Here is a 72089-nt window from a genome sequence, read left to right on the forward strand (position 1 = left end):
AATTTTATGATGAATTCTGGGTTCGTCGTCAATTTTAGGATGAATTTGAGATTCACTGCTAATTTTGGGACGAATTCATGATTTGTCGTAAATCGAGATGATCAGGAAAGTTGCAAATTAATCATTAAGCCAATTGATTGACCAATAAGTGATGGGTCATTTTGTGATTCCCCAGAATTCGAATAAGACATACCAACTAATTGCCCTAATCAATTGACATTGTGTGACAAATCCTGTATTCATCCCAAAATTGACGATAAATTAAGGATTCATCACCAATTTGGCAACGAATTAAGGATTTATCGCCAATTTGGCGACGAATTCTTGATTCGTTGCTAATTTGGTGATGAACTAATTTGGCGACGAATCCAAGATTCATCGCCAAACAAAAACCTTAATTTAACAACTTGCCCAACTCCCCATATCTCCTCGATCCCTCCCAACTCCCCCGATCCTCCAACTCCCCTAATCCAACAATGGTGATGGCAACGATGACAGTGACTTTCGTGAGCTTGGAGAGGTGTGGCGGTAAGCTTCCTCCTCTCTCCTTTCTGTTGATACAGTCTGACCTGGCTGTTGTTTTGATGTTGACACTGATTTAAGTTTGTATCAGATATTAATCAAACTCAGACTGACTACTGATCGAGGTTGATCCGTTGGGAGGGAAAGTCCTGGTGAGTGAAGCCAGGCAAGGGAAATCCAGATGAGTCAAGGTTGACCAGACATCTGGTGAAAAGTCCAAGCAGGGAGCTTGGCATGAGAAAAGTCCAAGTATGGAGACTTGGCACGGAGTGGTCAGAGAGGGCTCGGTAGCTCGTTCTCTGGACCGGACGAAGTCGGAGAGGGCTCGGTAGCTCGTTCTCCTGACTAGGTCAGAGAGGGCTCGGTAGCTCGTTCTCAAGACCAATCCTAATATCACATGGGCGTTGGATCGGTCAACAGACCGATCCAGTGGGATTTTGATTGCCTGATCGGTGCACAGACCGATCTGGTGAAACTATGTTTGCTGATCGGTCTGTAGACCGATCAGGAAACACTCAGTAGCCTACTGAGTGTAATCTGATCGGTCTGTAGACCGATCAGGAGATGATGTCGCGAGAAGGAAAAAGGCAGTGGATCGGTCCGTGGACCGATCCATATGAACCCTCAGGTCATATCCTGATCGGTCTTGAGACCGATCAGGTGACGATCTCAGGAGTGCAAGGAACCGCACTCATTAATCCCTGATCGGTCTGTAGACCGATCAGGCCATACCCTGATCGGTCCTCACGACCGATCAGACATCAATCCAAAGGTGTGGATCGGTCCGCTGACCGATCCACCACACTGTCTGCACACACTGTCAGTTTCTGCTAATTTCTGATTCGTTTCTGATGCGTTTGATCTAACATCTGCTTGTGAGCTTTTTGAGTAACAGGTTGCAGGTACCATGGTGATGCTTGAATTCAAATCAATGACTATCAAAGGAATAAAACAAAATGGTTTTTCCACTTGTTATCGCTGCAAATTGTGCAAAAGAAGCGTCAACGTTCACTGGCTTGTTCAGTTGGCTCACTGGCTGCAATCAGCTTGACTCTTCCTCATTGGTTCGAGCTCAGAGACACCAGTGAAGACCAAGGATGGTATTGGTGTGAGCTCAGATAATCAGATGAGGAAGAAGCGTGATTGGCGACGCCTGGTTCGACGACAGTGATACGCTACTGGTTGACGTGATTCAATGCAGTGTTTTGGCTCTGGCTGAAGACAGCAAGAGAGCAGAGAAATAAGAAGGAGGTAGAAGAGAGGTTTGGGAAGATTTCTTTCTTTTGGTAGCAAACTCTCTGTTGACGTTCAAGCAAGGGTGTTCTGTGAAGCTCTTGGCTGTGAATCTACTTCGTCTTCACTCTCTGCATTCATTGTGGCTGTAAGTTGATTGTGCATTCATTGTAGCCACAAAATTCTGTAAGTCTAAGTCTTGTGCTTCATTCTAAATCTGTTTTGAGACTCTGTGGGAGGTTTCTCCACCGAGAAGGAGAAATACTTAGCCGGAATCTATCCGGGGGTTGATCTACCGAAAGATCAAGGGATCGTCCACCTTACGGACACGCCGAGGAGTAGGGGCAAGTTATCCCCGAACCTCGTACATCATTGTGTTAGTGGTGGTGTGTTTTCTTCTTTGCATAAGTGTTTGTTTTGATTATTTCCGCTGTGCTAACAAATCTCTGTGTAGAAATTTTGTTTTTGTTTTTAAGAGGCTATTCACCCCCCCCTCTAGCCATCTAAGATCCCAACAAATGGTATCAGAGCCTGGTGCTCTTCATTTCGGCTTAACAACCCAAAGAGCTAAACAATGGCCATGAAGGAGGGATTCAGCACCAACCGTCCACCCTATTTCGAGGGAGCAGATTTCCAATACTGGAAAAGCCGCATGGAGTATTACCTCAAGACCGATATCTCCATGTGGTTTTCCGTCAAGGAGGGTTTTACACCACCAAAAGATGAAGAAGGTAAGGAACTTGATTCGTCTAGGTGGTCTACCGAACAACTACGCAAAGCACAAGCCGATGCCAAGGCTATGGTCACCTTGCAATGTGGAATCGCCAAGGACCAACTCGTCAAGGTAGGTCCGTTCTCGAGTGCAAGAGACCTATGGAACAAACTCATCGAGCTCCAAGAGGGAACTCGAGATTCTCGGATTGCCAAAAGGGACCTATTCTTGAATCAGCTTCAAAATCTAACCATGAAGGACAGTGAAACGGTAAGTGAACTTCATGGGAGATTCAAGGAGATCATCAACGGTCTACACTCTGTGGACGAACGAGTGGAGAATCGCGATCTAGTAAGGTATGCTCTAAAAGCTTTTCCTAGGAATGCCTTGTGGTCATCTATGGTAGATGCCTACAAGGTATCCAAGGATCTTTCCATTGTTAAATTAGATGAATTTTTCTGTGAGATGAAACTTCATGAGCTTGCTAACAAAGGTCAAAAAGTGAAGGGTATTGCTTTGTTTGCAGGACCAAAGAACAAGGATGGAAGAAGGAAGAAGGAAAAGAAGAAAGAAAAGGAGATTTCCTCATCCACCTCTTCCTCAGAATCTGATGATGAAAGTGGATCATCATCAAGTGAGATGGCGAATTTCGTAAGAAGAATCATGAGAAGGAGCAGGAGATACAAAGGAAAAGGTAAACCTAGTGAACAAAATATTGACAAAACTAATGTTACATGTTATGAGTGCAGCAAAAAGGGACACTATCGAAGTGAGTGTCCAAAACTTAAGAAGAAGGAGGAACGAGCCAAAAAGAAGGAGGAAAGAGCCAAGAAGAAGAAGGCTCTCAAGGCCACTTGGGATGAGTCCTCATCGAGCTCATCGGAGGAAGAAGAGAAGATGGAAAAGAGCACACGACAATTAGCACTCATGGCAAGGGAGGTTTCGGACTCCGAAAGTGAGGGAGATTCGAGCGACGCCTCAACCGCGGCTTCATCATCGTCGGATGATGAAGAGGTAACCTCTTCTCATATAGAAAAGTGTTATAAGACTATCACTCATTTATCTACATTGCTTAAAAAGTCAAAAATAGAAAATAAATTGTTAAAAGAAGAAGTAAAAACCTTAAGGACCCTTAGGGAAGATGAGGTCGATGACCTACATCTAGAAGTCCTTGAGGATGAGAACAAGGCTTTAAAGGGTGAGGTTGAGAAACTCAAGAAAATGTTTGAGAAGTTCTCAACTAGCTCTAAGACTCTAGACATGATTCTAAATGCCCAAAGGGCAGTCTACAACAAGGCTGGGCTAGGGTATCAACCCAAGGAGTCGAGTTTCATTTCTCTAATGTCTAGAACTCAAGATAGTAGATTACATGTTTCTAGGGCTCATGGAACTAGGAAAGGTATGACCAAGGCATGGGTTCCTAGGTCTTTCATTGTAGAAGCATTAGGTCCCAAGATTTGGGTACCTAAAACCTCTATCTTCCGTGTCTTGTAGGCATTGGTCGAGGGGGAGCATCTATCAACTTGGTTTGTTGATAGTGGATGCTCCAAGCACATGACCGGGAACAAATCACTGTTTACAACCATTCAAAACAAAAGTAGAGGTAATGTGTCTTTTGGTAATAATGGTAGCCTTAAGGTTGTAGGAGTTGGAGACATTCATATATCCGAATGTCTCCATATCAAGAATGTCCTTCTAGTCAAGGGGATGACTTTTAATCTCCTAAGTGTCAGTCAATTGTGTGATACGGGTTACACAATTGAATTTCATTCAAGTCAATGTTTGGTTAAACACATTGACACACTTGACACGGTACTAGTAGGCACAAGGGTTGATAATATTTATCAAGTATCGTTTAAAAGTGCTACTAATGCTTTGATTAAGTGTCTCATGTCAAAAGAAGAAGAGTCTTGGCTTTGGCATAGAAGGTTGGCACATGTAAACATGAAGAACATTCGGAAGTTGGCCAACAAAGGACTAGTACGAGGCTTACCAAGCATCAAGTACCAAAAGAACAAACTATGTGATGCATGTCAAATGGGTAAGCAAACAAAAGCACCTCATAAAGGTAAAAGCACTGTGAGTACATCTACTGCCTTAGACTTATTACATATGGACTTGTTTGATTGTAACAATGTTATTTCATTGAATGGTAGTAGATATTGTTTAGTAATTATTGATGATTTTACTAGATACACATGGACTTTCTTTTTGAAAACTAAGGATCAAACCATAGATATTTTTATTTCTTTTTGTAGAAGAACTGAAAATGAAAAATCAACAACAATTAAAACCATTAGAAGTGATCATGGTGGTGAATTTCAAAATCATAGGTTCTTAGAATTTTGTCAAGCAAAAGGGTATAGACATGAGTTCTCAACTCCAAGGACCCCACAGCAAAATAGGGTTGTGGAGAGAAAGAACCGAGTCTTGCAAGAGGTTGCACGAAGCATGCTTAATGAGTACTCACTACCGAGTTACTTGTGGGCTGAAGCTGTAAATACAGCGTGCTATGTGCAAAACCGAATATTGATACATAGGTTTTTAGGAAAGACCCCCCATGAACTTTGGTTTGGGAGACCCCCTACAATTAAACATCTTAGGGTGTTTGGTTGTAAGGTGTTTATCTTGAACACAAAGGATCATCTTGGGAAGTTCACGGCTAAGGCTGATGAAGGGATACTGGTCGGGTACTCTCTCACCAGCAAAGCCTATCGAGTCTACAACAATAGGACTAAATTGATTGAAGAGTCCTCAGACGTAGCGTTTGAAGAAATCCCCAACTCAAATGATCAATCAAGGGATGTAGGAGAAATTCAATTTGAACTTAGAAATCTAAGTTTGAATGATCAAAATGAAGAAAGAGTCGAGGTTGACTCTGATGACGATGAGCAAAGGCAACAAAGGGCTCCGGTTGATCCCCTGCCTGATATTGAGTCCTTGCCTGTGCCTAGTGAGACCATTCATGAGGCACCACCAACACCAAGACAATCTAGGATAACCATCAGTCATCCCCAAGACCAAATTGTGGGAGATATCCAACAAGGGGTTAGGACTAGGTCATTCTTTAGAAATGAGTCTAATGAAGTCGCATTGATTTCAGAGATTGAACCAAGACTAGTTGATGAAGCATTGCACGATCCTGATTGGATCATAGCTATGCAAGACGAATTAGGTCAATTTGAAAGGAGCCAAGTGTGGGACTTGGTTCCTAGACCGAAAAAGACCACCATTATTGGAACTAAATGGGTCTTCAAAAATAAGTTAAATCAAAAGGGAGAAGTTGTAAGAAACAAGGCAAGACTTGTAGCCAAGGGCTATAGTCAAGTCGAAGGTCTCGATTATGATGAGACTTATGCTCCCGTGGCACGATTAGAGTCCATTCGTTTGATGCTAGCTTTTGCTGCACATAGAGGTTTCAAACTCTATCAAATGGATGTTAAATCTGCCTTCTTAAATGGTTTTATTAAAGAAGAAGTCTATGTTGAACAACCACCGGGGTTTGTGAATACCGAAGCTCCAAACCACGTGTACAAGCTCAAGAAAGCACTTTATGGGCTTAAACAAGCACCACGAGCTTGGTACGAGAGGTTGTCAACATATTTACTAGAAAAGGGTTTTGTGAGAGGCCAAATAGACCCAACACTATTTCTGCGTAGAGATGGTGAAAATATTTTTGTAGCCCAAGTATATGTCGATGACATAACTTGTGGCTCAAATAACAAGGGCTATTTGAATGAATTTATTTCTCACATGGAGAGTGAGTTTGAGATGAGTCTAGTAGGAGAATTGACATTCTTCCTTGGGCTTGAAATCAAACAAACTCGAGATGGCATTTATGTCCATCAGACGAAATACACTCAAGAGATGCTCAAGAAATTCAACATGAGTGACTCTAAGGAAGTATCCACTCCTATGGCGACAAACACTCGCCTTGACAATGATGAGAGTGGAAAACCAGTTGATCTAACGCAGTATAGAAGCATGATTGGTAGTCTTCTATATCTCACAGCTAGTAGGCCTGACATACTTTTTGCTGTGGGCATGTGCGCTAGATATCAAGTCTGTGCCAAGGAATCTCATTTAATTGCAGTTAAGAGAATATTGAGATACCTTAAGGGCACAATTCGAGTAGGTCTATGGTACCCTCGTACAGAGTCTTTTGACTTGGTAGGCTATACCGATTCCGATTATGCTGGGTGCAAATTGGATCGGAAAAGCACTAGTGGGGGTTGTCAATTCTTAGGTTCATCTTTAGTTAGTTGGTCAAGTCGGAAGCAACATTGTGTTGCTCTCTCCACGACCGAGGCCGAATATATTGCCATGGGAGAGAGTGTATCACAATTGTTGTGGATGATACACACCCTAGAGGATTATGGACTTTCTTATAAGGGTGTACAAGTGCTATGTGACAACATTAGCACGATCAACCTAACTAAAAATCCAGTCCATCATTCAAGGACCAAGCACATTGAAGTGCGTCATCACTTCATTAGAGATCACGTAGCTAGGGGTGACATTGTGCTCACATATGTGGAGTCAAAGTCAAACCTAGCCGACATTTTCACCAAACCCCTTCCGGAAAATGAATTTAGTCATTTAAGGAGGGAGTTGGGGATGTGTTTGGCTCATTAGGTCCTTAGGACTTCATCATGATCAATAAGGACAATTAAAATGACAAGAGAAATTAGGAATGATTTTGGGCAACTTGGGAGCATCTCACACAAACTATAAGGTTTAACAAAATATTTTTGTTTGCTAGAAATGGGGTGAGATGCTAGGAACAACCAAATTATTCAAAATGTATCATGCATCCCTTGAATAATTAGGTTGAAGAGACATTAATTGAGTATGGGGAACACCATTACATAATTCATTTGTAATTGGTTCCTTGATCTTACTCATATATTCCAACCAAGGAACCTTGGTTGGACTTTTGCCTAGAAATTTTCTAATCATGGTTGATGGTTGATGTGTTGATTGATATTGTTGTTTGGTTTATGTCATGACTTTGATTGATAAAACGATAGGTTGTTAAAGGAAATAATAACAACTTGGATATATTTTGACAAACTTGAAACTAAACATAACAAGGATAAAAAATTTCAGCTTTCATGCCTTGATTGAAAATTAGGACAAGTTGTTTATATTTTGACAAACTTGAACCTGATCGTAGAGATGAGTTTAGCAAAATTATGTTTTGAACTCTTAAGGACCAAGAAGACAGAACTCCATATGGTTGGAATTAGTGTGAGGTTTTGTTTGATAAGAATTTGAAACTTTAGGGCTATAAACATGTTCAGACCATAACTTTTAGGTAAGAGTTATGCTTGTAGATCCTCCATGTTCTAGGTACTGAACTTGGAAGTTTTCCTAGAGAAACTTCCACGAATTATCGAACACGAGTTACTGAAATTACTGTTTTCAGTTACTGAAATTACGGGAGATACTAGTATCAGACACTGATTGGTCTACGGACCGATCAGGACAGCCTGGAACGCTCGAGCCCGCTACTGATCCCTTTCTGATTGGTCTACAGACCGATCAGAGAGTTCCCTGATTGGTCCGGAGACCGATCAGATCAATTTGGCACAAAAGCCACTGATCGTCTCCTGATCGGTCCGTGGACCGATCAGGTTGTTCCTGGATCGGTCTGGAGACCGATCAGGAGGCTTCTGATACCTTCTGATCGGACAACCGTCCGATCATTTCTTCACTGTACACCCATCTAAACCCTTAAAACCTCCCGATCCCTTCTTTTCCTCATTCACGCGAAACCCTAGCCGACTCTTCCCACCAGCTCACCCTTTCTCTTCTCTTTGCACGCCGGAACACTAGTCGCAGTTCTAGCTCTCCGAAGCTCTAGCCAAGAGTTCAATGGCACCAAGGTAACTCCTATTTCTCTAGAACTTTGGCATTTCGATTTCATTCCTCACATATCTGTGGCTTTGTGTTTCGGGTGGCTCCTGTGCTCTTCTTTTTCCCATTGTGTCCCATTAGAAAGAAACCAGTAGGTGAGGGTACTTCCAAGTCCAAAGATAAATCCAAAGCTCCTGCTCCCTCTCGACCTCAACCGTCCAGTTCGGGGAGATTCCCCAACCAACAGTTTGAAAAATCCTTTAAGGAAAGAACCTTCAAGTTGCTCCCATGTAGATCAGTCGATAAAAACTACATGAATGAGTTTTGTCCAGCGATTACGGAGACCATAGCCTACTATAAACTTGATTCCTTGGTATATTTAGAGAGGGATATCAACCTTGACTTAGTTTCTGAATTCTATAACAACCTTCATCAGACTATTGATGGTAGTTATAGATCAAGAGTGGCTAAGCAAAACGTTGATTTCAACTTAATTGCTTTCTTTGGTTATTTAGGCTGTCATATGTGTTCGGGGATGGTGTTCTCATTCTATCCTGCTTTGCCTGAACCCGTGCCTCATCCTCTTGATGTCTCATCTGACTCGATTTATGAGTACTTCTTTGGACATCCGAGACCGGATGGATTAGATGAGTTAGATGTCGATTTTCCTACATTTGCAGCCCTTGGCCTTTCTGCTCCTGATTACATTCTTTTCAAAATTGTCACAAACTGTCTTCTGCCTATTACCTCTAAACCATTGGCAGAGATTCGACCGTATCATTGTCTGATGCTTTATGGGTTGCGTAGGCGTCTTGACTTTGATATCATGTCGAGTGTCTATACTTCTATCATATCCCATAGCGAGCCAAGCGGTTACACCATCTATATGCCTTTTGGGCATGTGATTACTGACTGGCTTGAGACCCTGGGTATTGACGTCTCTAAGGGGAGGATAGTAAAGATGGTTAGGCAGGATTGTCGACTTGGGAAACGTGCATTTTCCAAGTCTGGAATCTTAGGACAGGCCGGGGCGGTTAGGTGGAAGGATGGGAGGGCACTAGGTGAGTTACCTCGACGACAGGCTGCTCCTGTTGCTGCTCCTGCGCTGGCAGATCGCCGAGCTGGAGAGCCGCTTTGATCAGCACGAGGAGATGATATCTGCTGAGATGGATGGCCTACGTATTCGTATAGACCAGCGCTACGATGACCTGCGTGGGCATATTGACCAGCGCTTCGATGATATGCGCAGTCATCAGGTGGTGACACAGCAGTTGCTACTCGGATGGATGGCACGCTACCCGCCTCCGCAGTCTTACCCAGGCTATCCATCCTCCAGCGTGCCGCCTTAGGATTTCACCCTTCCTGCCGATGATGATGATGCTCCTCATGTTGAGGACGTTGATTGATATAGTCTGTGTGTCACCTTGTCTGTATGTATTTTGGATGTTATTTGTCTGACCTGGATGTTTGCACTTCTGATGCTACTCATGTATTTATGCTACTCAGTTTTATATTTGCTTGCTCTTTATTATGCTTCATTTTCTATCGGTTATTAAGATGCTGTTCACTTGCATGTCTTGTTTGTCCTTTATTTCCTTATTACTGTCTTATAATACACTTAGAGGGAATTCTAAGTCCTTTAAGAAACAAACAGTAAGGGTTAAGGGGGAGTTCTTTGAGTTATCTTACCTTATTCGCACCTTTTCGGTGTTTGACAAAGGGGGAGAAGATAACTAAGTTTAGATGAATGAAAATTTGAAGACCCTCATACAGTGTAATATCCGTCTTAGGGGGAGGATCTTGATTCCCCTAAAATTATGAAAATTTGAACAAATTCTGATCTAAACTTAAATCATGTTGTCAAACAACAAAAAGGGGGAGATTGTTGATACAGTCTGACCTGGCTGTTGTTTTGATGTTGACACTGATTTAAGTTTGTATCAGATATTAATCAAACTCAGACTGACTACTGATCGAGGTTGATCCGTTGGGAGGGAAAGTCCTGGTGAGTGAAGCCAGGCAAGGGAAATCCAGATGGGTCAAGGTTGACCAGACATCTGGTGAAAAGTCCAAGCAGGGAGCTTGGCATGGGAAAAGTCCAAGTATGGAGACTTGGCACGGAGTGGTCAGAGAGGGCTCGGTAGCTCGTTCTCTGGACCGGACGAAGTCGGAGAGGGCTCGGTAGCTCGTTCTCCGGACTAGGTCAGAGAGGGCTCGGTAGCTCGTTCTCAAGACCAATCCTAATATCACATGGGCGTTGGATCGGTCAACAGACCGATCCAGTGGGATTTTGATTGCCTGATCGGTGCACAGACCGATCTGGTGAAACTATGTTTGCTGATCGGTCTGGCGACCGATCAGGAAACACTCAGTAGCACACTGAGTGTAATCTGATCGGTCTGTAGACCGATCAGGAAACACTCAGTAGCTCACCAGTAGACCGATCAGGAGATGATGTCGCGAGAAGGAAAAAGGCAGTGGATCGGTCCGTGGACCGATCCATATGAACCCTGATCGGTCTGTAGGACCGATCAGGTCATATCCTGATCGGTCTTGAGACCGATCAGGTGACGATCTCAGGAGTGCAAGGAACCGCACTCATTAATCCCTGATCGGTCTGCAGACCGATCAGGCCATACCCTGATCGGTCCTCACGACCGATCAGACATCAATCCAAAGGTGTGGATCGGTCCGCTGACCGATCCACCACACTGTCTGCACACACTGTCAGTTTCTGCTAATTTCTGATTCGTTTCTGATGCGTCTGATCTAACATCTGCTTGTGAGCTTTTTGAGTAACAGGTTGCAGGTACCATGGTGATGCTTGAATTCAAATCAATGACTATCAAAGGAATAAAACAAAATGGTTTTTCCACTAGTTATCGCTGCAAATTGTGCAAAAGAAGCGTCAACGTTCACTGGCTTGTTCAGTTGGCTCACTGGCTGCAATCAGCTTGACTCTTCCTCATTGGTTCGAGCTCAGAGACACCAGTGAAGACCAAGGATGGTATTGATGTGAGCTCAGATAATCAGATGAGGAAGAAGCGTGATTGGCGACGCTTGGTTCGGCGACAGTGATACGCTACTGGTTGACGTGATTCGATGCAGTGTTTTGGCTCTGGCTGAAGACAGCAAGAGAGCAGAGAAATAAGAAGGAGGTAGAAGAGAGGTTGGAGAAGAATTTTTTCTTTGGTAGCAAACTCTCTGTTGACGTTCAAGCAAGGGTGTTCTGTGAAGCTCTTGGCTGTGAATCTACTTCGTCTTCACTCTCTGCATTCATTGTGGCTGTAAGTTGATTGTGCATTCATTGTAGCCACAAAATTCTGTAAGTCTAAGTCTTGTGCTTCATTCTAAATCTGTTTTGAGACTCTGTGGGAGGTTTCTCCACCGAGAAGGAGAAATACTTAGCCGGAATCTGTCCGGGGGTTGATCTACCGAAAGATCAAGGGATCGTCCACCTTACGGACACGCCGAGGAGTAGGGGCAAGTTATCCCCGAACCTCGTACATCATTGTGTTAGTGGTGGTGTGTTTTCTTCTTTGCATAAGTGTTTGTTTTGATTATTTCCGCTGTGCTAACAAATCTCTGTGTAGAAATTTTGTTTTTGTTTTTAAGAGGCTATTCACCCCCCCTCTAGCCATCTAAGATCCCAACACTTTCCCCACCCCATTCCTTTCCCCTCCCCGTCGAGGCCGGTTGGCTAGTCGACCATGTTATGGCTAGTTGGTCGATTGCATTGTGGCCAACTAATGTGGTTGAATGGCCATTGCTGTGGTTGGTCGGTCGTTGAGACCTTGAATTTCTTTTGTGATGAATAAGTGTTAAATTAATTTGTATTACAATTTTGAACATCTATTTCTTGGCATCAGACTTGCATAGATTAATATCTTATTTGCGTACCCCTTATATTTAATTGTTAACTTCATAATGTTGTTTCTGTATGTCTCATTTTGGTGTGAGCTCAGTGTCTTTGAAGACACTTTTTTTGTAGGTATCACCTATTTTAGGTATATCTACTTGTTACTTTTTGTTCACCTGTTGAAATCAAGTTTGTATCATTGTGTTTAAGATAGATAATTATTTCTATAATGTTTTGTATCCTCTTTCTTCACTAGATGATAAATTTTTACTGTATGGGTTGTGTGATGAAAATAGAAAAAATATAGAAAGAAAGGAGTTGGATGTATAACAAGATCTTACTTGAACGTCGAGGTTTAACTGATGAGTGTAAAGTTGGGTTGAAATAATTTTTAGATTTTGCTTGTAGTAATATTGAGTATATAGATAGTGATTAGATAAGGTGTCTGTGTAGAAAATGTCATAATAGTAAATTTTTACAACATAACAAAGCTAGAGAACATCTTTATAGATTTGGTTTTACCTCAAATTACTATAATTAGACATGTAATGATGAACCGTTCATATCTAATGAGGATTATGGACGAAACGTACAAGTCTCAGTTAGTGGGGATCAAAATTATTATAATTAATTAAATTCATGCCAGAGGATGGTAATTAATGCAGTGGGTCAGAATTGTTGGTCCCCTAACGGCTGGCCAGAGAGGGGGGGGGGGAGGGTGAATAGCTCTGAAAAGACATGAATACCCTTTCTCGATTTTCGAACTAAGTTAGGCAAACACTTGTATAATATCAAAAAGTAAATACATAAATTAAGAACAGAGGCAAGAGAGCAGAGGATTGCTAATGCTAGACAAATGAAGCTAACAAAAATCTCCTTTGGGCTGAGTAGCTTCTTTACAACGTTGACAACACACAAAAGTAGTAGAACAGAAAGAGAATTCATTTACAATGTTGTTGTTCAACTATTTAAATCAGGGTTATATTTATAGCGTTGATCCGAACTCCCGGAAGGGTTCTAGGCTCCTAGGGGTGGATAAAATTTTATCCACAGCATAACAGATTGCGACAGTTCATGTTTTGATAAGGTTTCTAGTCCGGGCGCTCGGACCGAGCTGAACCAGCTCGACTAGGGCGCGAGCCTGGGGTGCCCTGGCTAGCCCCGGGGGTTCGGGTACTCTGATCAAAGTCAACAATTTTGTTGACTTTTTCGTCCAAGCTCTCGCTTTGGCTCTGCTCGCTTGGGTAATTTCGGCCATCCGAAATAGGGCTCACCTGAACCCAGTTTCTGGCTTTCTCGAGTAACCTTCCGCTCCAGCTTATCGTTCCTCGGAAACGCCACGCACCTCCTTCTCGTCCGCCAACATACTCTTCCGCAGTGCCTCGTCCCTTGGACGCACCGAACCCGCCCGCTCTCTTCCGTGTTGTTCTTCTCGCTAGCTATGTCTTTTGCTCGACCTCCTGTGCTCCTAAGTTCCTGCACACTTAGACACAATGATCAAACCACAACAGGACCTAGCTTGACTTGGTTGATCACATCAAAACCTCCACGAGGTAGTTACAATATTTCTCTTTTTGATGTGGACCAACCCAAGTTAAATTAGGGTAAAACAAGACAAATAAATATGCAAGTTTTAAGACATTAGATATGTAATATTTTAAAGAAAAAAAAGTACCTCCCCCTTCTTCTTTGATCACATAAAAATAGAAGTTTTGCTGAATTAAATTGAAATTAAAGTCTAAGGAATACTCGAATAGTGGCTAACACTTTTTAAAAGAAATTTAAAATTTATTCTCTAAATTCTAATTTTAATAATTAAAAAATAATTTTTAACAAGAATAATTTTAAAAATTATTTTATTTGTTGAAAAAATCTGAGAATTTTTATAAAGGTTAAGCAGACATATCCAAAGTAGTAATAAAATATTCATGAAAAACTAAAATCTATTTAAGTAGTAATAAAATATTTAATACAGAAAGATAAATTTTTCTTTAAAATGCTTAAAAAATACTTTTGAAGTTTAAAAAATCATAATTTTTTTTAAGACTGTAGTAGAGTAGTATATTTATAGAAAAATATAATTTTCAAAAATTTATTGTTCAAGAATTTTTTTAATATTAAAAATTAGTATTTGGATAAATAATTAATAAAAAATTAAATATTGGTAAAAAATTGTAAAAATATTTTGTTGGATAGAAACATTTACAAATATTTATGAAAAAAATAAATTTTATAAAAATAACTCTCTGAAATATTTTTAAATTAAAAAATATACTATTTGTAACAAAGATCTTAAGAAATAATACAACAGTCAAAAATATTTTGAAAGTTTTTCTACAGATAGAAAATAAAATCCTATTTTTTTGGAATAATTAATACCTAATTAATTTTGAACATAATTGTACAAGGAAATTTATTTTATCACAATGGACAATTAAAATGCACATATTCAACCAAATTAAAATTAGAAATATGCATAATTTGAACTAAGGATGATTTTGAAACCCAATATAGGTTCCTTTCTACTGGATTGATCAAATATTTCTAGGGATGTATATTTTTATTACTTTTTTGATTTGACCCTTATGAAATCTAATTACCAATTTAATCTATAAGAATATCTAAAATTTGAGTATGCAGAATTTTTTAAATTTTATGTTTATTCCTTTAAATTAGCATCTTCAATTTTCAATTTTTTAAGATTCTCTATTAAGCAAGATTTTGCTAATATTCTTTTTATTTCTAAATTCTCCTTTTATTTTTTTTTATTTTTAGTTTTTAATTTGTACACTGATTTAGACATTGATTTAATATCATAATATAGTTGATCAAGAGGTAAAAGACATACTTCACTTACAATATCATATCTGAAACTTAATTCTCTCTTTGCTTCGCCATATTCGTCTGAAATAGGTCACCCTTCCTCGATACTAGATTCTGAGGTGCCTTATTCTTCATGGCTAGCCATTAGTGCTAGTTCGATGTATGCTTCTATTTCTGAATTGGGTGATGAGCTTTTATCCCAAGTGACCTTGAGATTCTTGTGCTTATTTTGCTTGGGCCTCTTGTCTTTTTCCTTTTTGAGTTCTGAGTAGTCCTCTTTTATGTGTCATTCTTTTTGACACTGGTAGCATCGAACCTTTCTTCTATTTCTTGGAGATTTTCTATTATGCATTTCTTTAAATTTGTTAGATTTAAAAAACTTTTTAAATTTCTTTACCATATAAGCATCTTCGTCTCCTTTTAGATCTGAGTCTGACTCAGGTTCATCCTTTTTGGTGGCTTTTAGTGCCAAATTTTGGCTTGACTCTTTTGTTGTACCCACACATCGAGTTTCATGTAATTCCAAAGTCAAAAAAAGTTTCTCTAGGATACTTACCTCTAGGTCCTTCGAGATGTAGTAGACATCTATGATCGAAGTCCATTTTAGAGTTCTAGGAAAAGTGTTAAGTGTGTAGCCTACTGAGTCTCGGTTGGTCACCATTTCACAGAGGTTGACCAGTCCGGTGATCAGCTCCTTGATATTCACATATAGTTAGGCATTGTCACGCCCCGAGGGTAAGGTTGTCCAATAAAAAAAATTGGACAGCTCCTCCCCTGTAGCAGTGAAAAATGAAACATGTATACAATGTCATAAGGCTACTCATAAGCTATTAACAGATGTCCCCTCGAGGCGGTGCGGTAGTTAAGGCATAGGGTGTTGCCACATGAAGTCTTGGGGTCAAAACTCGGCGTGTCCGAGCATGCCTCCTCCCCATGCCTTGCCACCTGCACTAATGGCTAGTAGACACCCGTGATTTACCTCCTCTGTGTTGGCCTAGGGACGAGTTGACGGGGGCGCTGGGGCGAGCGAATCACCTTTTTGCCACAAGCTATCAACAACCCATACGACTGGGTACATACACAACCACATAGTTATTTATATACACGACTGGAAACAAAAGAATATAATCACGCAGTTGTATAATAAACAGCCTACACTGTTGTACTAAAAGCACAACGGAAGACAAAAATAAAACATAAAAACAACACAACATAATAGACTGACTGCATACTGACATGACTTACACCACAATAAAACCCAAATTGAATAACAGTTGCCACAAGGCTCAAAACCATAAACAAGACTACATAACACAATACCCAATCTAAATACAAAGTACTAATAACATAATACAAAATATCATGGAAAGCTGATCTCAAATGTGACGTGGGACTGACAGCTAGGATCCTCCAAGTAAACCCTCCATCATCTACCTATTACCTGGTGAGAAAAAAAATTAGTACAAGGGGAGGTGAGTGCGGATCACTTAGCGAGTAATAAGAACATGGTAGTGCATGAACAAAAGTATAAGACGATCAAAGATATATAGTCTCAGTAGGGAAATAAGAGCATGATCATATATATATGACATAACTGTTGGTGCGATTAGCACTAACGGTCTAACTCAGGTTTTGATGAATGACAAATCAGGTTAAGTTAGGTTTGTTGTGATCTAACACTCTGACCGAGTGTGCAGACGAAGTCTAGACAGGTCGACGGGCTGACCGGATGTCTGGCACGAAGTCCAAGCGGGTCAACAGGCTGACCGGACACTTGGCGAGAAGTCCAGCTAGGTCGACGGGCTAACCGGATAGCTGGCGGGAAGTCCAAGCGGGTCGACGGGCTGACCGGACGCTTGGTGAGAAGTCCAGACGGGTCGAAGGGCTGACCAGACGTCTGGCAGGTAAGTAAAGGTAAGTCACTGGAAGGGAGTGACTGTGAGGGTGCGTTCCCGGGAAGGGAACATTAGGCATCGATCCAGCTTAGATCCATTTCGGATATCTAAGTCGAGATCGTGACTAGATTTAGGTCTCGGAAAGACGGAATCTAAGTCATACTCTTTTTGCTAAACTATAAACTGAACTAACACTCTATTTTGCAGGTTACAATTTATATATTTGCCTCCGACTAACTTTGTTTTGCAGGAAAAGTGCTCCCTGGAAAAAGGTGGTCTGGGCACACGGAGGGGATCCGGGCGCCCGGGAGGCGAATTTTATCCAATCGCGTTATCGCCACGTGGAGCTCACTGGTTGGACCTGCCACGTCCCACCAGGGCGCCCGGAGGGGATCCGGGGCGCCCCGAGCTTCATATAAAAGAAGGGGCAGGGGTGGAGCTTCAACAACTACTCTGAATTGACGATCTGCTCTTCTGTGCTCCTACGACGCCGCAAAGCTCCGACAACATGCTCTTTTCTTTTTAATTTCTTCCTCTGTCGGTACTGCTTTATTTTTCATTAGCAACTGTACTTTCAATTGTAAAACAATTATTCGAATTGCTAGTTAATTGCCCAACGAAAGCACCCTCGTTTGCGGGCCTTGGAGTAGGAGACGCCAAAGGCTCCGAACCAAGTAAAATTGGTTCCTGTGTTAGCGTTGTTTCAATTTCGTCTTTTCCGTTGCGCTTACTCTTGTCGAAATTTTTATAATCGCTATTCACCCCCCTCTAGCGAAACTTCACGATCCAACAAGTGGTATAAGAGCAGGTACCGCTCTGATTTGGTGCAACCACCAATCAGACAAAGGGGAGGGGGTCTTTTTAAAGAAAAATTAGATATCGTTCGTTCTTAAAATAAAACCTTACGCCTTTCGTTTTTCCCCCCAAAACTGGTTTTGAAAAATACATAGTCATCTTTTCACTAGTATTTCGTATTGACAAAATATTACATTTTCAAAAATTTGAGATAATATTTTTTATAAATATTTTAATAATATTTTTTTTCAAAAATAGTGAAATATTTTTTTTCCAGCACTACTAATCCAAGACCAAGTCTTGGGATTTTTTGTCTGTTTCTCTGTGTGCAAGAATAATGCCTCTTCAAGAAGGATGGAACCCCAACGAACCACCACCGTACGATCAAGATTTCAACTACTGGAGGCGAAGAATGGAATGCTTCTTAGGAAGTCTAAACTTTGACTATTGGCTGATATTGAGAAAACCTTCTCAGAACTCAGAACTAAACACAAATGTAAGTAAAATTATTTGTAATGTTTTACCTAACAATGTTCTATGCAGACTAGAAAAGTACAAAGATGCACATGAGCTTTGGACCCAGTTGATCAAACTTCACGAGGAGCCGATGGAGCTTGAGGATCAAGTAAAAATCGAATCCGAACTCGGGTAAGATCCAATCGAAAAGCCTACTGAATTAGGGGATGCGGTTAAGGTGAGTAATATTTACCAAAATACCTCTGCTAATAGTAGTTTAAATAATCAGCATGATGATTCAGATAAGTATGAAATTATTCCAAGTATGGTGCATGATAATCTAGATCTAAATGATTTAAATTCAAAATCACAAAATAATCTAAATTCTGATCAAGTCAATCAAGACTCTAATCAATTTTGCATCAACCTTGACTTGGTCAAACAGAACAATGACCAAATCAATTTAAATAATTTAATTAATTCAGAAAATTTAAAATTAAGTGAGCATCTAGACATAAATAAGTCAAACATTAAAATAAATTCGAATTTAGAAGTCAAAAATGAGAAAATGGATAAAATCAATAATTACCTTAACAAAGTATTTAATAATCAAGATAAAATCAGTCTAGAAAATGCTATCCAAAATCAAGATAATATAATTAACAAAAAATTAAATTTTAAAGATAAAACTAATCTAATAAATTCAATTAATCATTTCAATTTAAAAGACAAAGAAAATATAAGGATAAAACCAAACACTTTAACAAACCTAAAATTGAATGTTAAAGATAACATATTAAACAAAGATAACATATTAAACATAAGTATAATCAACTAGATACCTCCAATAGTACACACATCAAAACACAGGTTTAACCGACATGATACCTCTAATACTACACACATCATAACAAAGGTTTAATCGACAGGATACCTCCAATACTACTCACCAGCCACCTGTACACATGACAAACACGTGTACACTCACAATATAGGTATACTAATCAAGATACTTCCAACTAAATATGTTGGACATGTGTACACATTATAACAAAGGTATAATCAACAAGATACCTCCAATAATACTCACATGACATGTATGCACACATAACACACGATAGATTCAGAATTATGATCCATCAACCACATACACCTATATGCATGAAAAGATCCAACATGTATCTAGCAACAACATCTACAATACGTAGCAACACCTATACACGTGTGCACACTAATAATGCATAATCAACATGATAACTCCTACAGTACACACCATACACGTGTGTACACTATAGAGTAAGAATAACCAAAGATGAGATTGTATAGATAATAAACAGATCATCTCAAAGATCAAGCATATAAGTATCAAACGCAGATAAAATATGAGTGGATTCAAGATAAAGCAACCTAATCCATAAGATAATCCATGCACTAAGTTCAAAGAACTATAGAGGCCAAGAAAGAAGTACCCACCTTTATATGTAGATCTTGTCAACCGTCTTCAACAAGTCCAAAAGATCACATCCACCTTGAATCCCAAATCCGGAGATGGTTGATAATGATACACAAGTCTACTGCTGCCCCACTCCCTTCAATTGCTAGCCTATTAATCCAACTAGCATTTTGGCTAGCGAACCTAATACAAAAGTGGATTAATTCTATACTAATAAATACCCATCATAACTCACCTAAATCAGATCCACCACGATGTAAAATGAGGAATCTGCGCTCTCCTCCTCGGATCTGTAAAGACAACAATGACATTGCACAAGGGGAAGAGTGTACAGTGTCGACAGTAGGCCCGTGGTATGCCAATGGTAGATCGATGCCCTTAGCGCTTACATGGGCGGAGGAAGGGAATCGAGATGCTAGTGATGGATCGACATCATCCATTAGTCTTATTCGGCGAAGGGGCGGCCAACGTCGCGTGGATGCATCTCGACAACCATCATGTGTAGGGCCGACAAAGCAATCATCGTACACAGAAGCAACCCCGTGACCATTGCGTGCTGAGGTGATCTGGCGACCTCTGCGTGCAGTGCTAGTTACCGCGCGCAAGGGTAGCGGCGAATGAGGGTTGGGAAGACATCAGAGAGGAGTGTCGACGGTCGCCCGACAACATCGGGCAGTCCGGAGGTGGCACAGTAAAGTCGTGAGAGGGAGAGGGGAGGATGGCGTGATGAAGAGTCCGACGATGGAGAGGAGGGCAGAGGCTAGAGCACGGGTTTGCTGGAATTGGGGAGGAGAAAATGAGAATAAAACTTAGGTTTTTATCTCTTATGGCTAGGTTAAACAAATCCATCAACTCCTACTTAATTGGGTATTTTAAACAGGCTTTCTCCTAATCCCATTGATTCATCTCCTTAAACGTGTCATATGAACTCCGTTTAAATCCCCAAAAATTTATAAAAATTTCTAGAAAATTCCTAGAAAATTCTATAAGGTTATTTCTCCAATAACACTTATTATAAAATTTTCATATCTTACAACTACCTTCTCAACTTTTTCCAAATGGATGTTCGTTAGCTTGCTCCGAAGGATGCCTCGTCATGCAAGCTTTGCTTCGGATGTTCCTTCGTGGAGTTTCAGAAACTTCTCCCAGAGATCTTTTGCCGATGTGTAGCTTCCAATGCGATTTACTTCTTGAGGTGGTAATACACTTAATAAGTGATATTTTGCTCTACTGTTGATTACAAAATCGCTTTGCTCCTTCTTCATCCAGAGGTACTCTTCTTTCTCTATGTCTTGTTGATCTTTAGGAACTATTAAACCGTACTTAAATATTGAAAGAATTTCAAATTCAATTTTTAGGAATACCTCCATTAGGCGTTTCTAGTGCACGAACTCCCCCCTCTAATTTTAGCGGGATGAGGCTTGGTCCGACCATTGATTTCTTTGCTTTAGTCGACGGTTGGTCCTTCTGCAACATCCTTGATTTGATACCAATTGTTGGTCCCCTGGTGGCTGGCTAGGGGGAGGGGGTGAATAGCCCTGAAAAGACATGAATACCCTTTCTCGATCTTCGGACTAAGTTAGACAAACACGTGTATAATAACAAAAAGTAAATGCATAAATTAAGAATAATGGCAAAAGAGTTTACTAGGTTTGCAATCAGAGGATTACTAATCCTAGATAAATAGAGCTCACTAAAATCTCCTTTGGGTGGAGTAGCCTCTTTACAACATTAACAACATACAAAAGTAGTAGAACAGAAAGAGAATTCATTTACAAGTGTTGTTGTTCAACTATTGAAATTAGAACTATATTTATATCACTGATTCGAGTGCCTGGAAGGGTTCCGAGTGCCTAGGGGTGGATAAAAATTTATCGACGGTGCAACGGATACTGATAGCACGTGCTTTGATAAGTTTTCTAGTCCGGGCAGTTGGACCATGTCCGGGCGCTCGGACCGGGTTGAACCAACTTGACCAGGGCTTGAGCCCGGGGCACCCTGGCTAGCCCCAGGGGTTCGAGCGCCTTGGCTAACCCTGGGGTCCGAACGCTCGGACTAAAGTCAACAGGTCTGTTGACTTTTTCATTCGGGCTCTCGCTTCGGCTCCACTCGCTTGGGTGATTTTAGCCATCTGAAATAGGGCTCACTCGAACCCATTTTTCGGCCTTCTCGAGCAACCTTCTGCTCCGGCTTCTCGTCCTTCGAAAATGTCGTGCGCCTCCTTCTTGTCCACCAGCGTACTCTTTCGCAGCGCCTCGTCCCACGGATGCACCAAGCCCATTGAGTCTCTTTCGTGTCGTCCTTCTCTCTAGCTGCGTCTTTCGCTCAACCTCTTGTGCTCTTAAATTTCTGTACTGTTAGACACAAGGATTAAACCACAACAGGACCTAACTTGACTTGGTTGATCACATCAAAACCCCCATGGGGTACTTACAAGAATTTTATTCCCAAACCTAGTGTGTAAGTTCTAGTTGTCCTCTAATAGTTGAACAAATGTTACTACTTATACATCACCGTTGGAGGAGGTAAAAGTATTAGGTGTTGATAAGTATATCTCCAATTTTAGAAAGTGTTGAGTACTGTAGATGAATCATTATGGACTGGTTGTGACAATCACACTAGAGTATCTCTCACCATAAGACTATTGAATGTCAAGGCAAAACATAATGTGTCGCATAATGATTTTGTTTAAGTTATTGGAGAGACATTGTCATGCGATCACATATTGCCCAATGATGTTAATAGATGAAACAACTTGTTAAAGAATTAGGTTGTTTAGTGGAAAGAATTGATATTTGTAGTGATGGTTGTATGCTATATTAGGGAGATGATGAAGATGTAGATGTTTATAAATTCTATAATCAAGCTAGATACAAAAGCACCAGAAGGAGTCAACAACAACACAAATAATACAATGAGTTGTTTTATTTGCCATTAACTCCTATGCTACAAAGGCTTTATGCATTAAAAGTCATTGCTGAAAACATGACTTGGCATGAAAATCATCAAACAGAAGAGGGGATAATGTGTCATCCATCAGATGTAGAGGTGTGCAAAAATTTTGACAGAATATATTCTGTATTTGTGAAGGAGACACAAAACATTAAGTTAGGTGTCTGTGCTAATAGATTTTCTCCATTTTACAAATTAGGAAGAAATTATTCTTGTTGGCAATTATCTTAACTTCGTATAATCTTTCACCTAGGATATGCATGAAAACACCCTATATGTTTTTAACATTAGTTGTACTTGGCCCGCAAAATCCGAAAAAGTTAATAAATATTTATATGGAACCGCTAATTGCAGAGTTGAAACAACTATGGGATGAAGGTTTTCCTACATACGATGTTCATACTAATTAGATGTTTGTAATAAAGGCTACTCTTCATTGGACCATAAATGGATTTTCGACTTATGGAATGCTATTAGGTTGGAGTACTATCGGGATCTTAGGATGTCTAATATATATGGAGAGATCATAGTCAATCAGATTGAAACATGAGAAAGAAGGCAAGTTATTTTGATTATCATATATAATTTTTACCATCAAATCATAATTTCAGAAGGAATAAAGATGAATTTACTAAGAATAGAATTAAAAGAATGCGCTCCGCCATTGAGATTAATAGGTTAACAGATTTGATACAGAGTCCTTAACTTTTCATCTGTTATTGAAGAGCCACATAGTACTATTGGGATGCATACTATAAGCCTAGTTTTTGTATGAACATCTGTTTTGAAATATTTTGAAATGATAATCACTTTGGTCAAATGATTGTATTTTATATTTATATATATGTCAATGCAGTTGTCCATTTAATTTATATTGTAGATAACATTGTGTGTAGTGCCACATAGAAGATCATGTTATCAGTTCCTTATAAATTATAAATAGTAGCTCACAACCAAGATGGATTGGGACAAACCATTGGAATAGTTGTAGTGTAATTTGGTATTAGTCTGTCTTGACTATAAAATTACACTAGTACACTATGTGTGTATTGAGCAGGACCGTTTGAGCTTGTTCAATTTGTACTGACTACATAAAAGTGTTGGTTAATCCTAGGAAAACGTACCGGTTCCACTGTACAAAAATTTTTGTACAAGTGTCGAACCTTTCCTTAAATAACCTATTGTGTTCTTTAGAAGTTAAATAAGGAATCGCAGACGGAATTTAACATCATTGATTCCAAATTTAACTTATCTATTCTTAATGGTTTAGATTTGAATCGCAAGCGGAACTTAACACTATTGATTCGAATCTACCTAGGTTATTAATTCCATAAATATTAATTTCCAAAATTGGCTTCCAGGACTGCATGGCGAGGCACATGACTTTCTTGGATATGGGAGCAACCACCACCGCCTAGGCAAAGCCTTTAAAGGAAAGCTAATATTTATTTCCTTAAATAACTCTAGGTTAACCAAAAGAACAATCGAATCACAAATTCGAAAAAGAAGAAAACACAAAATTGAAAAATAAATTCGATAAACTAGATCTAATTGCCTCTTGTATTTAGAATTCACACAAAGAAAAATAACTAGTATGATGCGGAAGAAAACTACTAGTTATACCTTCTCTTTGTAAGCTAACGACCTCGAGATCTTCTGTCGTATTCCTCGCCTCGCCTTGGACGTCGTGTGGGCGACGATCCTCCAAGATAAACACCACCCAAAAGCTTCCTCCTTCTTCTTCTAAAATCCGACCACCACCACCACCAAGGAGAAGAGAGCAAAGGGAGAGGAAGAAGGGAGAGGGCCGACCACCAAGAGATCACCCAAGCAAAAGAATAAGAGTTGTGTCTCATGAAGCCCCCTCACCCCTTCTTTTATATTACTTGCCTAAGGCAGATAAGGAAAAACCTTTTACAAAAATAAAATCATCCAAGAGTTTTTCCTTTTCCCTTTTTATTTTTCCTTTTCTTTCCTCTTGATTGAATCAATCACTAATCAATGGTTATGATCAATCCTATTTGGTTTAGGATTGAATTTGGTTTAATCCTATTGGCCGGCCCTTGCTTGGGCACCAAGCAAGGTGTCCAGCCATAATTAAAAGGAAAGGAAAAATAATTTTTTTAAAAAATTTTACAAGAAGAAATCCTCTTATAAAATTTACAAGCTCTCTTTCCTAAAGTATGAGTTAAAAAAGGAAAGTTTCTAAAAATTAAAAACATGTTTTAAAATTTAAAAACTCTCTTATAAAATTTCCTTTTTTAACATGGTGATAGAAAATTTAAATTTTAAAACTTCTTTTCCCTTTTTTTTCTAAACCATAAGGATGGTTAAAAAAGGAAAGTATTAAAATCTTTTAAACTCTCTATTTAAACATGTGGCCTAATTCAAATAAGGAAAGTTTTAAAAAATTAAAATCTCTCTTTTAAAACTTCTAGTTTTCTACAAAGAGAAGATTTTAAAAATTCAAAACAACCCTCCCTTTTTGAATTGTTATGGCCAGCCCCTACAAGCTTGGTCACCAAGCTATAGGGCCGGCCCCTTTCAAGAGGATGTGGCCGGCCATTGCTTGGTCACCAAGCAATGGTCCGACCCCCTTCTTGGACACCAAGAAGAGCCTTACATTTGGATGGACTTGAGGCTATAATGAGGCTACGACAGGGACCTAGAGGAGAAATTGGTTTTGACCTTCCGATGAGCTTGAGTATCCCGTGTTCGCCCCGAACACACAACTCAAGTTCATCGATAATAACTCATTCCACTAGAGAGTTATTACCGCACTACCGCACCAATTCCAAATTACATTATGGGCTCCTTCTTATCATGAGTGTGTTAGTCTTCCTATGTTTAAGATTATGAATGCCCACTAATTAAGTAAGTTACTGACAACTCACTTAATTAATATCTAGCTCCAAGAGTAGTACCACTCAACTTTATTGTCATGTTGGACTAGGTCCACCTGCAGGGTTTAACATGGCAATCCTTATGAGCTCCTCTTGGGGACATTCTCAACCTAGATAACTAGGACACAGATTCCTTCTATAATCAACAACACACACTATAAGTAATATCATTTCCCAACTTATCGGGCATATTGATTTATCAAGCTAAACCTCACCCTTTGATAAATCAAAGAAATAAATATTAAATATATGTGTTTGTTATTATATTAGGATTAAGAGCACACACTTCCATAATAACTAAGGTTTAGTTCTTTTATTAAGTCAGTACAAAAAGAACATACCTAAATGATCCTACTCAATACACTTAAAGTGTATTAGTGTAATTTATTAGTCAAGATAAATTAATACTTAATTACACTACGACTATACTGATAGTTTGTTCCTTTCTATCTTAGTCATGAGCAACTGTTTATAATTTATAGAGAACTGACAACATGATCTTCTGAGTGTGACACCACACTCCATGTTGTCTACTATATAAATTAATTGAACAATTATATTTAATAAATAAATGCAGATATTGACCAATGTGATTCTTTTATTTTAACAAATAAATGTTTACAAAAGCTAGGCTTTTAGTATATACTCCAACAAAAAGAACAAAACCTCTATTATTATGGATATGCGTCCTCTTAGTATTTATTTCTTTAACTTATCAATGGGTGAGATTTATTCATTAAATTAATAGGCCCAATGAGTTGGGAGATAGTATTATTTATATGGTGTATTGTTGATTATAGAAGGAATCTGTGTCCTAATTATTTAGGTTGATGATGTCCCCTTGAGGAGCTCATAAGGATTATCATATAAACCCTGCAGGTGGACTTATTCCGGCATGATAATAAAGTTGAGTGGTACTACTCTTGAAATCATATGTTAATTAATTGGGTTGTCAGTAACTCAATTAATTAACGGGCATACGATATCTTAAACACAGGGAGATTAACACACTCATGATAAGAAGAAGCCCATATTGTAATATGAGATTAGTGTGGTAGTTCAATAATAGCCCTTTAGTGGTATAAGTTATTATTGATGGACTTGGGTTGGGTGTTCAGGATGAACACAGGAAAACCAAGCTCATCAGTTGGCCTAAACCAATTCCCCTCTAGGTCCCTGTTGTAGCCTCTATATAAAGCCTCGCATCCACCCATCCATAACTTGGTTTGGTTTAACTGGGTTTGGTTTAACTTGGTTTAGTTTAACTTAACTTGGTTTGGTTTAACTTAACTTGGTTTGGTTTAACTTAGTTATAGAAAGAGAGATTTTTTCTAAACAGAATCCGGTTATAAAAAAAGAGATTTTTTCTAAACAGAATTCTGTTATTTTTCTTTTTTTATAATCGACGGCAAGCCAATAAAAAGGAGTAGGTAGTGGCCCCTAAAACCTAATTTTCCTAATTCCACAATTCTCTTTTCTCCTCCTAGGGATGGCAGCACACATCCTTCTCCTTGTGGCCAGCGCCCCTCACCCCCCCCTCTTCCTCCTTAGTGGCCGGCGCCACCTTCACCTCCACCTAGGGTCGGCGCCATTCTTCCCAAGCTAGGGCCGGTGCCCCTCCCCTCATCCTTGAGGGCCGGTGCCCCTCCTTGCTAGGGTCAGCACCCCTCCTTGCTAGGGTCCTTGCTAGATCACTTGGTGACCGATGGCTTGAAGAAGAGAAAGAAGAGGAAGAAGATTAGAAGGTGCCCCATCCTAGAGCCTCCTTTTGTAGCCGACGGTTTGGAAATCGAGAAGAGAAGGAGGGTGGTGTTGTCTTGGTAGATCGTTGCCCACATGACGTCCAAGAAGAGGAGAGGAATATGACAAAAGATCAAGAGGTCTTTAGCTACAAAGAAAAGGTACAACTAGTTCTTTAATTCCGGTGAGTATCTAGTTTTATTTTCTTTGTATCATTTTTGGAATACCAACACAAGAGGCCAGTGATCTTGTACTTCAATTAAGGTGTGCTTTGATCATTCAAGAACTTACTTGATTGGTCAAACACATGTTTGATCGAACATGCGGGTTGCTAGAAAAAGTTCTATTCTTGTACAATTTTTTTGTACAAGGAAATTGAAACAAAATGAAATTTCAGCGCCTTTAAGTGGTATCAGAGCATGGTTTCTGGTTCTGTGTGATTGGTTTTCGATTAAATTATGCACTGATCGTATATAAGTTTAGGCTGGATAATAGTAGGATGTGCAAGAAAGATTAACTCTATGGTTGCAGGCATCATAGATCCAACTATTATGGCTTTGTGTGTTTGTGTATGATTTGAACCCTTGGGCATGTCGAGGTTGTTTGTGTGTGCATGATTGTAATAATTAAATACGGTCGGTTACCGTATTATTTTTTACATTTTGTTCGATCTAGATTACATGTAAATTCCTTTGTGGAATATAGGATCGATAAATGTAAATTTTATTTCTTTATGTCGCGGCTTGTATCCTTGCTATGCGTGGTGCTATTTTGAGGTCCAGAGGTGCGGCGGAGAAGGAAGCGAGATAGACGTGACAGCTTGGCACATTGGCGGCATACTGGAGGACAACAATGGATGAGGCCATAATAGTTGGAAATTTTATTTTCATATTTATTGCCTTTATATGCTGTTTTTGTGTGTTGTGATGCTATGTGCTGTGATGCTATGTGTTGTGATGTGTGTGCATATTAAAATTCCTCAATTTAAATAACTAAGTAGGAGAGGGATTATTTAAATAAATTCCACGGTCTCCATTACTGGTTTGTAAGTGATGCATTCAAACTTGCACATTGGCTTTAAGTGCCTTCCTTCATATCGGATGAGTTTGTTTGTGGATCACTAGATCAAACTTCCTTTATGGATGATTATAGGAAATTATTTAGGTATGTGTGATCTTCTCCATCTGAAGGGGCATAATCCTAATTAATGGACTAAGTATCAAGTAATGGTATATACTTAGGTGCATTTAATAGTATCCTCCCCATCGGAGTCACTAATATTATTTATGTGACCAAAGATGAACCAACTATTAATTTTATTTATCGTAAAGTTAGGTTGACAAGATAATAAAATTAATGGGTAAAATCTCCTCCTATAAATATTTGAATTAGTATACGTCCATACTATCGTGACATACAAAATTCACGATGTTTTAAATTTAAATTATATTGTTTGAGGAATCAATATTATTTTAAATTCTAAAGTTTTGACCAAATATTTTATTTTGTGATTCTCAGGATTTCAAAATGGCTTTCAATCCTCTTGCTGTTATTTTAAAGGAAAACAAACTTACTAGTCCAAATTATATCGATTGGAAATGAAACTTGGACATTGTCTTAACTGCTGAAGAATACAAGTTTGTACTTCTTGAGGTCTGTCCTAGCGTGCCTGATAAGGATTCTAGTGAAGAGAAGATAGAGAGACATAGGAAATGAGTCAAGGCAGATGAGATGGCGCGGTGTTATATTTTGGCTTATATGTCAAATGTGCTGCAACATCAGCATCAGACCCTACCCACTACCTTTGACATGATGCTCAATCTCAAGGAACTCTTCAGATACTAGAATCGGGCTGTCAGGCAGGAGGCCATGAAAAACTTAATGACGACCACCATGACTGAGGGGACACCCGTGAGGGATCATATCCTCAAGATGATGGCTCATTTGAATAAGATGGAAGTCCTTGGAGCTGAAATCGATGGGGAAACCCAGGTCGATATCATTCTCCAAATGCTGCCCAAAAGTTTTCAATAGTTCCGTATGAATTACAATATGAACAAAAGGGTTTATTCGTTGGCGGAACTTCTGACAGAACTCCAAGCAGTAGAAGGGCTATTTTGTCAAAGATCTCAAGTTCACATTGCTGAAAACGTTTCTGCCTCTAAGCTGAAAGGTAGAACGAAGAAGAAGAAACAAGTTGGTTCGGCAAAGAAAGTGATTTGGCCTCTAGGGACTGGGCTGCAGGTAGGTGTGAAGAAGTCGAAAGGCAAGTACTTCACATGCAAGCAGTTTGGACATTGGAAGGTGGACTGTCCTCGCAGAAAGGAGAACAATAAAGGTATATCTTATTCATTAGTTGTCGAAACATGTTTAGCGGTGTTATCTATCGGTACCTGGTGTCTAGATACGGGAGTCACTGATCATGTCTGCAATTCATTGCAGGGGTTCCAGCAAACCCGACGACTACATGAAGGGGAGATCACCGTCTACATGAGCAATGCTACAAGAGTGGCGGCTATTGCAGTGGGAGATGTTTATTTATGTTTTGATAGGAATAGAACTTTGAGTTTAAAAAATTGTCTTTACGTACCATGTTTTAGAAAAAAACTTGATTTCGGTTTCTAAATTATTCATAGATGGATATTCTGTTTCTTTTGATGACAAAGTGGTTGTCAAGAAAAATAGGGTGGTTATTTGTTCTGGTATGTTGGTTGGAAATTTGTATACTCTTAATCCAATAACTCCCATGATGCAATAAATGAAAATTAATAACACATCTTCTAATTCTAATAAGAGAAAGCAACCTTCAGAAATGGACCAAACATATCTTTGACATCTAAGGTTGGGTCATATTAACTTGAGTAGGATTCAAAGGTTAATAGCAGATGGACCTTTGTGTTCATTGGTAATGGAAAACTTTACGACCTGTGAGTCTTGCTTGGAAGGAAAAATGACCAAAAGGTCTTTTAAAGCAAAGGGGTATAGAGACAAAGAAGTGTTGGAATTGGTTCATTCTGATTTGTGTGGGCCTATGACTATCCAGGCAAGAGGTGGTTTTGAATATTTTGTCTCTTTTATAGATGACTATTTGAGATATGGGTACATTTACTTGATGCACCGCAAGTCTGAGTGCTTTGATAAGTTCAAAGAGTACAAGGCTGATGTGGAAAAATGTCATGGTAAAAGTATCAAGACACTATGGTCTGATCGTGGTAGAGAGTACCTCTTAGGAGAGTTTAGGAGTTACTTATCAGAGGTAGGGATTCAATCCCAATTGTCTGCACCTGGTACACCCCAACAAAATGGTGTGGCGGAACGAAGGAATATGACTCTTATGGAAATGGTTAGATCAATGATGAGTTATTTAGAATTACCAAATTCATTTTGGGGATATGCTCTGAAAACGACAGCGTACATTCTGAACTTGGTACCTTCTCTCCCATAGAATTATGGAATGGGCGTAAGCCTAGTTTAAAACACATTCAGATTTAGGGTAGTCTAGCACATGTGCTGAAGGGAGACGCTGATAAGTTGGAATCACGTACAGAATTTCTCTTGTTCGTGGGATATCCTAGAGGAATGAAAGGTGGTTTATTTTATAGTCCTAAAGATCAGAAGGTCATTGTTAGCACTAATGCCCGATTTTTAGAAGAGGACTATGTAATGAACCATAAACCCATGAGTAAAATTGTTCTTGAGGAAATAAAAGAGGACACGTCTACTTTAGTACCAACGGTACAAGATGAGATACCACAAGTAACTACAACACATGTTACAAATGATGCACAATTACATGTAGTGCCTCGTCGTAGTGGGAGGGTTGTTAGGCAACCTGAAAGATTCATGTTTTTGGGAGAGTCTTCGAACTTGATCCCTAGTGAACATGAAGCTGATCCCTGGACATATGATGAAGCACTCCAAGATAAAGATGCAACATCTTGGAAAAGTGCGATGAACTCTGAAATAGAATCTATGCATTCTAATCAGGTCTGAGACTTATAGAACCATCAAATGGTATAAAAGCTATTGGATGTAAATGAGTCTACAAAAGAAAAAGAGGAACGGACGGGAAGGTGGAAACCTTTAAAGCGAGGCTTGCTGCGAAGGGGTATACTCAAAAAGAGGGAATCGATTATGAGGAAACTTTTTCACCGGTAGCTATGCTTAAGTCTATCTAAATTCTTTTATCTATTGTTACTCATATGGATTATGAGGTTTGGCAAATGGATGTAAAAACAACTTTCCGTAATGGAAGTCTTGAAGAAAATATCTATATGAAGCAACTAGAGGGATTCATTGTGAAAGGAAAAGAGCATCTTGTATGTAAGCTCAATCGGTCCATTTATGGACTTAAGCAAGCTTCAAGATCTTGGAACATCAAGTTTGATGAAGTGATCCAGTCTTATGGATTCATTCAATGTTCGGATGAGTCTTGTGTATACAAGAAAAGTGATAGAAACGTGGTGGTATTTCTTATACTATACGTAGATGACATTTTGCTCATTGGCAACAATGTCAAAGTGTTGTCAGACGTAAGGGTATGGATGCCCAAGCAGTTTGATATGAAGGACTTGGGAGAATGTGGACATATTCTTGGGATCAAAGTAATAAGGGATCACAAGAAAAGGATGTCGTGCTTATCCCAAGCTTCATACATCGATACTATCCTAGCTAGTTTTAGCATGCAAAACTCCAAAAAAGGTTTTCTACTTTTTCGGCATGGAGTATCTTTATCTAAAGAGATGTGTCCTAAGACATCAAAGGAGATAAAGGAGATGAAGGTAGTTCCTTATGCTCCGGCTGTAGGAAGCCTAATGTATGCGATGCTATGTACGAGACCGGATATCTGTTTTATCGTGGGCATGGTTAGCAAATATCAAAGTAACTCAGGACCGGGACATTGGACTGCCGTAAAACATATATTAAAGTACCTGAAAAGGACTAGAGATTATATGCCGGTTTACCAGGCAGATGATTTGCTCCCTGTGGGTTACACGGATTCGGACTTCCAATCAGATAAGGATAGTAGTAAAGCAACATCGGGGTATGTGTTTACTTTGGGAGGTGGAGCCATAACATGGAGGAGTGTTAAGAAGAAATACGTTTTAGACTCCACCATGGAAGCTGAGTATGAGGTAGCCTCTGAGGCAGCCAAAGAAGCTGTAAGACTCAGAAACTTCATGATGGACTTAGATGTGATTCCTGATTTTCCCAAAGTTATCACAATTTATTGTGATAACAGTGGTGCAGTAGCAAACTCGAAGGAACCACAAGCCCATATGACAAGTAAATACATTGAGCATAAGTACCACCTAATACAAGATATCGTAAAATGAGGAGAGGTTGTTGTCGCCAAGATTATATCAGTAGATAACCTGGCAGATCTTTTCACTAAGGCCCTTCCGGCGAGAGATTTTGATAGACATGTTGAGGGGATGAGAATCAGATGTATGACAACATTTATGGCAACATAGTCTTTTAGTATAAGTGGGAGATTATTGGGATGTATACTATAAGCCTAACTTTTATATGAACATCTGTTTTGAAATATTTTGAAATGAGATCACTTTGGTCAAATGATTACATTTTATATTTATATATATGTCAATGTAGTTGTCCATTTAATTTATATTGTAGATAACATGGTGTGTGTTGCCACATAGAAGATCATGTTATTATTTCCTTATAAATTATAAATAGTAGCTCACAACCAAGATAGATTGGGACAAATCATTGGAAAAGTTGTAGTGTAATTTAGTATTAGTATATCTTGACTATAAAATTGCACTAGTACACTATGTGTGTATTAAGCAGGACCGTTTGAGGTTGTTCGATTTATACTGACTACGTAAAAGAACAGAACCTCTGTTATTATGGATGTGCACCATCTTAATCCCTATATAATAACAAGCACATATACTTAGTATTTATTTCTTTAACTTATCAATGGGTGAGATTTATTCGTTAAATCAATAGACCCGATGAGTTGGGAGATAGTATTATTTATATGGTGTATTGTTGATTATAGAAGGAATCTGGGTCATAATTATTTAGGCTGATAATGTCCCCTTGAGGAGGTCATAAGGATTATCATATAAACCTTGTAGGCGAACTTAGTCCACTATGATAATAAAGTTGAGTGGTACTACTCTTAGAATCAGATGTTAATTAATTGGGTTGTCAGTAACTCAATTAATTAACGGACATACGATATCTTAAACACAGGGAGATTAATGCACTCATGATAAGAAGTAACCCATATTATAATATGGGATTGGTGCGGTAGTTCAATAATAGGCCTTTAGTGGTATGAGTTATTATTGATGGACTTGGATTGGGTGTTCAGGCCGAATACAGGAAGCCCAAGCCCATCAGGAGGCCAAAACCAATTCCTCCTCTAGGTCCCTATTGTAGCCTCTATATAAAGTCTCGTATCCACTCATCTATAATTTGGTTTGATTTAACTGGGTTTGGTTTAACTTGGTTTAGTTTAACTTAACTTGGTTTGATTTAACTTAACTTAGTTTGGTTTAACTTAACTTGGTTCGGTTTAACTTGGTTTAGTTTAACATGGTTATAGAAAGAGAGACTTTTTCTAAATAGAATTCGGTTATAGAAAGAGAGATTTTTTCTAAACAGAATTTTGTTATTTGTCTTTCTTTGTAACCGACGGCAAGCCAATAAAAAGGAGTAGGTGGTGGCCCCTAAAATCTAATTTTCCTAATTCCACAATTCTCTTCTCTCCTCCTAGGGCCGGCGACACACATCCTTCTCCTTGTGGCCGGCGCCCCTCACCTCCCCTCTTCCTCCTTGGTGGTCGGTGCCACCTTCACCTCCACCTAGGGTCGGCGCCATTCTTCCCAAGCTAGGGCCGGCACCCCTCCCCTCATCCTTGAGGGCCTTCACCCTTCCTTGCTAGGGCCGGCACCCCTCCTTGCTAGATGACTTGGTGGCCGGTGGCTTGAAGAAAATGAAGAATGTTGATTGGTTCTAGGAAGATCGTACCGGTTCCACTGTACAAAAATTTTGTACAAGTGTCGAACCTTTCCTAACAACCTATTGTGTACTTTAGAAATTAAATTAGGAATCATAAATGGAACTTAACATTATTGATTCTAAATTTAACTTATCTGTTCTTAATGGTTTAGACTTGGATCACAAACGATACTTAACATTATTAATCCAAATCTACCTAAGTTATAAATTTAATTAAATATTAATTTCTAAAATTAGCTTCCAGGATTGCATGGCGAGGCACTAGTCCTTCTTGGGTATGGGATCATCCACCACCGCCTAGACAAAGCCTTTTAAAGAAATCTAATATTTAATTTTCTTATATAACTCTAGGTTTAACCAAAAAGAACAATCGAATCACAAATTCGAAAAACAAAAAAAAAACACAAACTCGAATTACAAATTCGAAACTCTAGAATCATATGCCTCTTGTGTTTGGAATTCATACAAAGAAAAACTAGCATGATGCGGAAAATAATTACTAGTTATACCTTTCTTTGTATGCAACGATCTCTTGATCTTCTGCCGTATTTCTCGCCTCCTCTTGGACGTCGTGTGGGCGACGCACCTCCAAAATGAACACCACCCAAAAGCTCCTCCTCCTTCTCTAAGTTTCGGCCACAACCACCACCAAGGAATAAAAGAGAGCAAGGGGAAAGGAAAGGGGAGAGGGTTGGCCACAAGAGAATAAGAATTGATGCAATCCCTACTTCTCCTCTTCTTCTCCTTCTCTTTGTATCCGGCCACACAAAGCAACCACAAGAGGTGGCCGACCCTAGCAAGAAGAGAAGCAAGCGCCGGCCCTTAGGAGAAGACTAGAGAGAAGAGAGAAAAGAATAGAATACATCATGAGGCCTTTCTTTCCCTTCTTTTATAATACTTGCCCAAGACAAATAAGGAAAGATTTTTACAAAAAATTAAAACCTTCCTCTTAATTTTCTTTCCTCCTTTTATTTTTCCTTTTCTCCTCTTAATTGATTGAATGGTTGACCCCTTGCTTGGGCACCAAGCAAGGGTGGCCAACCCTTAAAAGAAGAAAAATATATCTTGTAAAAATTTTATAAGCAAAGAAGAAAAGCTCTTATAAAATTTTACAAGTTCTCTTTTAATTTCCTAATGTGGATGTTTTAAAAAAGGAAAATTTTAAAACAAATTTTAAGATTTAAAACTTCTCATTTAAAATTTCCTTTTTTAACATGGTTACAAAAAAGGAAAGTTTTAAATTTAAAACTCTCTTTTTTAAAAACCATGTGGATGTTTAAAAAGGAAAGTTTTAAAATTTTTAAAACTTTCTTTTAAACCATGTGGCCTAATTCAAATAAGGAAAGTTTTGTAAATTTAAAATCCCTCTTTTAAAACTTATAGATGTCTACAAAGAGAAGATTTAAAAAATTCAAAACGCCCCCTAAACTTTGAATATAGTGGTCGGCTCCTTTCTTGCTTGGGCACCAAGCAAGGGGTCGGCCCCTTTGTGGAGGAAGTGGTCACCCCCATGGCTTGGTCACCAAGCCATGGGCCGACCCCCTCTTGGACACCAACATGAGCTTTTCATGACTGGATTTGAGGCTTCATTGAGGCTACGACAGGGACCTAGAGGAGAAATTGGTTTTGGTCTCCCGATGAAATTAAGCTTTCCGTGTTCGCCATGAACACCCAACTTAATTTCATCAATAAAAATTCATACCACTAAAGAATTATTATTGAACTACCGCACCAATCCCAAATTATATTTTTTGGGCTCCTTATTATGAGTGTGTTAATCTCCCTGTGTTTAAGATGTCGGATGTCCACTAATTAATTGAGTTACTGACAACTCATTTTAATTAATATCTTAGTCCAAGAGTAGTACCACTCAACCTTATCGTCATGTCGGACTAAGTCCACCTGCAGGGTTTAACATGACAATCCTTATGAGCTCATCTTGGGAACATTATCAACCTAGATTACTAGGACACAGTTTCCTTCTATAATCAACAACACACATTAGTAATATCATTTCCCAACTTATCGGGCCTATTGATTTATCGAACTAAATCTCACCCTTTGATAAGTCAAAGAAATAAATACTAAATATATGTGCTTGTTATTATATTAGGATTAAGAGCACACACTTCCATAATAACAGAGGTATTGTTCTTTTATCTAGTCAGTATAAAAAGAAACTATCTCAAATGGTCATGCTCAATACACTCAGAGTGTACTAGTGTAATTTTATAGTTAAGATAAACTAATACCAAATTACACTACGACTATTCTAATGGTTTGTTCCTATCCATCTTAGTCGTGAGCTACTGTTTATAATTTATAAAGAGCCGATAACATGATCTTTTGTGTGTGACATCACACACCATGTTATCTACAATATAAATTAATTGAACAACTATACTTAGCATATAAATATAGATATTGACCAATGTGATTCTTAAATGTTTATACAAAAAGCTAGACTTTTAGTATACACTCTAACAATCTCCCACTTATACTAAAAGATTATGCTGCCATATACCCTGCCATACATCTGACTCTCAAACCTTCAATATGCCCATCAAAAGCTCTTTGCCTTAAGGGCCTTAGTGAAAGGATCTCCAGGTTATCATTTGATGCAATCTAGGCGGCAACAACTTCTCCTCGTCATACGATGTCTCGTATTGGGTGATACTTGCGCTCTATTGTGTTAACTTGCCTTATGGGCTCGTGGTTCCTTCGAGTTTGCTACTGCACCACTTATTATCACAATTCATTGTAATAATTTTGGGTAAACCAGGAATCACATCTAAGTCCATCATGAAGTTTCTGAGCCATACAACTTCTATTGTTGCCTCAGAGGCTGCCACATACTCAGCTTCTATGGTGGAGTCCGGAAAAGCACCTATGCTTAACACTCCTCCATAGTCATGACATCACCTCCTGAAGTAAACACAAAACCCCGAGGTCGACTTACTATTGTCCCTATCTGATTGGAAGTCAGAATCCGTGTAACCCATAGGGATTAAATCATCTACCTTGTAAATTAGCATATAATCTCTAGTCCGTCTAAGGAACTTTAATATATGTTTTACAGCAGTCTAATCCCCTGTCCAGGGTTACTTTAATATATGCTAACCATGCCCACGACAAAACATATATCCAATCTCGTACACAACATTACATACATTAGGTTTCCGATAGCCGAAGCATAAAGAACTGCCTTCATGTCCTCTATCTATTTTGATATATTTAGAGACATCTCTTTTAATAAAACTACTTCATGCCTGAAAGGTAGAAAAACCTTTCATGGAGTCTTGCATGCTTAAACGAGCTAGGATAATATGAAGCTCGGGATAAGCACAACATTCTTTTCTTGCGATCCCTTTGATCCCGAGAATATTTACGCATTCTCCCAAGTCCTTCATATCGAATTGCTTGGACAACCATACCCTTACTTCTGACAACATTTGATATTATTTTCAACTGCCAAAAAATATCATCTACGTATAGTACAAGAAATACCACCACGTTTCCATCACACTTCTTGTATACGCAAGACTTATCCGGACACTGAATAAATCCATAGGTTTGGATTACTTCATTAAACCGGATGTTCCAAGACCTTGAAGCTTTGCTTCAATCTATAAATAGACCAATTGAGCTTACATACTAGATGCTCTTTACCCTTTGCAATGAACCTCTCTGGTTGCTTTATATGGATGTTTTCTTCAAGACTTTCGTTAAGGAAAACTGTATCGACATCCATTTGCCAAACCTCATAATCCATATGAGCAATAATGGATAAGAGTATCTGGATAGACTTAAGCATAGCTACCGGTGAAAAGGTCTCCTCATAATCGATTCCCTCTTTCTGAGTGTACCCTTTCGCAATAAGCCTTGCTTTGGAGGTTTCTACCTTCCCGTCTGTCCCTCTTTTCCTTTTGTAGATCCACTTGCACCCAATAACTTTTATACCATTTGGTGGTTCTATAAGCTCCCAGATCTTATTAGAATACATAGATTCTATTTCAAAATTCATTGCCTTTTACCAAGATACTACATTTTTATCTTTGAGTGCTTCGTCATATGTCCGGGGATCAGGTTCATGTTTTCTCGGGATCAAGTCCGAAGACTCTCCCAAAAAACATGAATCTCTCAGGTTGCCTAACAACCCTCCCACTACGATGAGGCACTGTCTGTGACTGTGCATCATTTGTGATACGTGTTGCAGTTTCTTGTGATATCTCATCTTGTACAGTTGGTACTAGATTAGACATGTCCTTTATAATTTTCTCAAGAATAAATTTACTTATGGGCTTATGGTTCATTACATAGTTCTCTTCTAAAAATCGGGATTGGTGCTAACCATGACCTTCTGATTTTTAGGACTATAAATCTCCTTTCGTTTCTCTAGGATAACCCACAAATAAGTGAACTCCTGTCCATCTTATTAGTGTCTCCCTTCAGCACATGTGCTGGACTACCCCGAATCCGAATATGCTTCTGCAATTCTATGTGAGTAGAGAGTTCTGACTTAGAAGGTACTATGTTCACTCCCGTTTCCAGAGTATATCCTCAAAATGAATTTGGTAATTTTCTGAATAACTCATCATCCATCTAATCATTTACATAAGAGTCCTATACCTTCTTTCTACTACACTATTCTATTGGGGTGTACCAGGTGCAGTTAATTGGGATTGAATCCCGACTTCTGATAAGTGACTCCTAAACTCTCCCAAGAGGTACTCGCCACTACGATCTCACCGTAGTGTCTTGATACTTTTACCTTGACGTTTCCCCACATCAACGCTGTACTCTTTGAACTTATCAAATCACTTAGACTTGCGGCACATCAATTAAATGTACCCATATCTTGAATAGTTGTCTATAAAATAGACGAAATATTCGAATCCACCTCTTGCCTAGATAGTCATAGATCCACACAAATCAGAATGAACCAATTCCAACACATCTTTAGCTCTATACCCCTTAGATTTAAAAGCTTCTTGGTAAGACTCGCAGGTTGGAAAGATTTCCACTACCAATGAACCCAAAAGTTCATTGGCTATTATCCTTTGAATCCTACTTAAGTTAATATAACCTAGCCTTAGTTGCCAAAGATATGATTGATTCATTTCTGAAGGTTGCTTTCTCTTATTAGAGTTAGAAGATATGTTATTAATTTCCATTTGTTGCATCGTGGGAGTTATTGGATTTATAAATTACCAACCAATGTACCAGAACAGATAACTTCCCTCTTTTTCTTGATAACAACTTTGTTATTAAAAGAGGCAGAATATCAAGTTCTTTGAATAGTTTGAAAACTAGTTCTTCCTAAACTTGGTACGTAAAGATAATTTCTTAAAATCCATATTTTATTCCTATCAGAAGATAAACATCTCCCACTGCAACAGCTGCTACTTTTGCAGTAGTGCTCATGTAGACGGTGTTTCCCCTTTCATATAGTTGTCTGGTTTCCTGGAACCCTACAATGAATTACAGACATGATTAGTGGCTTCCGTATCTACACACCAGGTACCGGTAGATAACACCACTAAACATTTTTCAACAACTAATGAATAAAATACACCTATATTATTCTTGGTTTTGAGAGGACAACCCATCTTAATGTCCAAGTCTTATTTCCAATCTTAATAAGTCTATTCTATAGTATAACAGCTAGGGGATTGACAAACATTTGAAATCCTAAGAATCACTAAAATATTTGGTCAAGACCAATACCTTAAAATCCCCGTGAATTTTGTATGTCACGATAGTGTGGATGTATACAAAATCAAAAAGGAGATTTTATCCATTAATTTTATTATCTCGTCAACCTAACTTTATGACAAATAAAATTAATAGTTGGTCTATCTTTAATCAAATATTTGGTCAAAACTTTGAATTTAAAATAATATTGATTCCTCAAAATAATATCATTTAAATTCATCAATATCTCAAACACCGTGAATTTTGCATGCCACGATAGTGTGGACGTATACAAAATCAAACATTTGTAAGAGGAGGGTTTTACCCATTAATAACCTTGTCAACCTATCTTTATGACAAATAAAATTACCTCAAACACCGTGAATTTTGTATGCCACGATAGTGTGGACGTATACAAATCTAAACATTTGTAAGAGAGGTTTTACCCATTAATTTTATTATCTTGACAAATAAAATTACCTCAAACACCATGAATTTTGTATGCCACGATAGTGTGGACATATACAAAATCTCAACATTTGTAAGAGGGGGTTTAAATTTTATTATCTTGTCAACCTATCTTTATGACAAATTAATAGTTGGTTTTCCTTCGGTCACACAAATAATAGCAGTGACTCCGATGGGGAGGATACTATTTGATGTGGCTAAGTGTATACCATTACTTGACACTTAGTCCATTAATTAAGATTGTGCCCCTTCCGATGGGGAAGATCATACGCTCCTAATTAATTTTCTATAGTCATCCAAAATGAAAGTTTGATCTAGTAATCCACAAACAAACTCATCCGATATGGAGGAAGGCACTCAGAGCCAATGCGTAAGTTTGTTTGCATCACTTACAAACCAGTAATGGAGACCGTGGAATTTATTTAAAAATCTCTCTCCCACTTAGTTATTTAAGGTGAGGAATTTTAACCTAGCAAGCACACATCACACACATCACAGTAAATAAAAGCAATAAATATGGAAATTAATTTTTCAACTATTATGACCTTTTCCATCACTGTCCTACGCGTGCTGTCAACCCTAGGGTTCAAGCCGACGGGTCCATCGAGCTTCCTTTTCCGCTGCGCCTCTGATCCTCCAATAGCACCATGCCTCGTAAGGATACGATCCGCGACATAAAAAAAATAAAATTTTACATACATCGATCCTATATTCCACGAGGGAATGTATATCAAGTCTAGATCAAACATAAATGAAAATCCTAGGGCTAATACAGCTCTTGCTGTATTAGTTAAATACAATCATGCACACACAATAAAATGCCCTTGATATGTCCAAGGGTCCAATCACACACAATAACCATAAGCCATAATAGTTGGAGCCTGCAACCATAGAGTTAGCATATCCTACTATTATCCTGCCTAAATTATGTATGACATGTGCATAATTAAACAGAAAATGAAACACACAGAGGCAAACTCTAGCTCTGATACCAATTGTTGGTTGGTCCTAGGAAGATCGTATCGGTTCCACTGTACAAAAATTTTATACAAGTGTCGAACCTTACTAACAACCTATTGTGCTATTTAGAAATTAAATTAGGAATCACAAATGGAACTTAACATTATTGATTTCAAATTTAACTTATCTGTTCTTAATGATTTAGACTTGGATCGCAAATGATGCTTAATATTATTGATCCAAATCTACCTAAGTTATAAATTCAATTAAATATTAATTTCCAAAATTGACTTCCAGGACTGCATGGCGAGACACTAGTCCTTCTTGGGTATGGGATCATCCACCACCGCCTAGACAAAGCCTTTTAAAGAAATCTAATATTTAATTTCCTTATATAACTCTAGGTTTAACCAAAAAGAACAATCGAATCACAAATTCAAAAAACAAAAAAAAAAAATACAAACTTGAATTACAAATTCGAAACTCTAGAATCATATGCCTCTTGTATTTGGAATTCATACAAAGAAAAACTAGCATGATGCGAAAAATAATTACTAGTTATACCTTTCTTTGTATGCAACGATCTCTTGATCTTCTGCCGTATTCCTCGCCTCCTCTTGGGCGTCGTGTGGGCGACGAACCTCCAAGATGAACACCACCCAAAAGCTCCTCCTCCTTCTCTAAGTTTCGGCCACCACCACCACCAAGGAACAAAAGAGAGCAAGGGAAAAGGAAAGGGGAGAGGGTCGGCCACAAGAGAATAAGAATAGATGCAATCCCTACTTCTCCTCTTCTTCTCCTTCTCTTTGTATCCGGCCACACAAAGCAACCACAAGAGGTGGCCGACCCTTGCATGAAGAGAAGCAAGGGCCGACCCTTAGGAGAAGACTAGAGAGAAGAGAGAAAATAATAGAATACATCATGAGGTCTCTCCTCCCCTTCTTTTATAATACTTGCCCAAGGCAAATAAGGAAAGATTTTTACAAAAAATTAAAATCTTCCTCTTTATTTCCTTTCCCCCTTTTATTTTTCCTTTTCTCCTCTTAATTGATTGAATGGGCGACCCCTTTCTTGGGCACCAAGCAACCAAGCAAGGGTGGCCGACCCTTAAAAGAAGAAAAATATATCTTGTAAAAATTTTATAAGCAAAGAAGGAAAGCTCTTATAAAATTTTACAAACTCTCTTTTAATTTCCTAATGTGGATGTTTTAAAACAGGAAAATTTTAAAACAAATTTTAAGATTTAAAACTTCTCATTTAAAATTTCCTTTTTTAACATGGTTACAAAAAAAGGAAAGTTTTAAATTTAAAACTCTCTTTTTTAAAAACCATGTGGATGGTTAAAAAAGAAAGTTTTAAAACTTTCTTTTAAACCATGTGTCCTAATTCAAATAAGAAAAGTTTTGTAAATTTAAAATCCCTCTTTTAAAACTTATAGATGTCTACAAAGAGAAGATTTTAAAAATTCAAAACGCCCCCTAAACTTTGAATATAGTGGCCAGCCCCCTTCTTGCTTGGGCACCAAGCAAGGGGCCTACCCCTTTGTGGAGGAAGTGGCCGCCCCCATGGCTTGGTCACCAAGCCATGGGTCGGCCCCCTCTTGGACACCAAGATGAGTTTTTCATGAGTGGATTTGAGGCTTCATTGAGGCTACGATAGGGACCTAGAGGAGAAATTAGTTTTGGTCTCCCGATGAAATTAAGCTTCCCATGTTCGCCCCGAACACCCAACTTAATTTCATCAATAATAATTCATACCACTAAAGAATTATTATTGAACTACCGCACCAATCCCAAATTACTTTTTTTGGGCTCCTTCTTATTATGAGTGTGTTAATTTTCCTGTGTTTAAGATGTCGGATGTCCACTAATTAATTGAGTTACTGACAACTCATTTTAATTAATATCTTAGTCCAAGTGTAGTACCACTCAACCTTATCGTCATGTCGGACTAAGTCCACCTGCAGGGTTTAACATGACAATCCTTATGAGCTCCTCTTGGGAACATTATCAACCTAGATTACTAGGACACAGTTCCCTTCTATAATCAACAACACATACTATAAGTAATATCATTTCCCAACTTATCGGGCCTATTGATTTATCGAGCTAAATCTCACCCTTTGATAAGTTAAAGAAATAAATACTAAATATATGTGCTTATTATTATATTAGGATTAAGAGCACACACTTCCATAATAACAAAGGTATTGTTCTTTTATCTAGTCAATATAAAAAGAAACTATCTCAAATGGTCATGCTCAATACACTCAGAGTGTACTAGTGTAATTTTATAGTTAAGATAAACTAATACCAAATTACACTACGACTATTCCAATGGTTTATTCCTATCCATCTTAGTCGTGAGCTACTGTTTATAATTTATAAAGAACCGATAACATGATCTTTTGTGTGTGACACCACACACCATGTTATCTACAATATAAATTAATTGAACAACTACACTTAGCATATAAATGTAGATATTGACCAATGTGATTCTTAAATGTTTATACAAAAGCTAGACTTTTAGTATACACTCTAACAAAGAAGAGGAAGAAGATTAGAAGGTGCCACATGTTGGTTGCTACTCGGAAAACCTAATGGTTCCACTGTACAAAAATTTTGTAAAAAGGTCTGAACTTTTCCCTAGCTACCATGTGTTTTTTTAAATTAAACTTGGATCGCCTGCGGAACTTAACACGTTTGATACAAAGTTTAATCTATTTGTTCTTTTAGGTTTAGACTTGGATCTCCTGCGGAACTTAACACGTTCGATCCAAATCACCTAGGTTATTAATTCCATTAAATATTAATTTCCAAAATTGGCTTCTAGGACTGCATGGCGAGGCACATGGCCTTCTTGGATATGGGAACAACCACCACCGCCTAGACAAAGCCTTTTAAGGAAAGCTAATATTTAATTTCCTTAAATAACTTTAGGTCAACCGAAAAGAACAATCAAATCACAAGGAAAAGAAAAACAAAGAACACAACATCGAAAACAAATTCGAAATACTAGAATCGCATACCTCTTGTATTTGGTATTTTTACATAAAGATAAAACTAGTATGATGCGGAAATTAAATACTAGTATACCTTTTCTTTTGCAAGCAAAAACCTCTAGGTCTTCTACCGTATTCCTCTTCTAACCTCGGACGTTGTGTGGGCAACGGTCTTCCGAAATGAGAAACCACCAAAGCACCTTCTTCTCCTCCTTGTAAGGTTCGGCCAAATCAAGTGCACCTCCAAGGAAGAAGAGAAACAACCAACCAAGCTCCAAGGGATGAAAGCTTTCTCTCCTTCTTCTCCAAGCTAGAAACCAGCCACCACTTAATCTCCAAGAGCAAAGGGAGGTCCGGCCACAAAGATGAAGAGAAGAGAAAGGATGAAAACCGGCCACACCAAGGAAGAAAAGAGGGAGAAAATAATAGAGGTTGTTCACCTTGAAGGCTTCCAAAACTCCCTCTTTTATAATCCTTAGCTTTGACAAATAAGGAAATTTAATTACAATAAAATTTCCTTAACTTTCCTTGACATGAATTAATTAACAAAAAATTAAACAAAATTTCCTAAACCTTCATGTCATGGTCGGCCACATCAATAAGAGCAAACAAGGCAATTTCAATCAACAATTAAAATTCCTTATTTGTCTTCGAAAATTTTTAAAAAATAAAATTTCCCTTTAAAATCCCTTCATGGTTGATAAAAAGAAATTTCTATAATTTTAATTTTTCAACATGTGAATAATTTACAAAGAAGAAAAACAAAATATCTTTCCAATCTACAAATAAGGAAAGAGATCTAATCTCTTTCTTTAATCTTTTGTAGATCCTTTTAAAAGAGATATTTTAATTTTTAATCTTTCCAATAAATTATATCTTTCACATAAGAAAAATTTAAATTTAAAATTCTTTTTAATTTAATGGGGGTCGGCCACCTAAGCTTGGGTTCAAGCTAGGGCCGACCACCCATGAACCAAGGCTTGGCCGGCCCTAGCTTGATCCACAAGCTAGCTTGGTCGGCCCCTACATCATGGGTATGAAGGTGGGTATAGGTGGGTATAGTACTCTATAAATAAGAGGCTACGATAGGGACCAAGAGGAGAAATTGGTTTTGGTCTCCCGATAAAATTAAGCATCCCGTGTTCGCCCCGAACACACAACTTAATTTTATCAATAATAATTCATTCCACTAGAGAACTATTATTGAACTACCGCACTAATCCCAAATTACATTTTTGGACTCCTTCTTATTATGAGTGTGTTAGTCTCCCTGTGTTTAAGATGTCGAATGCCCACTAATTAAGTGAGTTACTGACAACTCATTTAATTAATATCTTAATCCAAGAATAGTACCACTCAACCTTATCATCATGTCGGACTAAGTCCACCTGCAGGGTTTAACATGACAATCTTTATGAGCTCTTCTTGGGGACATTATCAACCTAGATCACTAGGACACAGTTTCCTTCTATAATGAACAACACACACTATAAGTGATATCATTTCCCAACTTATCGGGCTTATTGATTTATCGAACTAAATCCCACCCATTGATAAATTAAAGAAATAAATATCAAATATATGTGCTTGTTAATATATCAGGATTAAGAGCACATACTTCCATAATAACTGAGGTCTTTGTTCCTTTATAAAGTCAGTATAAAAGAAACGACCTCTAATGGTCCTACTCAATACACTCTAAGTGTACTAGTGTAATTATATAGTTAAGATAAACTAATTCCTAATTACACTACGACCTTCCAATGGTTTGTTCCTTTTCATTTTGGTTGTGAGCTACTGTTTATAATTTATAAGGTATTGATAACATCATCTTCTGTATGTGACACCACATACTATATTATATACAATATAAATTAATTGAACAACTACAAACAAATGTAGACAATTTGACCAAATGTGATTCTTTATTCAAAATAAATGTTTACAAAAGCTTAGGCTTTCAGTATACACTCTAGTCAATATAAAAAGAAACTATCTCAAATGGTGATACTCAATACACTCAGAGTGTACTAGTGTAATTTTATAGTTAAGATAAACTAATTCCAAATTACACACGACTATTCCAATGGTTTATTCCTATCCATCTTAGTCGTGAGCTACTGTTTATAATTTATAAAGAATCGATAACATGATCTTTTGTGTGTGACACCACACACCATGTTATTTACAATATAAATTAATTGAACAACTACACTTAGCATATAAATGTAGATATTGACCAATGTGATTCTTAAATGTTTATACAAAAGTTAAACTTTTAGTATACACTCTAACAAAGAAGAGGAAGAAGATTAGAGGGTGCCACATCCTAGAGCCTCCTTTTGTAGCCAGCGGTTTGGAAACTGAGAAGAGAAGGAGGGTGGTGTTGTCTTGGTAGATCATTCCCCACACAACGCCCAAGAAGAGGAGAGGAATACGGTAAAAGATCAAGAGGTTTTTAGCTACAAAGAAAAGGTACAACTAGTTCTTTAATTCTGCTGCGTATCTAGTTTTATTTTCTTTGTATCATTTTTGGAATACCAACACAAGAGGACAGCGATCTTATACTTCGATCAAGGTGTGCTTTGATTATTCAAGAACTTTCTTGATTGGTCAAACACATATTTGATCGAACATGCGGGTTGCTAGGAAAAGTTCTGTTCTTGTACAATTTTTTTGTAAAGGGAAATTGAAACAAAACAGAATTCCAACGCCTTCGAGTACAACATATGAATATGGTATAACATGAATGATCCTTTTTTAACATTTCTATTTTATTTTTTAATTTTGCATTTTCTGTTAAAACTTTATTAAACTCTTCTTTTTGTTCTTCAAGTTCTTCTAGTAAGCACACATATTTTTTTTTCATTTATATATTTGGTCCTAATTTTACATAAAATTTTACTTAACATTTTAATAGCACCATACATTTAGTCAGAGGATAAGAGTCATACCTCACTTGCCGTATCAGATTTGTAGGTTGAGGCTCCCCCTTCATCATTGCTATCTTCCAAAGTGGCTTTGTCATCTTTGTCTTGGTGGCTAGCCGTTAGCACTAGTCTGTAGTATTGTTCCATCTCAAACTCTTTAGATAATAACTTACTCCACATTGCTTTTAGGTTCTTTTGTTTGGGCCTTCTTATCCCTTTGTCCTTTTCTTTTTCTTTATTCTTCAATCTAGGATAGTTGTTCTTGATATGCCCTTCTTCATTATAGTTATAGCATCTTATCATTCTCTTCTTTCAAAGTGGCTTTGTTGCCTGTTTCCTATCAAAGTTATTAGTTTTAAAAAAATTATTGAACTTTGTTACCATGTATGCTTCTTCATTTTCGTCGAGGGATGACAATAAATCCTATTCAGTCTTCTTGGCTTTTAGTGTTAAATTCTAACTTGACTTCTCTTCATTTCTTGAGCCGGTACATCTAGGGTTGTAAATGAACCAAGCGTTCGTGAACAAGCTTGGTGTTCGACTTGGTAAGAGCTTGTTTATGTTCGTTCAATATACATTAGATTAATTAAATAAACAAGCTTGAACAACTCGTTAAGCTAAACAATCAAGCTTGAACACATATGTGTTCAGCTCGTTAACATTCGTGAACAACGTTCGTGAACAATGTTCGTGAACAACGTTCGTGAACAATGTTCACGAACAATATTTATTAATAAAATTCTTTTCAATATGCTAAATAAACAATAAAATAAAATAAAATAAATAAATAAATTTAAATTATCAATATTAATAACCAATCAAATAATTAAAAGTTTCAAACAATCAAACAAGCTTGGATTGAGAGCTTGATAACATCTAAACGAACCAAGCTCAAACCAAGATCAAGCCAAGCTCGAACCAAGCTCAAGCCAAGCTTGAATTGAGAGCTTGATAACATCTAAACGAATCAAGCTCAAACCAAGCTCAAACCAAGCTCAAGCCAAGCTCAAACCAAGCTCAAGCCAAGCTTGAATTGAGAGCTTGATAACATCTAAACGAACCAAGCTCAAGCCAAGCTTCAAACAAGCTCAAGCTCATAAAAAATAAACCAAGCCAAGCTTGAACACTCATTTCAAAAGCTTGGTTCATTTTAAGCTCGGCTCGGCTCAGCTCGGTTATCTTATCAAACAAGCTTGAACACCCCAAAGCTCGGCTCAGCTCGGCTTGTTTACAGCCCTAGGTACATCTGGACTCGTGTAATTTAAAAGTAGAAAATAATTCTTCTAAAGTACTTACCTCTAAGTCTTTTGAGATGTAATATGCATCTACTATTGATGCCCACTCTAGGATTCTCAGAAAAGTGTTGAGTGCATATCAAAGAGAATCCCGATTTGAAACTATTTCTCCGAAGTTGGTCAGTCCAGTGATCAACTCTTTGATCTTTGAGTGTAGTTGAGCTACCTTCTCTCTCTTTTCCATCCGGAGGTTCATTAATTGATTTCGGAGGATGTGCTGTCTTGATAGCTTGGCCTCTGATATTCCTTCATGAAGGTCTAGGAACTTCTCCTAGAATTCTTTGGTAGAATCGTAGACATTGATCCGTTTGACTTCTTGGGATGGTAGTACGCTCAACAAATGGAACTCTACTTTGCCTTTGGCCACAAAGTTAGCCTACTGCTTTTTGTTCAATTGATGCTCTTTCTTTTCTTCTCTGTTCTCATCCCTAGGTGCTTTAAAATCATATTTGATTGTTAGCAATATATCAAAATCTATTTTAAAAAATACCTCCACATGACGCTTTCAAAGTACGAACTCTCCCTTAAACTTCAATGGGTGAATGCTTGATCCGACCATATATCTTCTTGTTGCTTCAGTTGGCGGTTAGTCCTTCTAAAGCGGTTGGGCTTTGATACCACTTGTTAGATCGGGTGGACCGGTTAGAGGGGGTGAATAGCCTGTAATTCAAAATTCAATTTCTTTTGATATTTACTTAGCAATGACACACTTAATTAATACAAAAAAGATAATAAAAGCATAAAGTAAAAAGTAGAGCATTACTTGGTTACAACCTAAGTGGTTATTAATCCAAGACAAGTAGAAGTACTAACGAACTCCTTCTTTTACAATGTTGAAGGCAGAGAAACCCCTTACAATAGTTAGAAGCTCAGAAATGAAGTACATAAATGACTACAAGGTGTGTTTTAAAACTCCTAAATCTAGGGTACTTATTATAGCCCTCTAGGTAAAAGTTATCATTGCTGACGTGATATTAGAGACACCTCCAATGACATCCAGGGGTCTCCAATGAGATAGAATTCCATTCGCATCACAATGGCTTCTCAACAATTTTGGTTCATTTGAGGCATCTTTGGTCCATCGGAGGTGCCTCAAGCACCATTTACGACATCTTATCAGTTGCATCTGAGGCGCCTCTAATCAATTGAGGCGCCTTGGGTCTTCAAGTCAACTTTCGAGTTGACCATTTTTGAACTCCGCTCGGGTGGGTGATGCTCTGGTTGTTCGGAGTTGAGCTTATCCAAATCCAACTTCGACCTTCTTCTCGAGAAGGATTCCTCTCTGCTTCTCATCCCTCAGATGTACCATGTGCATCCTTCTTGTTCCACCAGTATATTCTTCTGTAGCTTCTTGTCCTTCGGATGCACCAAACACGTGGACTATCTTCCTATGTTATCTTTCTCGCTCGCTGCATCATCCGCTCAATTTCTTATATTTCTAAATCCCTATACATTTAGATACATACATCAAATATGTAAATCTAATTTAATCCCGTTGATCAATATCAATACCAATCGGAGATATCTATAGCTACAATTGGTGGTAAAAGATGAATACGCTCGCTACTTATAGCTACAATCGATCACTAAGAACTACAATTGATCACTAAGAACGAAGATATTTTTCTCGATTTTATCAAATTCAATCCCATATTTATTATAGTAATATATATCGACGGTAGTCAATGCAATCCCTGGAGCACCCTAACATCCACGATTGTAGATTGTTAATTAGCTATGATAATAATATTTTGGCTTTTATTTCTCTCTCATTTTACTATATGTTTCTGTGTTTCCACGTTCCCCTGTCCATGCATGCATTCTCATGACTAGAGCTTTTGCTAAGAGCCGTCCAACATCTGTCATTGGAAATGTCATTTCAAAGTTGACTTGCCGACCAAATTGTCAACTTAATTGTAATTTGGCAACTGCACTTTGAATAATTCTTACGAGCAAAACATAAAGGATCATTATTACTTTATCCACCTAAACACGATAAGCACCAAAGTAAACGTTCCGTGAAGGATAGCACCTAATGAAATGACATGTTGTCGGATCAATATAATTAAACTTCAAAAGAATATTCTCCAATCCAACACGTATCTGCTCTCATGTCATCACTCGAATCTATATATAATCTCTGATTGGTTTAATTTCATTAATCGCCAATATATTGACAGGATAAATATGCGTCAACTTCAGCAGTTTAATTACTTGCCGCCCTTCACAACTAGGAATTATTTGACTCCATAAGGATTACACAAGATCTAATAATTAATGGTACAATCAACTAATAATTTCATGTGTAATTAATTAAACATTAATGCAATGGTATCGTGCACTAAACAGCTCAAAGCCTCAAAGACAAGTCTATGCCTTTCTCTTTGTCTCCATCTCTTCCTCTCGCTGCTGCTCCGGCCGCTATCGCCCTCTGCCGGCCTTCTTCCTCGAGGTTATGCCTGGCGAGGCTCCGCTCGTACCTGTGCGCGTTCTGGTGGCCGCCCAACGCCTGAGAGCTGCAGAACTTCCTCTGGCAGTAACCGCACGTGAACACCCTCGATGGCCGGGGCGACTCCGGAGGCTCTAGCACCAGCTCTGGGTTTGCCTCCTCCTCCACGTTCTCCATGAACTTGCACTTAATAATAACAAATTAAATTAACCGTGAGGTTCAATTGTTTATATATGTATGTATAACAGAATAACAGTAATATTGAGAGCTCACATGTGTTGGGAAGAAGAAGAAGAAGAAGAAGAAGAGGAGGAGGAGGAGGAGGAGGAGGAGGAGGAGGAGGAGATGGGCAAGTAGAATGGAAGAAAAGGCGTGGATTTATTGTAGGGTTTGAAGCGTAAGAGAGGTGGTGCTCACTTGGTAAAAGGAATGCATGCGGACCCATCGCAGACTTGAGCGATGCACGCATAGAGAGGATAAGGGTTGATTATTATTATTATTATTATTATTATTATTATAAAATAAAATTAAAAGTTAAGGAAAGTATGAAAAAATATTTAGAATTTGTTTATATATTTAAATTTATTATAGATGAATTACATGATGATTCTTTGTTTTAAAAAATTACAATTGAAGTTAAACGATTTCAAGAGGTTTAATTTTTTTATTTTTGTTTTGACAATAATCACACGAGCGCACCCTTTAATTGGCAATAATCAAAATACGTCCTATCCCACCGGCCTCTCTTTCAATATTATTATTTTATATTAAATCTTGAAATCGGCCGCAGACGTTTTGTCTGCTGCCGCATAATTATTTTTGATCTATTCAGTGTGGGTTACATTTGTTCCCTTAATATCCACAGTAAAGTAGCTACAATATTATAACAATTATAATTTAAACTTATTCCATTAAACAACATTTATATTGTAGTAACCGTGAAATTGATATTAGCATTTGTGATGGTTGGGATGACATATTTTACCTTTTACAATCATAGCTATGAGACTGATACAATAATTCAGTCATATGGAAGCTCACATGAATGAAGGGGGACATCTCAGTTTTTTATCAAAAGGAATGATCATATTTCTTTATTTATTAAAAGGAGCACATTAGTTTTAAAATTATCAAAAAGAACACCAAAAATAATATTATTTCCTTCTTACCCCTCTCGCTAACCTCCTAAATTCCCCCTCTCTCTCTACCCATTTTCCAATTCATCTCTTCTCTCCAGGATTAAAAAGGACCTGATATGATCTCATAACAGGTCCACAGTGAGCCTGATATTTTTCCATATCAAGCCTAATCTGGACCTAATATGGTCTAATATCAGGCCCACCAAGGGATGCATTGGAAAATAGCGTATCGAGAGAGTGGATTTAGGAGGTTGGCAGAAGGGGTAGGAAGGGAATAACACTATTTTTGATTTTTTTTTTATAGTTTTGAAACTAGGGTGCTCCTTTTGATAAATAAAAAAACGTGGTCACTCCTTTTGGTAAAAAGCTGGGGACATTTAGGAGATTTCATTGGGCCACCCCTTTTTGGGGTTTTTCTTGGACGTAGGGCTATAAATGAGTCGAGTCGAGCCAGCCGAGTCGAGTTTTGGGATGTTCAAGCTTGTTTGATAAGGTGACTAAGCTGAACTGAGTCGAGCTTAAAATAAACCAAGCTTTTGAAATGATTGTGTAAGCTTGGCTTAGTTTATTTTTTATGAGTGAGTTTGTTTGAAGCTTGGCTTGAGCTTGGGTTATTTAAATGCTATCGAACTCTCAATTCGAGCTTAGCTTGAGCTTGGTTCGTTTAGATATTATTGAACTCTCAATTCAAGCTTGTTTGATTATTTGAAACTCTTAGTTGTTTGATTGATTATTGAGCTTGATAATTTAAATTTATTTATTTATTTTATTATTTATTTAGCATATTGAAAAGAGTTTTATTAATGAATATGGTTCGTAAACATTATTCATGAACGTTGTTCATGAGCATTGTTCACGAACGTTGTTTACGAACATTGTTCACGAAAATTGTTCACGAACGTTAACGAGTTGAACACATTTGTGTTCAAGCTTGTTTGTTTAGTTTAACGAGTTGTTCAAGCTTGTTTGTTTAATAATCTTGTGTATATTAAATGATGATAAATAAACTCTTACCAAGCCGAACACCAAGCTTGTTCATGAACAGTTGGTTCATTTACAACCCTACTTCGACGTGAAGTAAGAAAAAAGGGGGCCTACTTCTTCATTTTTTCCTCCCCAAGAAAGGAGTCATCGCTCCTGTCACTGCCTTCACCGGCCAGTCGCCGTCTCCCCTTCTCCCTTATGGCTGATGCCGACTGCCCCTCTCATCACCAGCCGTGAGAAGCCACGGCCAGCTCGGGCCGTCGCTTTCTTCTCTCGGCGCTACCTCCCTCGGTTCTCCATGAGGTCGTTGTCTCTTTGATAATGGCCACCTCCGACAATGGCCACCTCTGTGGCTGGGCGCCTTCTCCCCCACAGAAGCCACCCCTTTTACTTCTCACGCTCATAGTCGCTCTCCCCCCTTTTCGTACTTCTCCTCCACCTCTTATCCATCATTGTGACTAGCCACCACTGTCGATCAGGCACACCGTTAACCACACCCAGCAGCCACCGTGCGCTATTGTCCCTCGGCTGGTAGCCTCGCGCCGGATTCGATCATCTAGAGCCCTTGTCTTTAGATCCGACGTCGATCGTGATCTCGATCCGAGCCGCCGCGGCCAATGCCGACTCATCGTTGTGATGTTTCAGCTTTGGTATTGCTGCTATTGATCCGGTCTCAACCTCCACAGTCAATTTGGTTCTTGGAGTCCTAGCCGTTGCTGTGTTCCGACCTTCAAGCCATCCGACCTTTGAGTCATTGATGTCTTTTAGCTTGTGAGTCACTCTCATGTTTCTGGAGCCCTAGCTGCTATTGTGTTCTAGCCCTCCGACCATCTGGCCTTTGAGCTGTTGTTGTGTTCCGGCCTTTAAGTCGTCTAGCCTTTGAGCCGTTGTTGTGTTCTATCATGCGAGCCGTTGTTATGTTCCATCTCCTTTAGATCTGTGCCTCCCTTCGGCTCGTTCTTACATGCCCGGTATGTTTTTACATTCAGTCTTTATGTACTTTATTATAGTACTATTTATCTGCTTCATATACTTCACTGAAGATCTGACTTGAGAGTTGGAGTGGAAGGTCGGGGCAACCCAGACTCCCTCTAACGCTTGGTCTACCTTTTCCTATTTATAGCAGCTTTGTAGGCACCATTGATGAGAGGCTTTCTGGCACCTTTGGTCTTCTCTTCTTGGTCTTTCTTGGAGGTCCAACGATTTAATCAACCTAGAAGACATTTCACCCCCTCCTTTTCCCTCCAAGTCATGGTGACTTGGTCTGCATTCCAACCAACTCACCAACATTCCATCTCTTGTTGCTTCTAGACAGGATCAAATTTGACGTCATTTGTGGGAACCTATCCACCTGTTCTAGAATGTGAAGATGGGCAGTGCTGGAAAATTCACTTCCATCACCATAACCCTGGAGGATTTTGACAAACATAGAACAACTACAATGTAGGAGCAAGAAATAAGAGTTACTTAGGTATTGTTCTTGTTCAACCGTTAGGCACTAAAAGTTCAAGAATCTTCATCCCAGCAGGATCCTACTCTCCATATCCTTGGTCGACATATTTATTTCTATTACATTCTCTCCTCGAGTTCGTGGACCTTTGGGAGTTGTACATCAAACACTACAACATGATCACCATAGTCGCCCGCTCAACACAATCATCGCCATCGCTCTCTCTACATTGAGATAGGAGTATCTTACGACAAGAAAAGAGGCTATGATTGCTCGCTCGGACTTATGGTAAACTCAAAGTCTCTAATCTAGCATTATAGTATGTGGGCCCGCACTGTTAGAGACTGAGTGTGTGTTGCTACACTACAAAAGACTCCGATTGTTAGGACTTCACTCACACTTACGACCATGGGCTCCGCTCCACTTATGGTCATGAGGGTATGCTCCCCTCATCTTTTGATCGGCTAAAGTCGATCGGACATGCTCTCAGGGGCCCACTCCCCAGCTCTCACTGACATCCGGGCTTAGCTCCCACTTACTTCAGGGCTTAGCTCCCATTTGCTATATTTGATAGGTGTCCTAAGGCAATCGCCTTATAGTTTGTACTATTTATTTCAAAAAATATAGATTTACTATTTGAGCACACTTTACTTATGTGTTTGAATGGTCTTAAACTCATTTACTGAATATTTGTAATACGACTAATAACATGAGAGAACTAGTGATTTGATCACAACTAGTGAGAGTCTCCACTTGTGTAATTATGAAAGTATTGAAATATTCCCTAATTAATGAATTGATGTATTCAAATCGATTCTATGAGACTAGCATGGGTTATACTTCTTGGTCTAACCAAGTTACTGCTACTCACTAGCTGGAGATATTGAGATGCCAAGAGTTAAATATGGATGCTAGCTATGGTAACTAATTCATTAGAGTGACATTCTGTAAGGCTTCATAAGATTCTCTATATATATTGATATGTATGTGAAGTACTTACTGCAGCTTGAGTACAAATTTCCTTCGACTTGAGGTATTCAATTCACCTTGGTCATAAAAGCTTATACTTTGACATCTTATGCAAAGCATCTCCTTGGAGATGTGAACCCGAGATGATTTGGTATAAGTCAAAGTGTTCGAAGGTGTTTGGATAACCCACAGAGGATTCACTGTTCCTTGTAAGGAGATGTATACCCTATAACCATTTGTCAAGATTATTACTCAAAGTCTTTGCAAAGCATCACATGTTAAGAGTATGAGACTCTTAGACACATGTATAAGTAATTTGAATCCATAGGAGGAGAAGTTATTACTTGAGTTAGGTGTGACGTAGTCAGTCTAGTGGGGATAGACTCATAGACTATGTCCTGAACCAAGTGGGTATAAGATGCGTGAAAGGAAGAATGCACAACTTACTACAACTGCTGAAGGATTCAGAACTAGTTCTTGAATCAATTGTGATTTTTTGATTAATTGAGGATTATGATGTATTACTATTAGATTTTGAGGGGTGTCCTAAGACAATCACATTATAGTTTTTACTATTTATTTGATAAATATAGATTCACTATTTGAGTGCATATTATATATTTGATGGTCTTAAACTCATTTACTAAATGTCCGTAATACAATTCATATCATGAGAGAATTTATGATTGGATCAAACTTGTGATTATCTCTATATGTACATGTTGGTGCGGAAAGCATCCGATGATTGAACCTTAGTTTTGATAATGGCAAAGGGATTCAAAGTTAAGTTTAATTGTTATCTAAGGTGTATGATTGAGTGTTTCAGGAAAGTCCTAGTTGCGGTTAGGCAAGTGGAAAACCCTAGAGGGTGGTAACCCTAGGTCATAGGGGGTGGTAATCCTATGCGGGAAGTCTTGACGGGTCGGAACTTCGGTGCTTCCTTTTCTGTTGTGCCTCTGGTCCTCAAATAGCACCACGCCTCGCAAGGATACAATCCGCGATAAAAATAAAATTTTACATTTATTGATCCTTTATTTCACAAGAGAATGTACATGTAATCTAGATCGAACATAATGTAAAATCCTAAAACTAATACAACTCTTGCTTTATTTAATAATTACAATCATGCACACATATAAAATTCCCTCGACATGCCCGAGGGTCCAAATCACACACAAACACAATAGGGCCATAATAGTTGGAACTAGGATGCCTGCAACCATAGAGTTAATCTATTTGCACATCCTACTATTATCCTACCTAAATTTATGTATGAAAAGTGCATAATTTAACTGAAATCCAAACTCACAGAGGCAGAAAACTAGCTTTGATACCAATTGTTGGTGGTACTCGGAATTTCATTCTGTTTCCCCTGTACAAAAATTTGTACAAGTACAGAACTTTTCCTAGCAACCTATGTGCTTTCAGAAGTTAAACTTGGATTGCAAACGAAACTTAACATTATTAATCCAAGTTTAACCCATGTGTTCATCATAAGTTAAACCATATTACAGAAGTTGATTAAATATCTATTTCAAGGATTGGCTTCGAGGTCGTTAGCGAGGTACTCGACCTTCTTGGGTATGAGATCATCCACCATTTCCTAGTCAAAGCCCTTTAAAGAAATTGAATATTTAAACTCCTTACAGTAAACCCTAGGTTAAACTACAGAGACCTCAATCAAAGCACAAGATCGCTAGCCTCTTGTGTTGATATTTCAGGATCCATACAAAGGAAAACTAAATTAGTACACAACAGAAACAATTAACTAGTTATACCTTTCTTTATATTTTAAAGACCTCTTGATCTTTTGGTGTATTCCTCTCTTCTTCTTGGACGCCGTGTGGGCGACGATCTACCAAGATAAAGACACCCCGCCTTCTCCTTCCTTTCCAAATTCTCGACCACAAAGAATGTAAAGTGAAGAGGCGCCTCCTTCTTCTTCTTCTCCTCCAAGCAACCGGCCACCAAGTGCTTCTTCTCTTCTTCTTCTTCTCCATCAAGCCTTGACCACCAAGGTGAGATGAGCACTGTCCCTAGAGGGAAGAAAAGAAGGAAGAAGGAAATAGGTGCCGTCAGCCTTAAGGAAAGAAAACATGAGAAGAAGAGGCCGACCACACAAGAGGAGAAGAGATAACTTCGGTTCTCTTTGGGCACCACCCTCCTCCTTTTTTATATTCTTTGCTAGTGGCTAAAAAGGAAATTTTTTAATAAAATTTTCCTTTTATTTCTATTGTGGATGGTTTATAAAAAAGGAAAGATTTTAACAAAATTAAAATCTCTCTTTTTTAAACCATTGTAAATAACTATAAAAGGAAAGATTATAACAAAATTTTGTTTTAAATAAAATCTTTCTTTTATTTCTGATCCGGTTATAAGAACAGGGGACCCCCGTCCGGTGGAGTCAACGCCACGTGGAAGTCAAAGTGGCAGGTGGCCGGCCGGAGAGGGGTGGGTTCGACCGGCCGGGCGGCCGGCCGGTGTCAAGTTGATGGTTAAAGGCGCCCTGTCGAAAGTCAGGATTCCGGCGCTCAATGGGCAAGATCGCAGGGCCGATCGGACTGCACGCTCGGCCAAAGCCATAAGGTAGCATACTGCCAATAGTCTCCACAAAACACGTGGTTGAGAATCTCCCTAAGTAAACCACCGTATACGTCCGGCCGGATATCACGGGAGCTGGCCGGCCGAACGCCCCCCAGGGAGTAAGGGCAAAAGGACAAGTGACATCTTTTTCTGACAGCGTGTATGTTCCACATGTAGGCCATACTTCAAATCTTATGACAGGGTTCCGCTGTCCCATCGAGAACATGCTTGGACTGTAGCAGTATGGGTCAGGTAAGCTCACTGACAAGCCCTTACTGGGGTATGGGCCACGGACACGTGTACACCTCGGTATGTGTACACTCGTTTCTCCGCTGCCCTATATAAAGGCCTTCATCCTCTGCCGGAGGTACGCATTCTGATATTTTTGGAGCCACTTTTTTCGTTGCTAGCCTGCCTGACTTGAGCGTCGGAGGGTCGCCACCGGGAACCTCTTCCCGGCCCGACTTCTGTGCAGGATCGCCGGAGGTTCGTGCAACCAGTCGAAGATCCACGTCAGCAACCGGAGAGCGCCACGTGCCTAGCGTCCGTTGATTCAGCGTTCGGACGGGATCAATTTCTATTATGGTTGGTTATAAAAAAGAAAGATTTTAACAAAATTAAAATCTCTCTTTTAACCATTGTAGATAACCATAAACGGAAAGATTTTAACAAAATTTGGTTTTTAAAAAACACTTCCTTTTCTATTAAGCTATGGCCGACTCCTTGCTTGGACACCAAGCAAGGCTTGGCCGACCCACATCTTGGGCACCAAGCAAGGCTTGTGGCCGGCCCCTTTCTTGGATAGGAAGGATAATCAAAATGGGTGAATGCCAGGCTTTATAGAGGCTACAACAGGGACCTATAAGAGGAATTGGTTTTGGCCTCCTGATGAGCTTCCTGTGTTCGACCCGAACACCCAACTCAAGTTCATCAATAATAACTCATACCACTAAAGAGTTATTATTGAACTACCGCACCAATCCCATATCACATTATGGGCTCCTTCTTATCATGAGTGCGTTAATCTCCCTGTGTTTAAGATATTGAATGCCCATTAATTAAATGAGTTACTGACAACTTACTTAATTAACATCTAGCTCCAAGAGTAGTACCACTGAACTTCATTGTCATGTCGGACTAAGTCCACCTGCAGGGTTTACATGATAATTCTTATGAGTTCCTCAATGGGACATCATCAACCTAGATAACTAGGACACAGTTTTCTTCTATAATCAACAGCACACCATATAAATAATATTATTTCTACAAAGGAATAAAAGAGAGATTTGAAATCTTTCCTTATTTGCAGTTATCTATAATGTGAAAGAAAGATTTTAATTTTTTGATAAAACTTTCCTTTCTTGAAACCATGTTTTATTTTAAATCTTATCTTTTATAGATATCCATAAAAGGATTTAAAAGAGAGAGATTTTAATTTATAAAACATTCCTTTTAGAACTATCCACAAAAGGAATTTTTAAAAGAGAGATTTTAATTTTTGTTTAAAATCCTTCCTTGCTTGGAGAACAAGCATGTGGCCGACCATGACAAGAAGAAAAGGAAGTTTTAATTTTTTGTTTTAAAACTTTCCTTTTTAGCCATTGGCAAGGAATATAAGGAAGTTTTAATATGTTTAAAACTTTCCTTATTTGTCAATACTAAGGAATATAAAAGAGAGGGTATAGGTGCCTCACCTTACAATAATACATCTTCTATTCCTCTCCTCTCTTCCTTGGCGGTGGCCGACCCTTACTCTTTCTCTCTTCTCCTTTGTTTTCCCTCTTGGTGGCCGACTGCATATTGGTGTGGAGATCCATTGATGGCCGGTTCGTTGAAGGAGAAGAAGAAGAGAAGGAGGTTCTCTTGTCTAGCATCCCTTGGAGGAAAGTTGGTGGCCGAACTTCATTATCTCTTGGAGAAAGTTGGTGGCCAAAACTTGAAAGGAAGAAGAAGGCTTGGGTGAATTCTCATCTTGGTAGATCATCACCCACACGACGTCCGAGATAAAAAGAGGAATACAATAGAAGATTAAGAGGTCTATAAATTACAAGAGGTATAAATAGTTATAAGTTTCCGCATCATAACTAGTACATCCTTTTGTATAGATCTTGTAAAATCAAACACAAGAGGTTATCGATTTTAATTATCATTTTTGTTATCGATTTTCATTTCAATTTCATGTTTCGATAATGTGTTTCTATTGAGGTCTCTATTGTTAAACCTTGTTTACTATGAGAAGTTTAAATATCCGATTTCTTTGAAAGGCTTTGTCTAAGCAGTGGTGGATGATTCCATACCCAAGAAGGCTTAGTGCCTCGCCACGTTTGTCCTGGAAGTCGATCCTTGAAATAGATATTTAATCAACTTCTGTAATATGATTTAACTTAGGAAGATCACATCGATTGAACTTGAATTAAGAATGTTAAGTTTCATTCCCAATTCAAGTTTAACTTCTAAAGGAAAAATTTGGATTAATAATGTTAAGCATCGTTTGCAATCCAAATTTAACTTTAGTAGAACACATGGGTAGCTAGGATAGTTCTATGCTTGTACAAATTTTTATACTGGGGAACTAGGATGGTATTCCGAGTAGCAACCAGCAATTGCTATCAGAGCTAGGTTTTAACCTCTGTGTGTTTGGTTTTAGTTTAATTATGCACATGTCATGCATATTTTAGGTAGGATAATAGTAGGATGTGCAAATAGATTAACTCTGTAGTTTGCAGACTCCAACTATTATGACCTATTGTGATTATGTGTGATTGAACCCTCGAACATGTCGAGGGCATTTTATGTGTGTGTATGATTGTATGTATTAAATATAGCAGGAGTTGTACTAGTTTTAGGATTTTACTTTTTGTTCGATCTAGATTACATGTACATTCCTTCGTAGAATATAGGATCGATAAATGTAAAATTCTATTTTTATCGCATATCGTATCTTTGCAAGGTGTGGTGCTATTTGAGGACCAGAGGCACAGCAGAAAGAGAAGCAAGATAGATGCGACAACTAGACCCGATTGCGGTGGCTAAAGATGGCAGCAGCTAGGGTTGGCAGCACACGGAGGACAATGATGGAAAATACCATAATAGTTGGAAAATTATTTTTTCATATTTATTGCTTTTATTTGTTGTGATGTGTGTGTGTTTGTTCATGTTAAAATCCTCATCATAAAAAACTAAGTGGGAGAGGGATTAGTAAATAAATTCCACGGTCTCCATTACTGGTTTGTAAGTGATACAAAAAAACTTGCATGTTAGCTATGAGTGCCTCCCTCCACAACAGATGAGTTTGTTTGCAGATCACTAGATCAAACTTCCTAAATGGATGATTATGGAAAATTATTTAGGAACGTGTGATCTTCTCCAACTGAAGGGGCATAATCCTATTTAATGGACTAAGTATCAAGTAATGGTAAACACTTAGGCGCATTTAATAGTATCCTCCCTAACGGAGTCACTGTTATTATTTGTGTGACCAAAGGAATCCTAACTATTAATTTGTCATAAAGCTAGGTAAAACACCCTCTTACAAATGTCTGAATTAGTATACGTCCACACTAACGTGGCATACAAAATTCACGGTATTTGAGATAATTTTATTTGTCATAAAGTTAGTTGACAAAGTAAAATGGGTAAAACCTCCTCTTGCAAACAATTGAATTTGTATACGTCCACACTAACGTGACATACAAAATTCATAGTGTTTGAGGTAATTTAAGGTTGACAAGATAATTAATGGATAAGACCCTCCTCTTACAAATGTCTGAATTTGTATACGTCCACACTAACGTGGCATACAAAATTTACGGTGTTTGAGGTATTGGTGAATTTAAATGATATTGTTTTGAGGAATCAATATTATTTTAAATTCTAAAGTTTTGACCAAAATATTTGATCGAAAACAGACCAACTATTAATTTTATTTGTCATAAATATAGGTTGACAAGATAATAAAAATAATGGATAAAATCTGCTCTTACAAATGTTTGAATTTGTATGCGTCCACACTAACGTGACATACAAAATTCACAGGGATTTTGAGGTGTTGGTCTTGACCAAATATTTTTGTGATTCTTAGGATTTAAAATATTTTTCAATCCCCTAGCTGTTATACTATAGAATAGACTTAGTAGTCCCAATTATAATGATTGAAAACAAAACTTGAACACTAAGGTGGTCTGCCCTCTCAGAACTGAGAACAATCAAGGTGTATTTTATTCATTAGTTGTTGAAACATGTTTAGTGATGTTATCTACCAGTACCTGGTGTGTAGATACGGGAGCCACTGATCATGTCTACAATTCATTGCAGTGGTTCCAGGAAACCCAACAACTATATGAAGGGGAAATCACCGTCTACATGGGCACTGCTGTAAAAGGAGCAACTATTGCAGTGGGAGATGTTTATCCTCTGATAGGAATAAAACATAGATTTTAAGAAATTGTCTTTACATACCAAGTTTTAGAAAGAACTTGATTTCAGTTTCTAAACTATTCAAGGAACTTGATATTCTGTCTCTTTTGATAACAAAGTTGTTATCAAGAAAAATAGGAAAGTTATCTGTTCTGGTACGTTGGTTGATAATTTATATAAATCCAAAAACTCCCACGATGCAACAGATGGAAATTAATAACACGTCTTCTAACTCTAATAAGAGAAAGCAACCTTCGGAAATGAACCAATCATATCTTTGGCTAGGTCATATTAACTTGAGTAGGATTCAAAGGATAATAGTCGATGAACTTTTGGGTTCATTGGTCATGGAAAACTTTCCAACCTGCGAGTCTTATTGGATGGAAAAATGATCAAGAGACATTTTAAGTCTAAGGGGTATAGAGCCAAAGATGTGTTGAAATTGATTCATTCTGATTTGTGTGGACCTATGACTATCTAGGAAAGAGGTGGTTTCAAATATTTCGTCTCTTTTATAGACGACTATTCGAGATACGAGTACATTTACTTGATGTACTGCAAGTCTGAGTGCTTTGATAAGTTCAAAGAGTACAAGGTTGATGTGGAGAAACGTCATAGTAAAAGTATCAAGCCACTACGGTGAGATCGTAGTGGCGAGTACCTCTTAGGAGAGTTCAGGAGTCACTTATCAGAAGTCGGGATTCAATCCCAACTGACTGTACCTGGTACACCCCAACAGAATGGTGTGGTAGAACGAAGGAATATGACTCTTATGGAAATAGTTAGATCAATGATGAGTTATTCAAAATTACCAAAATTCGTTTTGAGGATATACTTTGGAAACAGAAGTGAACATAGTACCTTCTAAATCCGAACCCTCTACTCCCATAGAATTGTAGAATGAGTGTAAGCCTAGTCTGAAGCATATTCAGATTTGGGGTAGTCCAACATATATGCTGAAGGGAGAAACTAAACAGGAGTTCACTTGTTTGTGGGTTATCCTTGATAAACAAAAGGAGATTTATAGTCCTAAAAATCAGAAGGTCATTGTTAGCACCAATGTCCGATTTTTAGAAGAGGACTATGTAATGAACCATAAGTCCATAAGTAAATTTGTTCTTAAGGAAATAATAAAGGACACGTCTAATCTAGTACGAACAGTACAAGATGAGATACCATAAGAAACTGCAACACGTGTCACAAATGATACACAACTACAGACAGTGCCTCGTCGTAGTGGGAGGGTTGTTAGGCAACCTAAAAGATTCATGTTTTTGGGAGAGTCGTCAGACTTGATCCCAGGTAAACATGAACCTGACCTCCGTACATATGACGAAACACTCAAGATAAAGTTGCAACATCTTGGCAAAGAGTAATGAATTCAGAAAAAGAATCTATGTATTCTAACAGAGTCTGGGAGCTTGTAGAACCTTCAAATAGTGTAAAAGCTATTAGATGTAAATGGATCTACAAAAGTAAAATAGGGACAGACAGGAAGGTGGAAACCTTTAAAGTAAGGCTTGTTGTGAAGGGGTATACTCAGAAAGAGAGAATTGATTATGAGAAAACCTTTTCGCCAGTAGCTATGCTTAAATCTATCCGGATACTCTTATCTATTGCTGCTCATATGGATTATAAGATTTGGCAAATGGATGTCAAGACAGCTTTCCTTAACGGAAGTCTTGAAGAAAACATCCATATTGTTGGTGCGGTTTGCACTAACGATTTAACCCAGGTTTTGATGAATGACAAATCAGGTTAAGTTAGCTTATTGTTGTCTAATACTCTGATAGAGTGTGTAGGAAAAGTCCAGACAGGTCGACGGGCTGACCAGATATCTGGCATGAAGCCCAGCTAGGACGACGGGCTAACCGGATAGCTGGCGAGAAGTCCAAGCGGGTCAACAGGCTGACCGGACGCTTGGCGAGAAGTCCAGCTAGGTCGACGGGCTGACCGGATAGCTGGCGAGAAGTCCAGATGGGTCGAAGGGCTGACCGGACGTCTAGCAGGTAAGTGAGGTAAGTCACTGGAGGGGAGTGACTGCGAGGACGCGTTCCCGGGAAGGGAACATTAGGCGTCGATCCGGCTTAGATCCATTTCGGATATCTAAGTCGAGATCGTGACTAGATTTCGGTCTCAGAAAGACGGAATCTAAGTCATACTCTTTACTATTACTTTGTTGAACTTTAATTATGCTAACACTTTGTTTTGCAGGATCTATTTTGTCTCGGACTAACCTTGTTTTGCAGGAAAGTTGTTCACTAGAAAAAGGTGGTCCGGGCGCCCGGAGGGGATCCGGGCGCCCGGAGGTCCGGGCGCTCGGGAGGCACCCGGGCGCCCTGGAGGTAAAAATTATCCTGACCGCGCGTCGCCACTTGGAGCTCGCTGGTTGGACTTGCCACGTCTCACCAGGGCGCCTGGAAGGGATCCAGGGCGCCCCGAGCTTCATATAAAAGATGGGGCGGAGGCAGAGATCAGAATCAACTCAGAACTCTTAGACTGCTTGCTCTGCTGCTCTACGCTCCAACGACGCCAACGAAGCTCCGACAACGTTCTCTTGTCCTTGTGGTTTTTTTTCTGTCGGTATAGCTTTGTTTTAATTTTCATTAGCATTCCTTGTACTGTCTTTGTAATCATTATTTCGAATTGCTAGTGAATTGCCCAACGAAAGTGCTCACGGAGTACGAGCCTTCGAGTAGGAGTCGTCACAGGCTCCGAACGAAGTAAAAAACATTGTGTTCATCTGTCTAAGCTGTTTCATTTCCGCTGTGCTTAACTCTTTTATACTCGTTGTTTTTCGAATCGATATTCACCCCCCCTCTATCGACGTTTCACGGTCCAACAAGTGGTATCAGAGCAGGTACCGCTCTGATTTGGTGCAACCACCAATCAGACAGGGGGTAAAAATATTTTTTTTCGCTTAATTCTAAATTGATATTACTATTAAGTTAGGAATTTTTTTCTTTCTTCTCGTTGCAATTAAATCTAAATTGGTGCAACACCAATTTAGATACAGCTATTATTTTTTTCCGCACTACTAATCCAAGACCAAGTCTTGGAATATTTTTTCGTTATTTACTTGTGTGCAGCATGTCTCAACTAGAAGGATTTAGCACAGTACGACCTCCCTTATTCAACGGGGATGACTTCTCGTACTGGAAGAAAGGAATGGAGGTGTACCTAAAGACAGACTACGATTAATGGTTCAACATTATAAAGGCGTACCGAACTCCAATTGACAACTCCGGAAATCCACTAGACCCGGAACAGTGGACTCCGGACATGAGGATAAAGGCATCAACAGAAAACAAGGCAATCAACACGCTACATTGCGGCCTAACACGAGAAGAGATGAATCGCGTCGGACCACATCAGAATGCTAAAGAATTGTGGGACAAACTGATTGAGTTGCACAAAGGAACAAGCGACGCGAAGGTAACAAAAAGAGACCTACTTTTAAATAAAATATTTAATATAAAAATGCAGGAAGGGGAAACGACAAGTCAACTGCATGTAAGAATCAAGGACGTCCTCAACGGACTCCACGCAATAGGCCACCAGATGGAAAACAGAGATTTAATAAGGTACGCACTAAATACTTTTCCTCGTAATAGCTTGTGGGCATCAATCGTAGATGCCTACAAAATTTCAAAAAATTTATCTAAGTTAAAATTAGACGAGCTTTTTTGTGAGTTAGAATTACATGAACAAACTAATGCTGGAGCCGAGAAAGTTATTGCTTTATTTGCAGGCTCATCCAAAGAAAAGAAGAACAAGCCTGAATCTGAAGAAGATTCTGATCAAGATACCGAAGACGAAGAACACCTGGTGAACCTGGTAAGAAAAATATTCACCAGGAGAAAAAGAAGCTTCAGCAAGAAGGACCTTCAAAAGATCAGTTCTCCCTCGGAACAAAAGAACGTGACGTGCTTCGGATGCAATAAAAAGGGGCACTACAAGAACGAATGCCCAAGACTGAAGTTCGACAAATCGAAGCCAACCAAAAAGAAGGCCCTCAAAGCAACGTGGGACGACTCCTCGGACGAGTCGGAGGGAGAGGAGCAGAAACACCAGAGCCATCTTGCGCTGATGGCCCGCGAAGCTGAAACGGAAGACGAGTCGGAAGATGAAGACGGGTCTGAACCCGAATCAAGCCACGAGTCCGTACTCGTTTCCGAAGGCCCGGATGAGGTATATTTTAATTTAAACAAAAAATTCTTTAAAATTATTTCTTGCTTAAATAGTAAGTTAATTAAAATAGAAAATGAAAACAAATCACTCGAGGAAAATCAAGACCTCAAGGAACAAATAAAAAATTTAAATCCAACTCAAGATCTAATACTTGAAGAGAACTCATCATTAAAATCAGAAATTAATAACTTAAAAGAAATACTAGAAAAATTCACTACAAGATCAAAAAATCTAGACTTAATCCTGAACAATCAAAAAGCATGTTATAATAAAACCGGACTTGGATACAAGTCGAACTCAAATAAAACCTTTAAGTTATTAAAAACCCAATACAAATCAACTAATCAAGCTTGGGTTCCGAAAGCGTGTTTGACCACGCAAGTAGGAATTAATCAATATTACATACCTAAAGAAAAAATATACTATATTAACTAGAATAAACTAAATCAAAAACCAAAACACAAATCAAAGAAATCAAAATTTAAAAATATTAAAACTCAACAAAATATAAATTATCACCAAGTTAATTATAACTATAAAAGGAATCGACACAAACCTAAAACGAAAATTTAAATTAATGGCCAGTAATTCAGGGGGAGGCTCCAGAATAGCTGACACCTCCAAAACTAACTTACCCGACAGGGTAACCTAAACAAACTAACCCGGCAGGGTAATTAGGATTAGTTAAAAAGAGACCAGGTTTAACTTGAATCATGATACTAGTGAAATTTTTGGATGATAGTACGTTAGGGAAGCTTGGGCATCGCATGTCTAGAAAGATATGGTTTCGATTTGGTGCATTTGGCCAAGTGGAACTGACCGAAGCTACCCTTAAATGGATCCTAACTAGTGAGACCAAGGTTTAGTACTAATCTCCGTGGATAGGACTATTCTGAAAACCTCGAAAGGTTGGTTACTTCTAATGACGTCCATGTGACTCGCCAAGCTTAGAAGTTTATCCGAAGAATGTCTGTTTGTAGAGACCAAAGCTAAACCTGAATCTAACACAAGTTAAACCAAAACTCCATAATTAAAAATCCAATTCATCTCACAAAATTATAGGATTCCCTGATTGAAAACTTAGATCGGGTGAGATGACTAAGGATCAAAATCAAATTCAAATCAAAGTAATTAAAATTCAAATTCAAATTAAATTAAACTTCGAATTAAAATTCAAATTAAATTTCGAATTAAATAAATAAATTAAATTTCAATTTAAGTTAATTAAATTTCAAATTAAATTAATCAAATTAAATTTCGAATTGAATCAGTTAAGTTAAATTTTGAACTAATCAAATTTCAATAACTAATTATGATTAATTTAATTTTAATTTTAAAACTAAATTAACCTCAAAAACTATCTTAAAAATTATTTAAAAAAAAAACGGGGCGGGCACCCCTGGTATACCCTTCCGGGGTGCCCCGGAAGGGATCCGGGCGCCCCGCCCGAAATCAACCCCGGGTACCCGGAAAGGCTCCGGGCGCCAGGAGTTCCCTATAAATAGGGGGCAGCAGGCGCCCCCAACACTTGCCACAAATCTCTTCACTTTTACCAAGGTTCTATCTGAACCTCAGTGTGAGAGTGTTCTAAAATTAAATTTTCTTGCGGTGAAGACGCTGCCGCGACTCAACCGAGATCATCAGTTCTATATTTTACGATGGTTCCTCGGTAAATCCTTTTTCCTTGTCTAATTTTTTTTTAAAATTTGTCTTGATATTTCTATTTAGAATATCTCGTTGATATAATAGTAGGAAACGAACAAATACTGGTGCTGGGCCCTCTAATGCTAGTACTGACCCTAGGTTTCCCACAGATGAACTTAGAGTTAGGTTTGAGTCAACCATTTATATGGCCATTAGGACTAAATGCATAGATAGATCGTTCTTTTTAGTTTCTTGTGCACCTGTTATGGAGGTTATAAACCACTATAACCTACGAAACCTTGTTGAATGTACTAGTCCGGTAAACATAAGTCTGTGTGCTGAATTTTGTAACAACCTAGTGAAAGTAGACGACCTTACCTATACTACTAGAGCAGCAGGTACTGATATCACGCTATCACCTACGACTATCCGGGAGTTTTTAGGGTTACGTCCATCCACTTGTCCCTTTTTGTGCTATTGTAACGCCCCGCCCCTCCTGCTAAGGCGACGGGGGTTACTTGGACACATACATGCTTAATACAGCGGAAGTCTTACTTAGAGAATTTAAAAAAAAAACCTTTTCTTACATTAAAATCACCATAGACATAAAAGAACCACATAGCATACTTATCATAATTTTTTTTTAGTCTTAATACCCAAACACATACTTAATGTCATGGAGTCAAAAAGTAAAATATCAACATGGCATATTTCTTATTAAACAAAGCAAGTCTTTTCCTTTAGCCAGTCCACTACCACGCACACATCTTCTTAGCCCATCCTGCTGCTCCCCTAGTACATCCATTCCTTGCCTTTATCTGTGGTACAAGAAAGTAAGCTGTGAGCACTCATGGCTCAGTAAGTTCCTTTCTTACTCACAAAAACCGAATAGCATATCAAAATCACAAGTCAAATAGCATGGGAACAAATTGTCATATCATGCAGTATATCATGGCATATCGTAACATAATCATCATAAAGTATCATGGCATATTCTAGCATGAACATCAAATGAATCCTGACATAGCAAAATATCATCATAAATAACATGGCATAATCATAAAGTATAAGCAAGGTAAATTCCTAAACATATATCATGCAACATATGCAACATGTCTTTTGAAAACCTATAATATACATACTTAAACATAATCTCAACATGATTAGGGCCCCGGCTTGTACCACATACATAAATGCGCGCGTCCTATGTAGGTCCAAGGTAGCAAGTCTTGAACCCTACAAGGCATACATACTAGGCCCGTTTCTTAGTCCATCGACCTAGGGGCACTTAGGAGCCCATCCCTAACGAGGCCCGTTTCTTAGTCCATCGACCCCGGGGCGCTTATGGAGCCCACCCTTAGTACAAGCCGTACATAAAGTAAAATAGCATGTCATACATATCATAGTTCTTATCCTTTCATGCATATCATGTTTCTTAACATATCATAAAACATGCATATTTGGGCACACAGCACATGCATGAATCATAGCGTACATCATGAATATATCACTTATCATATCATAAAGCATGCATATTTGGGCACACAGCACATGCATGGATCATAAGCTTGCATAATGAACATGTCATTTTATCATATCATATAGCATGCATAATTGGGCACATAGCACATACATGGATCATAAGCATACATAAAAGAGCATATTACTTATCATAAGAAGACATAACCATTCATGGAATCTTTAAATAACATTTCTTGATTCATTACATAGCATGTGAGGTACATCTAGGTCACTAAACCCATATGGCCGAAAGTCATGATTAGGGCATGATCTCTAGACAACACACAAAAAAAATCTCATGATATCTTCACATACTAGCATAAGAAAGGTCATAAGCATGTTAACCTAAATTTTTAAGCCCTCCTAGGTTTCTAATTCTTTCATGGCCGAAACCTTCATGAAGAGCAATCAAGTTCTAAGCAACTTGCAAACATGTAAACCCTAAACACATATCATATCATATTTCATAAGGAACAACTTAAGCATGTTTAGTTTGAGTTCTAAGTTCCTTAAGCTTCTAACCTTATCATGGCCGAACCCTAGCATGTCTCATTCTAGGTTACAAGTAGCATGAAAGTGTTGAACCTTAAGCCAATATCTTATACATTTTCATGAGGAACATCTGTAACGACCCGACTCCTGGGTACTAAGCTGTGAGCCGGATCGCTACCCTAGCTACTGATGCTACTGTGCTGTACTGTGCGGAAACTGGGTAAAATAAAATTTCACTAACTGACTCTATTAAACTGACAACTGGTACACCCATGCTGTTATAAGGAAGGGTTCAAGACCTTTCCGGTTGGGGTATATGTACTAAGGAGGATACTTGACCTCCCATCTGGGCTAGAACTCAAAGCTGACTTCCCAGCTAGCTGCTGTTCGATCCACGGATCGATCAAACTTGCCGCGATTCTGTGCTCTGCTGGATCGGTCGGAAGACCGATCCAGGTGTGTCTGCCGCGATTCTGTGCCCTGCTGGATCAGTCTGCGGACCGATCCAGCAGAGGCTGGATCGGTCGGAAGACCGATCCAGGTGTGTCTGGATCGGTCTGCAGACCGATCCAGGAGGCTACTGTATCCATCTGGATCGGTCGGCTGACCGATCCAGGAAGAGGAGTAGCACTGGATCGGTCTGTTGACCGATCCAGGTTCTGATAGTCTGAAACGAAATCAGAATTTCTGGTTTCCAGCACTGATTCGTGCCAAAAATCCCATACACAAGCTCTAGATACATGAAAACCACTCTAGCATGTAAATACTAACATTCTAAACATGATAAACTAAACAAGACATAGTTTACTAAGCTATAACACCTAGTAACAAGATTAAGTCATAAAACTAGACATGTTAAGTACTAAAACTGAAATAAAAGCATATAGATCCCAAGGATCTTTATTCCAGACCCCTTGCACACACACATCATCGTAGCATCGCCCTCCAGCCTCCGCTAGTCCACTTTTCTTTTACCGGTATCTGCAGTATAAGAAAAGTAGCATCTGTAAGCTAAGAAGCTTAATAAGAAACCATCTACCTCACAAAAACATGCAACGATGCGATTATGTTTTTAAAACATGCTGTTTGAAAACTGAACTGAGCATGGCAACATGGCATGGCATACAAACATGTACTGAACTGTTCATGGCATACAAACAAGCTGAGCATAGCATACTATATCTGAAACTAAGCATGAATACTGAACTGATCATGCATATACCTCTAACTGGTCATGAACTCAAATCGTGAAACTTAACTGAGATAATTAACTGAAACTGAACTAAGTTAATGTTTCCATCACTGATTACATATTTGGAAAACTATATATAATAATAGATGAAAATACTAGACATGCCCATGGGGCCACGACAATCAGATTATGCGCGTCCCTACGAGACCCGGATTGCAAGTTCAATCCGGAGGTTACTAGGTTATCGAACCTAGGGACGATCGGGAGTCCACCCATGGATATCTGATCCAAGTACGATGCCAACTGAATAAAATAAAATACTGAATACTGTTTTATTTTACTTTGCTGTTCTAGGTTATCTAAACCTAGAGCTAGGTTATCTGAACCTAGAGGCTACTGTGGGAGCCCACCCAATGGATATCTGATCCATATAGCTGTAATAACTAGTAATAAGCTGAATAAAATGTTTCTAATACATTTTACATGCGGTTAGGACGCCTACTGGTGCAT

At 38.6% G+C, this 72089-nt stretch overlaps 1 protein-coding gene and 1 long non-coding RNA gene across 2 annotated transcripts; both read right to left on the reverse strand.

Moving 5' to 3' along the window:
• Window positions 1–16185: 16185 nt before the first annotated feature.
• LOC121982906 lies at window positions 16186–20391 on the reverse strand. Its single transcript, XR_006112324.1, has 3 exons — window positions 19843–20391; window positions 19628–19757; window positions 16186–16449 (listed from the first exon to the last, which is right to left on the reverse strand). It is a non-coding gene; the product is annotated as an uncharacterized LOC121982906 (long non-coding RNA).
• A 30508-nt stretch (window positions 20392–50899) lies between these two features.
• Window positions 50900–51175, reverse strand: LOC121979648 (zinc finger protein 2-like). The gene has a single exon (XM_042531640.1). It carries the CDS (start codon window positions 51173–51175, stop codon window positions 50900–50902), a length of 276 nt encoding a protein of 91 aa, XP_042387574.1.
• Between the last annotated feature and the right edge of the window lie 20914 nt (window positions 51176–72089).

Source organism: Zingiber officinale, chromosome 5A (assembly GCF_018446385.1).
Source record: "Zingiber officinale cultivar Zhangliang chromosome 5A, Zo_v1.1, whole genome shotgun sequence".
Taxonomy (NCBI): domain Eukaryota; kingdom Viridiplantae; phylum Streptophyta; class Magnoliopsida; order Zingiberales; family Zingiberaceae; genus Zingiber; species Zingiber officinale.

Excerpts from the sequence above, each read along its gene's own strand:
- LOC121979648 (XM_042531640.1), bottom strand. The coding sequence starts at position 51,175 with ATGGAGAACGTGGAGGAGGAGGCAAACCCAGAGCTGGTGCTAGAGCCT.